Here is a 72,089-nt window from a genome sequence, read left to right as displayed (position 1 = left end):
TGGTTAGCTCATGGTGCCTGAATCTTCTTTTCCAACAAATTGGAATAGATTCTAAAATGAGCCTTCTGATTTTCTCTCCATCTGAAACAATTTCAGCATGCCTTTCAGCTTCATATTTTTCTGTATACTTGCTCTCAACAGGAATATATAAACGAGAATCAAGCCCATGGCTTGTGAGAACTTTTCTCAACTCATTTTCCCATTCCCTGAAATTTCTGAGATTCATCCTTAAGTTAAGTTTCATTGGTAAAACAGTGTTTTCGTATAAGTTATTCATCTACAAACAAAAACAAACGAGGCAAAGTTCAATAATTATGTTTAATAAATTTAAAGTACCATAAGCGATTTCAAAACTGGTAACTTTAAAACATTCATTCTATTTAATTGATCCCTATTGAATAAAATGATTCCAAGATCCTTTATTTGTGCAATAATTGACCGGACTGAGGCCTTACCATCAAGTATTGCATTTTCAAGGTGAGTAAACTCTTTACTGATTACAACTCTTTGTAATTCTTGGTTGAATAATTATCCATCACATGTTTTATTATTACCCTTAGTTTCAAGGTTCTAAACGCTTTAGGTAACCTTGTTGGGTATAACCAATTAAAATTGTAAAACGTGATTTACCCCCACTCCCCTAAGATATAATATGACACCCAGCTGAGGCATGACCTATCATAAATATCGAAGGTTTCATCGGGTTTTTAATTGGAAAAGCTACCTCAATATTACTGGGACCTAGATTCATTATGTTGTGATTATTTAGTGAACTCTAGCGCATCATCAAACAACATAAATAAAATCTAACATGCATAATCTACTAATGCATAAATAAAACATGACATAGTATGGCCCCTTAATCCTAAAAAAACTAATAAAGCAAAAGGCTCCCACTTGAACCTTCATGGATCTCATCCATCTTGCTCTTTTAAGCCTTTACTCCATGGATTTCTTAGATTAACCGCAACCTGTAATACTATTCTATTCTATCTACTACTCAAACTAAATAAAATAAATTACAAAAATACTTAACGGTACGCAGACCGTATTTAGATTACAACAATGCATCACGATGCGCAGATCGTATTTAGAATCTATGGGCCATACTAGTCTATATAGCAATAAATAACATCATATATTATAAAATGCCATATAATAAATCACTCATCATGCTTTCCTAAACTACAACTTCGAATGTTCACAATTAAGGAACACATGACTCCTAAATATCTCATATTTTAATTAATTACTGTAATTAGATAATATCATATATTATTCATAACCAATTATAAAATATCATATATTTTAATTTAGGTATGAGATAGAATCAAACCTTATTTTAATTATGGAAGATAAATCATATTTATTTTCCATGATTATCCTAACTTTTAGGAAATTCTATCCTAATTACTTGCCAATCACATATTTTAAATCAATTAATATCCTAAAATAATTATGGGATAATCATATTATTTAATCAATTATTATCCAAATAGAATCTTTTGCTCCATAATTATCCTATCTTAACAAAAATAACAACTTTAACTTTGTTAATTATCTTTTTCAAAATCAAAACTTATCTTTTAATTTTTAATTTTGAAAACTGATTTTTTATCCAAAATAAAACCTCGTCAGCCACCGTGGTGTGGCCAGCCGAAGCCGGCCACGGTGGTCGTACACCTTGCGGTGTACGCTGCCCTGCAGCGACGCAAGGACAGCAGCAGCAGCACACCAACAAGGTGGTGCACTGCTGTGCTGCCCCTGTCCGACCCGTGCCCAGCCCACCCTCCCTCCTGGACCAGCGCCGGTGCGGCAGTCGCCGTGGCTGCGCCACCCAACCGCGGCTGCCGCACCATAAAATACCTTTTTTTGTTTTTAATTTAAAACAAAATATTTTTATTAAAATTAAATTAATGTGGTCCTTCTAATTTTAAAATTAAATCATATTCAATTTCAAAATTAGGGTTCTCCATGGATTTAATCCCCAATTCAATTTAACTTTTAAATTAAATAATTTGATCATGAAAAATTCACAATTTAACATGAAATCAAATAGATTAAATTCTTTAAGCACATAATATCGAATTATATCATCAAAACACAAAATTTCATAAATTAGGGTTCATGATTTCTAAATTTTCGAAAAATAGGGTGGGGGGGTTCGAATTTTTTGAATTTTTCGAATTTTATATGGCAATTTTCGAATCAAATTAGGGCTAATATGGAGCAAATTAAACAACTTTTAATGATTCTATATTTTTAAATAACATTTAATATAATAATTAACCCATAATTAAATTATTCTCCCTCCTAATTGAATTAAAATTGTGGATTATCAAAGAATTAATACTCAATATATGTAATTGCAAGAGGCTAACTGATACCACTGTAGGAGATTATAGGTGCTAAATTGCAGAAATATATGAATCATATTCATAAAGCACCTAAACCAAGGATCTCATGCATAACACATAAAGAAGTAAGAATTATACCTTTGAAGTGTGATTCCACAAGTGATCGAACAAGAACAATAAGGAGAACAAGAACCCCACGTGTGATTCCTCTACTTAGTCCACGAGCACGGATTAAACCTCCACTAATGCTAGTTAGTTGTGACTGAACACTTCAATCGACCTTCAACGGAGATTTGAGCCACGAACACACCACAACACCACCCACGCGCCACCCAAGGGGGAGGGCCGTACGAACAGGGAGGAGAGAGAGAGGACCGAGTATAGAGAGAGAGAGAGAGTTAGGGTTTTTTGGAAGCTTGGTTGCTTGTGTGACAATTCACTGTATGTCAATTGTTGTGTCTTTCAACCCTAGGCATGGTTTATATTTATAGATCATATCTAGAAATAAAACCATGTCAAGTCCAAAAACCCATTAGACTCTTCTAACTATCCAAGCCCAATTATCAATATGGTATTGTAGGCGTCGCTCGAAGTGCGCCTACGTTAAAGCATGTTGTGAATATGCTTGGCACTCTTAGGAAGTGGGAATTGACATATACGATTAGAGACAAGGAAAGTAGGGAGCCGCCAACAAGTTTTTAAGGAACTTGTAAACCGTTCACGGATCATAAAAAAAAGGCAACCACGATAAAGGACAATGATAGGCAACAACGATTGACCTGTGAAGGTTACACCCCATTCATAATCCATGAGATTACTAACTCCATATGGTTCGAAACCACGAAAGGAGGATCGGGGATGATGGTACGAAGTGAGTCATGGAGTCACATTCGCCCGTATTGGCCTCTACTCAATTCTTATAGTGAAAAATGATTCCTGCGATCTCAAAGGCATACAAACAGAGATTCAATTTTCTCCAATCTATTATTAAGCTAAATTGGTTTAATATTAATGCAACACATAATTCTAAAATATTTGTGATCACTTGAATTACAACACAAGATTAAAAAGGGACCTAAACCGGTTGTCCAAATTATCTTATTAGGCATGATTTTCAATTACATATTCCCTTTAAACATGCAATATAGTGATCATAAAAATAATAATAGAATAAACATTAATATTGGAAGCAATTTAACAATAATAGCGTTAGTCAAATTAAATATAAAATAACCCTAATCATGATACTAGAAATATTAAAATAAAATAAGAGTAATTAAATTAATTAATTACTCACATTTCGCGCGTTCCTATAAATTTCTACATCGTGAATAAACTGTTAGTAACTTCAATAAAAATATAAAGAAAATGAAAATTAAATTAAATAAATATAGATTTGATTTGGTCCAAACCCTCGGTTATTTATACCTTTCACGCCTTGGTTTAAGGGCGGAACCTCGGGTTTAGTATAGACTCTTTGGAGTGCTTAAGGGAAGAATGGTGTAATTAGAAATATAGGTTTAAGGCTTAGGATATGGGAGAGAGAGAAGAGAATGATTTTTGGTGTAAAAGAGAGAAAGAAAGAAGGATTTGATGACCAAGCTTGTTGATGTTTGAAAAAGGGAAGATATGACCTCTATTTATAGAGAAAAAAGAAGGGTGAAGAAAACAAGATAAGATCCGAATTAAATCGGAATAAAACTCGATAGACTGCAATTTTTGCGGTTTTTGTTTTTATCATATCTTTTGATCCAGAAATTGGAATAAGATGAATAAGATATCGTTGGAAAGATCTTGAAGTATACTTTCTAACCCAATTAAAATCAGATTAAAATATTTTGTACAATAAAAGATATGGCCGAAATAGTGAGACGGTGTCAATTTTGATAGAGTTTGACATTTTATTCATATCTTTTCCGTTATAGCTCGGAATTGATATTATAATATATCATTGGAAAGATAATTTCAAGATCTATCCAACCATATAAAATTTGGATAAAAACTATGAATCACGAAAATAATATCTGTCTATCTTTGAACGTCTTTCAATTCGAATAAAATTAGGATTTTCAAAAAAAGGAGTTTTATTCAATTTCAAACTCTTTAATCTTATCTTTTTAAAAAGGATAATTAAGATCTTTTAGAAACCTATAGAAGCTTCTAATTAATCCTAATTGGTTTAGGAATTGGATTAAATCATTTGGACCCTCCACATGATCATTGGGTCGTAGGTAAGGTGGGCTTAGGTTCGATTTGGGCTCAGTTTAATATTTTGGCCATAACTTATTCGATATAACTCGAATTTGGGCTTATAATATATCGTTGGAAAGCTATTTTCAAGATCCATCCAACTATTCAATCATTGGACCCATATTATGGACCAAAATAAACTGGATTAAACGTTTTATAAAAAGGACACGAAATGAATGATTTTAAAGGACACGAAATGAATTATTATGGGTTAAAGGCACGAAAAGAGGAAAACAAGTTATGGTTTGGGGAAATGGGCTAGGAATTGGGTTGGTTTATGAAATGAAAATATGGATTTGAATATGGATTAAGCACTCCAAAGATTAAATACTCAACCCGACCAATAATGGCGGTGAAAGGTTTTTCATCATCGGGTTTGGTTTTGGGGAGACATTTTTAGGTGTTTACAGGTATGTCATGAACTCATGAGGCCCAATAATGGGTCTCTAACTTGTTTAACCCAATACTCTTATGTGTGACCTTGTAGGATCCATTCTATAATAAAGCTTTGGGCCATTAAGCTAGCCCAAAGATCAATTGTCATATCTAGCACCAAACATTGACGACCCTATAGAATGAACTAATTATCTCTATAATCGTGATCCTTGATATATCTAGTAATTGCACTTATCGAAGACATAACTCCTTCACAAACACCCTAACCCAGCCCCAACCCACCATTGACACCGCCTGTCCCCACCAGCGACAGCTTGATCTTAGCTGTCGGCACCCCTGCCCCACCAATATCGGTAAAACCCTCCTCCCCCTGCCCCAAAAACCACCCTAACCCTACATAACCACCGCAAATCACAACCTAGCCTCACACAACATCGCAACCACCTCCGTCACTCCATCCTCTTCGATCCACCGTAAATACCAACCGCATATACCAATTCGCACTAAGTACATCGATGGATTGTGGTTGGTATTTCTGGTGGTTCGAAGGGGCTATTTGCTTAAATTGGTGGTTGTCGGGATTGTTGTTGGCCTGGGCTGAATGAACGGTGGAGCGGCGCCGCTGGTGAGGTTCGTTGTTGGTTTTGGTGGTTGGTTTCGTTTGGACTTTGCAATGGTATTGGAGGTGAAAAATGGTGGTGAGAGAGTGGATTCGGTGAAGCCGGCGTCAGGCAAGAAAAGGGAATAAACAAAGGGGTATAGGAAAGGGATCCCTAAGAAGGGGAAGAAAAGGGGGTCGGCGTCCAACAAGCCGACAGGTAACTGGGTCCGCTAAGCTACTCCGGCGGGTAGCTGGGTCCACTACTCCGGCAGGCCGACAAAGGGCTGCTTCGGTGAGGCATTTACTTCGGCAGGGGTAGGAAGAAGAAGAATTTTTTTATTCTTTAATTTTTAAAAAAATTATACTTCGTATAAAAAACCCAATTAAAAGGTGACAAGTGTCAGATTACCTTTTAAAATAGGTGATTAGTTCAATCAATAGGTCAATAAATGAAAAAGGACCATTTAGGGGAGCTAGGGGTACAAGGTAGAATTATTTCTTGAATACGCAAAGGTGGGATTATATTGAACATATGTACGAAAGGTGGGATTATTGGTTTTAATTTTTCCAATTGAATTTGAACACACCATAAAATTTAACTTAGTGATGTAAATAGACAAATTATAATTACGAAATATACATTAACAAAAGTATTAAGCCGAATAGATTGTTGCATTTACTTTTGCAACGGGGGTGAGTACTAATGTAATATAGTCTATTAATTTCTAAACTCATGATCACCAACAAATTACATCCCAGACAAAATTATCACTATAATATCCTCTCTTATAATTAAACAATGTAAACTTTACCAAGAACAAACAACAAAGTGATCTTCCTTTTTCGTTTATGTTTCTTCTTCATTAAAAAAGCTCTTAATGAAAGTTTAAAGGGGTATACTATAATTAATCACCTCCCATCACCAAGACAAATAGGACAAAAGAAAAAGAAAGTACTCCTATTATGAAGAAAACCTCGCATGAAACGATGTGTTTTAAAGGTCCAAGACAAATTTGTTAATGAGTATTAAGATTCAGAGTTGTTTCCTTCCATCCCAACATTGTACATTGCTTTTATGTTTCCCAAGAGGGGTCCATTCTTTTATCCACCTCTAGATTTGTACTTTTTATTTTTATTACCTACTCTATATTCACCCCAAATATACCACTACTTTTCTTAAATGCTGCCATACTACTGCCTCCACTTCTCTCTTTAATTTTCATGTTCTACTCATCAATCTCATTGTACTATTAAAAAAAAAACCATTGTTGCCAAGTCTACAAAATTTAACTATTCAGTATCAATTATTTTCGAACAATATGTGCGGAGTATTAAAGCCAATTTCGTGAATAATGTCAAAAATAACAGTATTTAAAAAGCAAACTACTCTTTACATGAAGTAAATTTACTTCCTTTTTCTATTTTATTTTGTTAATCGGTTTTGATTTCATTAATTGTTGATCATTCGTAATCTTTAATTCTACCTCTGTTTCTAAAGTTCGACTCACTTATTATTAATATGGTCAAAATAAAATAACTTTGATTATATTTTATGATTTATATAATCAAAATAAATAAAATTTTCAAATATCAACTTTTTATAAATTTTAATTATTCATAATCGAAGTTATTAATGGTCAAAAATGTTTATTGGAGACCGTGCAAATACTAAGTGAGTCAAACTTTCGAAAACGAAGGGGCCAATTGACCAGATTGGTAAATAAAAAAGACCCTTAGCGACAATTTAGTAAAAAAAAAAATTCTGACGACAATTTGTTAAAAAAAAAATAACCCTAAGCGACAATTTGGTAAATAAAATAATCTCAGGCGACAATTAACTCAAAAAATACAAAAATTTCCGACAAAGTACTCACGAATGCTTAATTTAGTTCGTTTTTCATGTTTTTTTATCAACCCTTTTAATGGAAATAACAATTTCAAGAAAAAAAATATGTTGAAGTATCAATTTCACTTAAGTTTCATACCCCTTATTAACGAAATTCTTTTAAAAAGGGGTTAAAAAAATTGGTATTGGGATTTAGCAAAACAAAAAGGGGATGGCATAGTAGTTCAAAATCTTAAATGGAAAAAATAAATTTAAAAACACAAAAAAAAAATTAAATTAAGATTTTTAAAGAGTTTGTCCACAAAAATAAGATTTTTTGAGCTAAATGTTGCTGGAGTTTTTTTTTTACCAAATTGTCGCATATAGTTAGCTTTTTTTACCAAATTGTCGCCGGAGTAAGTTTTTTTACCAATTTGTCACTAAGGGTCTTTTTTATTTACCAATCTGGTCAATTGGCCAAAATAAAGGGAGTACATCATAATCATTTCTTTTTTCTAATATCCTAGTTTCATACTTTAGAAAAATTATACTTACAAAAATATAACTAGATCCTACTTGACAATATAGATCACAGCAATAAATTTAACAATTATTTTTCACAAATAGAAAAGTGCATCTAAAGATTAGAGAAAGTAAGTTTAAACTAATAATTAGTTGATCCATGCTTTGCTTTTACTAATTTAAAAGCCAATTATCTTAATCCTAACCATAATAAACTCAATCATTAGTTTGCCGTTCAAAGTGTGAACATTCTCCTGAGAAAAATATGTTTGTAATTCATTACTAGTATCATCATGATTGATTCCACCTTGACTAGTTATCATCATTATATTCTCTTTACCTTTTCTTTTTCACTTTCAATCAATCTTAGCTACGGATTATATTGCCTCTTTTTTTTCTACTGAGTGCAAATGTCTATAGTCAAACGCAAACATTATTATGAACTTTTGTGAAAATTTTGTTGTGCTATTTCTAAGATATTAATATGGTTAGTTTTCCATCACTATTAATGATAAAGTCATACAAGTAAAAGTGGTAAACTAGCTAAAATTTAGGGTATGTTCTCTTCAATTTAATTTCAGCTCAGTTTTCCTCAAAAAAAAAAAAAAAAAAAGTTCAGTTCAATTTAATTCTTAATTTTCTTCTCTCACAAACAATTTAGTTAAGATTAGTTCAGTTCATCTTCAATCTGTTTGGTTTAGTTCAGCTCAGCTCTGTTCAGTAAATCAGAAGAGGCCCTTATTGGATTGAAAGTTGTTTGGTTTGTTATAATGGAGATTGTGTATGTTAGGGCATTATTTCTAACATATAAATTTGTTTAATTTTATTTATCACTTTTATTATTAATTTAATTTTTGTAAGAAAATGTAAACAATAAGTTAGGATAGTCTTGTTTCAAAAAAAAAAAAAAAAAGTTAAAGAAAAAAGAGTTATGATATGATTGTCTTCTCTCAAGACTATACATCCTGACTTATTAGAATAAATTAAAAAATTTACATCTATAAACAACTCGATATATTGACGAGCTTGTATACAATGACCCACAAAAGTAACACGTGTGTTGCTCTATTACCTTTTCTATAAACTATAGAGATAAAGAGGAAACATAGTTTTCCATCATTTTATGTAAAAACTATAGAGATAAAGAGGCAAAATATTTAGACTCTATTCTTTTGAGCTTCTGACCAGAGCAACGCAAAGCAGGTGTCAATAGAGCAAAGCATAGCAAGTGTTAGCATGACAAAGCATAGCAGAGCATGAGTCAGCAATTCATCATAGCAGAGTTGAGCTGATTTTAGCATAGCAAAGCAGACCACAACAAATCAAAAGAATAGGGCCTAACTACTCCACTTTAGAACAATTTACACATTAAACTTTTATCATTTTTTAAATACGTACTAACTAGTGAATAGCTTGGGTGGTGCCTCAAGTTACTACTTTTGTAGTCGTGCAACCGCTAATTGAAGGGCATTTAATGTTTGTATGTAGTATGTATCTTCAGTACTTTTGGAGTATAGTATAAATTTGTGTGCAAGGTAAGAACACAATTGATAATTAGCTTAGATGACTAAATAATAATTTTTCTTGTAAGAGATTAAGTGTTTGAACCTCCTCATCCATATATTTCTTTCAATATATTTTATATTTGATCAATTTAAACTTTAAAATCTCATTCGCCAATTTTGCTTATATTATGTGGCATTTGAATTATTTAATTCTTAAAGAAATTACAAATCTCTTAGTTAATTGACTATAACTATAATTTATAGGAAAAATATACTTTAATAATCTCAACTATTGCCAATTTACTTTTAATAATTCCAACTAAGGTTTATTTTTTAATAATCCTAACTATTGGGTGAATTTGCCTATAGTAGACCTAACCCGTTAATAAGTGGTCAACAACCTTTTATTATAGGTTACCAAGCTACGTGTTAACATGTGTTGTTCTAAAAAAATTTGAAAAAAAAAAAATTTGAAAAAACCTTTAAAAAAGAACAAACAAACACCACACCAGCCACCCCACTACCACCACTCCCTACAGCCTAACCTCTCTGCCCTCGGTGCCAGCCGGCTATATCCCGCCCCCTCCCGTCGCCGGTGCCGGCTACTTCCCCAGGATGACCATCGTAACCCCACTACACGTAATCTTCTCTCCCCAACCCCAAACCTCGTCGAACGAACCCTAACCCACCCCCTAACCATGCCGACCGGCAACTCTCTTAACCATCGAAAACGGCCAATTGACCCTCTATCACCCATCCCCGACCCCTGAAATCACCCACCCACCGCCGAATCGCTCATCTCAGATGTTGTTGCATCATTATGTGCGCTTGTTACGGTTGATGGGCTGAACTGTTGTTGCGGTTTGGTGGGTGTTTGGGCTAGTAGGTGCGGCAAAAGCTGCAGCAGCCATCGCAATGGCGCTACCGCAGCGGAAACCACCGCAAAGGAGCAACCAAAGTAGCAGCCGCCAACGCAATGGCGCAACTTAAGCAGCGGCAGCCACCAGTGGCAATCGCAACCGCTGCTGCTACTTGAGTTGAAACCCAGATTCGAACCAATTTCTCACCAGATTCGCACCAATTGGTTGCAGTTATGGTTGTGGTTGCAATCCAAATTTGGTCTGGCCATTTTTGAAGGGCTAGTGAGGTGGTTGGCCAATTAAGCGGTAGGTTGTGGGTGGGTGGGGTTTCACGGTGGGGAGGCTAGGATAAATTTCTTTTTTTAAAAAAAAAATTTGAAAGTTTTTTTTTTTAATATTAGGCCAATCATGTGCTGACATGTGGTGTATAAAAACAAAAATAATATAGTTTACCTTTTTAGCAGGTAGTCGGTTTTTGGGTCTACTGGAGGCACCCTATATTTAGGATTATTAAAAAAATAAACTTTAGTTGGGATTATTACAAGTAAATCGACAATAGTTGAGAATTTGGGATTATCAAAGTGTATTTTTCCTAATTTATAATCCTACATAGCTCTCTCTTCGTGGCTTGAATGTTCATTAATACAGTCATGTAATCCTTTTGATAATGTAGGATATTTATTTAGACATATGATATCCTATTGCTTATTTATAGAATATGTGTACTTTTTGTAGTCTTGTTTGTAAATAGATAACTATGTTATTATCGACTTAAAATTATTGTTATTGCACTTAAATTATTTTTACTGAACTTAATTTATTTTTTTTACATTATCTAAAATTATTTCACTAATTAAAGCTTATTATTAGCATATTTCTATTATTTTATAAATAAATTAAATCATATAACTAATATATAAAGTTAAACTTTTAGCCAGGTCACGAGACATTGATGTTTCGCCAAGTGTCACGCCACATTGGATATATTTAGATAGACTTTGTAGGATAAAAAAATTAGTTTAGAATTTTATTTTAAATCAAATTTGGATAGAATTTTAGAATAAAATTGTTAGTTGAGAGCTATATTTTCGATAAAAACCAATATATGTACTTGAATTATAATTTTATTCAAAAAAATATTAGATTATAACTCTCAATAATTATTTTATGTATTTATTTTTTTATATTATAATATTATTTGGAGCGAAGGAAGTAATTCAAAACGTACAACATTCATTTAAAATATATTCTAATTGATTAAAATAATATACTTCACAATATAATACTTCGTATGATTTTATTACTGTATGTAGACCAGTTAATCGGGTGGTCACAGGCTACTGGTCAAGAAAAATGTTCAACCCTAGCCCAAAACGTATTAGTACAATTTTTTTACTTTATTTATTTTTTTTGCTAATTTTTTAGAATTTTCTCATAGTTCATGTTTACTTTGCTATTTTTTATGTATTTAATCAAACATTTTCACCAATATTATTATTATTCATTTACATGCCTACTATTTATCTCAAAATTTAATAAACAACCCGGGCATCGCACGGGCCACAAAACTAGTATAAGATAAATGGATCTTATTTAAAGAACTTTTTGAACCGAATTTTATGATGAAAATAGAACCGAGTTATAAAATGTTTATTAAAAGTTATGATTAATTTTGTATATTTAGAATATTAGAAATATATCGATAATAAAACTCTATACAACAATTTGCTCTTATAAAATCTATTCGAAAATCGTCAATTTAATATCATATATGTCACAATAATACCTATTTTTTTGCCTACGTAGCGCGACACTTGGCAAAAAACTAGAATGCCAAGTGTTGTTGTCGTGAGACCGACTTTGTATATTAGTGAAGTAATATGATGATATGATATTAGATTATGATGTCATTTAATTATGAAAATTTGTTGAATTATTTCTTAAATTATATAGAGTAAAAATATGACTTCTTAGTAAATTTGCCAATTGTTAACTAAAACTATTATCTATAAAAGTTATGTGCTAGTAAATATTTGATCAATCAAATTGTGTAAATCAACTTGAGATAGAGGTAATACTAGATCATAAACTCTTAAATAGACATGGTTCACATTAATTTATTGTGGACCACTAATATTAGAGACAATAGACCATTTTATTAATTATCATTTTATTTTTGTAAAGGTCATAAGAGGTTTTTTTTTTATTGAAAATTTTAAAATACTGGTCAATATGAATGATAATGCCGTACTTCAAGTTCGCAACTATGTTAAAATCACGGAAAATATGTTGAACATAACGTCGTACTTCAGGTTCGCAACTTCACAGTAATATAAAAGCCACACAATTTTTAATAAAGATTTTTATGTTAAAATTAAGGTTACTATAATTAACATTGAGATCATTATGCTCAATATAAGTCATTTGCGCGCGTATGGACCTCGGATCCACAATAATATTATTGTCAACTAGGTCTATACAAGTTTTTTCTTATCCATATTTCTTCTTGAAATAACATTATTATCATTAGGTTATTAGATTCGTCTTAATGTGAAATCTTCAAATAGATAATTTTTAATTACCGATATTTGACGATAATACATATTTTTTTTATAAAAAAAATAGACAAAGAAGAATAGTTTATCTAATATATCTTATTTAACAAATAATAAGTACAAGTAATATCTTTTCTGAAATAAGGCTGACAATCAAATGCAAGTATTGTTTTTGGCACTTTAACCACAATTAGAGAAAATTCAAGTTTCTCAACATGAGAAACACATCATGTATCTCAAATAAAGGGGTAAATTTGTCATTTTAGCCAATAAATTGTTAAAATTATAAAATTATCTAATAAATGGAGAGACTGGATTAGAAAAGCAAACCAACAAGAGTTGGCTCAAGTGGTAAGCAACTTGATGTCGCTTAAGGAAGGTCTCAAGTCCGAGTCTCATCGAATGCAAAAAACTCTTACTGGGAGACTTACCCACTGTAGACACCTGATTGTGTCTCCCCAAAAACCAAACCCAGTGGTGAATATATTTCACGTCATTTGATTATCGAACAAGGTGAAAGAGTAAAAAGTCTTGTGATGCGGTTGTTTTAATAAAAATACTTCTTTCTGTTTTCGAAAATATTTCTTTTCGTATCCTATTTATGAAAAGCGTCCATTTAAGTTTAGTTTGGTCCATGATATGAGTCCAATAATAGTGTAGTTGGATGGGGTTTGAAAAGACCTTTCCAACGATATATTATAAGCCTAATTCCGATTAATAATGAGGAAGTTATAGCCAAAATAGTAAACTGAGCCCAAACCAGATTTTACCTACGGGCCAATGATCATGTGGAGGGTCCAAAGATTTAATCTCATTCCTAAACTAATTAGGATTTATTAGAAACTTCTATAAGTTTCTAAAAGATCTTAATTATCTTTTTTGAAAAGATAAGATCAAAGAATTCAAAATTGAATAAAACTTCTCTTTCTGAGAGTCCTTGTTCTGTGCGAAATGGAAGATGTTCAGATATTATTTTTGTGCTTCATAATCATTATCCAAATCTAATATGGTTGGATATATCTTGAAATTATCTTTCCAATGATATATTATCATATTAATTCCGAGCTATAACGAAAAATATATGAAAGAAATACGAAACTCTATTCAAAACTGAGACCCTTCTACTATTTCGGCCATATCTTTTAATCTACAAAATATTTTAATATGATTCTAATTGGGTTAAAAAGTATACTTCAAGAGATTTCCAAAGACACATTATATGACTTATTTGGACTTCTAGATCAAAAGATATGATAAAAACAAAATTCATAAAAATTGTCTCAGCGCCAAACGATAGGTTTGTCGCACGGCGACGGGCGTGCGACAGGGTCTGTCACATTGCGACAGAGTCTGTTGCGCGCGACAGCTCTGCGACAAGAGCCAATTTTATTCCGATTCGAATTCTTATTCTTTTCTATCGTTTTTGGGCTATTTTTTCTATAAATAGGGGTCGTATCTCCCCGTTTTTATCCATTCACAATCAACAATCTCTAATTCTTTCTCTCTCTAAAAGCTAGAAGTTTATTCTCTCTCTATTCTTTTTCTAAACCTTCCCTCATACAAAATTCCACATACATTAGTTCTAGATACACCTAGTCAAGTTCGAAGTTACCTTCGCCCTAGACGAGAAAGGTTGATAATTTATGAGGGTTTGGTCTCAAATTCCTATTTCAATTATTTAAACTAATTGTTTGAGTTATTATTTTCCTTGAAGTTACTAACGCGTTGTAGAGAAAATTTCAAGCATTACCCCTAGATTGAACCCCACTGTGATCATACACTAAAGTACGGTGGCGTCCAAAGGGAAAGAAGATAGAGCAAAAGAGTCGCCAACAAGTTTTAGGAACTTGTAAACCGTTCACAGGGTGAAGGTTACACCCCGTAACGATCCAGGAGATCGTCAACTCCAATAGGTCTGGAACCATGACTGGTAGTTCGGGAATGAAGGTACAAATCCAACCTAAAAGAGATTGAACCTACCCTAATAATAGGCCTTTACTTTATTCCGATCGTATTCATGTGCGCTTTCTGACTAACATGCTATCAATAGGATTACCCTAAACCTGTTTAATCTATGTTGGTTGAATATTAATGCACAAATAAATCTATTATTGGCGATCACTTGAATTATAATCATATTAACCCTAAACAAGATTGTTAATTATCTTATTAAGCGTGATTACAAGTACCAATTCCCTTTAAACATGCATAAAAGGTGTGATCAAACAATAATAATAAATATCAAGCAACATAATAATGATCATAATCATGATCATAATAATAATAATAATAATAATAATAATAATAATCATGTTAAAGCATAATAGCAAGATCCTAGGCATGATACTAACAAGATTAATAACAAACCATATCATGTCACTAAACATCAAATATCAAAGCTTTAACCCTAACATGATACTAACATGTTATTAGGAAGAAAATAGGAAGCAACGCAATCATCACAATTGTCATATTTGATATTAAAATTATAGTTGTTACCCTAAACATGATACTAGGAAGATCAAAACGCCCTAACATGACACTAGGAATCATAATAACAACCTAGACATGATTTCTATATCATAATATCAATAAATCAATTAAAGCACTTACTTGGATGCCTCGTATCTCTTTCTAATAACAAAATACACAAGTTAGTAACTTCAAGGAAAATATAAAACAATTAAATTAAATAATAATTGAAATAGAGATTTAAAGAAAGTTTAGACTAGATTTGAGACCAAAAGCTCAGAAATTAAAACATTTCACATCTAGGGCGAAGACAACTTCGAACTTGGCTAGGTGTTTCTTGGTCTTATGAATGCGGAATTTTGTAGAGAAATCTAGAGAGAGAGAAAAATTCTCGAAAGCTAGAGAGAAAAAGAATTGATGATATTTGATGAAAATTGATTATTGTTGAGAATTGATGATTGAAAAAGGGGAGATATGACCTCTATTTATAGAGAAAAAAGAGAGTTGAAGAATAAGAAAAGAATCCGAATTCGAATCAAAATAAAACTCGATGGACAACAGTTTTTGCGGATTTTTTTTATCATATCTTTTGATCCAGAAGTTTAAATAAGGCATATAATATGTGGTTGGAAAGCTCTTGAAGTCTAATTTCCAACACAAATAAAATCAGATTAAAATCTTTTGTAGATAAAAAGATATAGCCGAAATAGTGGGACGGTGTCAGTTTTGTATCTCATTCATATTTTTTTCGTTATAGCTCGGAATTAATATTATAATATATCATTGGAAAGATAATTTCAAGATCTAACCAACCATATAAAATTTGGATAAAGATTATGAGGAATGAAAATAAAATCTGACTGTCTTTGAACATTTTTAATTCGAATAGAATTAGGATTTAAGAAAAGGAAAGTTTTAAAAAAGGAAAGTTTTTATTTAACTCAAATTCTTTAATCTTATCTTTTCAAAAAGGATAATTAAGATCTTTTAGAAACTTATAGAAGCTTCTAATTAATCCTAATTAGTTTAGGAATAGGATTAGACCTTTGGACCCTCCACATGATCATTGGGCCGTAGGTAAGATCCGGTTCGAGCCCAGTTTAGTATTTTGACCATAACTTCCTCATTATTCATCGGAATTGGGCTTATAATATATCGTTGGAAAGATGTTTTTAAGCCCCATCCAACTACACCATTATTGGACCCATTTCATGGACCAAACTAAACTGGAATGCATGTTTTTCATAAATAGGGTAAGAAAAGAAATATTTTCAAAAACAGAAAGAAGAGATATTTTAATAAAAACATCCTCATCACTAGACTTTTTCACACTTTCGCTTTGTTTGATAATCAAATGACATGAAAGATATTCATCACTGAGTTTGGTTTTGGGGAGGCACATTTGGGTGTCTACACGCGTGTATTTTGTTATTAAAAAGTGATACAAGGCATCCAAGTAAGTAATTTAATTGTTATTCTTTTGATATAGAAATCATGCTTTGATTATTTAAATTCCTAGTATCATGTTAGGATGTCTTTATTGCTTCCTAGTATCATGTTTAGGGTAATAACTAAGATTTCTAATATTATATATGTTTCTATGGGATGCTTCCTATTTTTTTCCTTATATCATGTTAGGGATGAAGCTTTAATTTTTATTGTTTAGTGACATGCTAGGATTTGTTATTAATCATGTTAGTATCATGTCTAGGGTCTTGCTAATGTTATTATGCTCTATTAAGGTTGAATATTATGATAATGATTGTGATTATTATTGTTGCTTGATATTATTATTGTTATTGCTTGATCACGTTTTTTATGCATGTTTAAAGGAATTTGTACTTATAATCACGCTTAATAAGATAATTAATAATATTGTTTAGGCTAATATGATTATAATTCAAGTGATCACCAATAATAGATTTTGTTTATGCATTAATAATCAACCAGCATAGATAAACAAGTTTAGGGTTAACCTATTGATTGTATGTTAGTCAGAAAGCGCACATGATCGAATACGAGATGAATAAAGTAAAATCCTATTTTTAGGCCAGGTTCAATCTCTTTTAGGTTGGATTTGTACCTTCATCCCCGAATATCCAGTCATGGTTCCAGACCACTATGGAGTTAGCGATCTCATGGATCGTGAAGGGGTGTAACCTTTACCCTGTGAACGGTTTACAAGTTCCTAAAACTTGTTGGCGACTCTTTGACTCTAGCTTCCTTCCCTTTGGACGCTACCATGCTTAAGTGTATGATCACAGTGGGGCTCAAGTGTGGGATGCTTGGAATATTCCCTGCACCCACCATAAGCCAAGGTGTGCAACCAGAGTCGGATCCGGATGTATTCAAAGCTAAGATTCGGTGAACCAGTGGGGCAAACTCAAAATAATGTATTTAGCAAAGCAGAAGAACATTAATGGAGAAGCATGTATTTCAATGGTGAAATTGAACACGACAATCGATTTCAATGGAGGAGGATAACATTCATACCCTTTTGGGTTAACCACGCCATAGATTTCTCCATTATTTCATAGGGTTTTCGTTTAATTCGACAACGAAGGCGCCGAAATTACGATGGTGAAAGTGGTGGTTCAGTGGTTTACGAGAGGAAAGCTTGAGGACGAAGATGGAGATGGAGGTTTGTGGGTCGTGGGTTGGGATTGAGGATTGGGGAAGAAGATGGAGGTGGACTGGTGGAGGTTTGTGGGTCATGGTTTGGGATTGAGGAAGAAGATGGAGGTAGGTTGGATGAGAAGATGATGAAAAAAAATGGAAAATAAGTACAACAATCAATAATAAATTATTACAAAGTTCATTTTATTTACAGATATACCATTTTGAGATACATGACTTGTTTCTCATATTGAAAAATTGGGACAGTCTCCAATACGAATTAAGTGATTGATTTGAGTAATCATAATGAGTAGGATAATAATTTTCCTCTCTTCTCTCTCTAAAACCCTAGCCTCTATTGTTGAATTTTGAAGGGGCTTCCATCGGATTTACCGGTGGAAAGCCCTAATCGTGGTTTCTTTTGTGCCTTTTCTCTTTCTTTAGGTTTATAATAATTCTTCCTCTTCTAGGAGGAATATTTCTCCCTCGAAAGACAGGGTTTTTCTTCCTCTTTAGAAGGATTTGGCTCCTTCGAAAGACCGGGTTTTTCTTCCTCTTTAGGAGGATTTGGCTCCTTCGAAAGACCGGGTTTTTCTTCCTCTTTAGGAGGATTTGGCTCCTTCGAAACACTGGGTTTTTCTTCTCTCTTTTGAGGGAGGATTTGCTTTTAATTTCATGGATTGCTATAGAGTTGTTTCATGGGTAAAATTTTGTGCGGGATTGAAAAAGAGATTAATATTTCGACAACAATCGAACGAACCAGACGGAAATTTTCTGCGCGGCTACAACAGATCGATAGACCCCCTCGCCGAAAAAGGTTGTAAATCGCAGCGATATGAAAGAGGGTATGAACAAATGACGATTTGCAACAACGATCGTAGCTTTGCTTACAGAATGTTTTTATTTGATTCAATTATTATGTATTTGTTAGATCTTAATCTCTTTGTAGATGTTGTATGACTTATTTATAAATTAATTTTATTTCAAAAAAAAAAAAGTGATTGATTTGAGTAATAAAACTAACGGTAGTTTTTTAAAGATTAATAAAACTTGATATACTCCGTATATTTTTAAAATACATACTTACATATATAATTATCCTAAGCAAATAGTATTAAAGAAGATGACATATATTGACAATTATTTCTTATGTATAAAATGAGCACAAACGATGATCAAAATTAACTTTGTGAAAAGTGTGAAACTAAAAAATCAATTAAAAATCAATTAAAAAATCAAATTACACCTTCATCTTAACATATTTTTAGTTGATTTAGGGTCTGTTCTTATACGTTTATTTTCAGTTTAGCTCAATTCAGTTCATTTCAGCTCAACTCCTAATTTCCTTCTCTTATAAAATATTCATTTCAGTTCAGTTCAATTCAGCCGATTTCAGTCTATTAGAACAAACCCTTAATCTCATACATTTCTTGACTAAGCGGAACCAAAGGACGTTTGGACAATAATTGGATTTAATTACTAGGACATCCTGGTACCCTTACCCTAATGTCTCCAGGAGTATTATAAATCTAGAAACAATGTACAAAACAAATTTCATTACTACCATAGTTTATCATTTACCAAGCACCAAAATATTATTTATCTGTCTTTTTCCTATTCGAAAAGCAAAAACAAATTTTTTAAATTGAAAGTATTTCTAATCTTAATTTGTACTTATGCTATTATTGTTGTTATCTACAGTGTACCTCGATCTTTTGAGGGATTTTTTTTGTTATTTTTTATTTTTATTTTTATTAAACATGATTTTTGTACTTAATGATTTAGACTTTATTATTTTCTACATATATTTAGATGAGTTATGTTGAATGATGATTTACATTGCTCTCATTTATTTACTTTTTAGTAGTCAACAAAGATAATCATTTGAAATCCAAAATTTTCTTTTAAGCTTTCTTAGCTTATGAAAATAAATCATTCATCTTTATAAATCTTGTACTAGCATCTAATCAAAAGAAAGAGTTGAGTTCTTTATGCCTATAAAAAGGAGAAAAGAGAGGTGCTTTTATAATGGGTTGAGAAAATGATGGGAGGTATGACAATTTCACAAGTCACTATCTGCATATCTCACAAATAGTCATAACATCGAAGCTATTTCCTTCACCTTCGCTAAATTTATTGTATTCTTTCGTTTGAAATTAATAATCATGTATAATACTTTACGATATAGAAAAAATGATGATATTATTATTTTGTACTAATACTAATGGTTCATGGTTTGATTGTCAACTACGCTACTATTTATATTTGAATGTTAACTTAGTTCCTTTTTATTTGTCGTATTTAGAATATCTTCTTCTTCTTCTTCTTTTTTTTTTTTTTTTTTCCTTTTTTTTTAAGTGTTTTTAAAGAGTCATAAAGACAAGTGATAAGAACTGTCCTAAAATCTCCTTAAATTGGAAGAGAAGGTCTAACCACTTTAGCTATTTATTAAAATAGAGAAACTTTAACCATGATGTCTATAAGTTTACATTATATTGATACATACAAGAAAAAATTGTATGTAAAAATTATACTTTTAACTGTATAATAATTTGATTTTCGTAAAATTAATTTAAATTAATAAATAATATGAAAAAACATGCATTGGCATTTTTCTCTTTGCCTTATCGAAATATTCAGTAATAATCTACTAAGTTCGATAAAAATAATTTCAATTCAATAAAAAGTTTTGTTTAGCAAAAATAAGTTCAACAATAATGAATCAATAAAAAAAATTAGTAAAAAATTTAAGTTTGTCAAAAATAATACTTCCTCCGTTTCTTTTTAGTTGACACGTTTCTTTAGTCACGTTTGCCAATGCACAAAATAAATCATTTATATCTTTAGTTACCGATAAACAAAAATTATAAAAAATTTGAAATTATGAAAATATACATTATGACGAATCTAACAAGATCCCACTTGATTATATTTTTCCTTACTTATAAATCACATAACATGGTCAAAGAAAGGTGTGTAAATAGTGCTAAAGTCAAAACGTGTCAACTAAGGGCCTGTTCATATTTACTGAACTGAGCTGAACTGAACTGATTGGAGCTGAACTGAACTGAACTGATTGGAGCTGAACTGAACTGAACTGATTGGAGCTGAACTGAACTGAAATGAACTGAACTAAGCTGAAATGAATATTTTATGAGAGAGGGAAATTAAGAGCTGAACTGAATTGAACTGAACTGAATTGATTGGAGCTGAACTGAACTGAACTGAACTGATTGGAGCTGAACTGAACTGAACTGAAAATAAGTAAATATGAACAGGCCCTAATATAAAACGGAGGTAGTATAAATTAAGCAAAAATAAATTCAGTTAAATAAAATTAATTTTAGTTAGTAATGTATAAGAAAACTATATTGAGATTAAAATACAAATGTGAAAGCACTAAAAATTAAATTATAAATTTATAATATAATGCAACAACTACGATGGTGTAGACACCTATAAATATCTCCTCGAATCCAAAGGCGATAATGAACAATCCTTTATCGCCGTTATTGGTCGATTTGCGCATTGAATTTGCGGAGTGACTAAAATCATAGCCTTAACCCAACACATTTTCCTAAACCAACCCAATTCTAACCCAAACATCCATTCATACCCTTTTCCAAGCCCAAATCGACAAACCATAACCCATTTTTGTCTTTTTGTGACCACAATCCAAGACCGAGCAAAACTGAACTCTAGCCCCATAACTTTGATTCAAATCTGATTTGCTTGAATAGTTCTTGAAATAAGCTTTTCAACGATATATCATAAGCCCAATTATGTTTTAAAACGAAGAAGATGTGAGCAAAATACTAAAACTTGACCCAAAACCGACACCCCTGCACTCAAATAGACATATATTAAAATCTATAAAAGATTTTGACCTAATTCTAATAAAATTGGAAAGTAGACTATCTTTCACGGTACAAGTGTCACGACACGGTACGCTGTACCGTAACATGTATAAAGCACTGTGTCACGGTACAAATACTGCGCATCAGATTATTTTTATTCAAAATAATTTTCAGCTAAAACTAAAAAAAGTCATTTTGCGCAGTGGTATGTGCAGTGTACCGTGTCATAGTACATTATGTGGCACACTGTACCACGACATGGTACCTAGTATCGTAGCACGGTACACTATATTTTTTATACAGCTTTATTTTTTCCATTTCGAACATATTCTCTCATTTTTGCCTATAAATACAACGCTCATTCTTTGAGTTCCGGGGCATCAACACAATTTTCTCCTCTCATTTTCTACCTAATACTTACAAACTAAGCATGGTTATCAAGAAGTTACTATACTTTCGCTAATCACTCTAAGGAATCTATACAACACTCAAAGTTCTATATTTTAACCAGGGCGTGAGAAGGTAGCATTGTTTGAGGGTTTGGACAAGGTCAAATTTTATTTTTGTTATTGTTTCAATTTAATTTAATTTCAAAGTTATTTGTTATTGTTCTTTGAAGTTATTAACAATTTATTCATTATATAACAATTAAAAGGAATGCACATAATGCTAATATCATGTTTAGGGTATTATTTGATGAAAAAAAAAAATTAGAACATCACTATTACAAAATAAAATATCGTTTGATTGTCTTTCCAACAAAGGTTTTATTTTTTAGCGATATAATCAACCTTGCAAGATCCATTCCACAATTGTAGGTTTTATAAAGGGAATCTTTCATATAAAATATGTTATTTATTTAAATGTGGTAGTATAACTTTATATTGATAGATTAATTTTACTGTTCAACAAAATAATCACAAGTGGCTGACCACATTGTGTAGCCGGGGTTATTTATTTATGGGTAACCCAACCCCTGAATAATCGAGTACCCACTAACTGAAGACCAAGTAACCCCTGATCGACTGAGTAACGCCTAATTGAGTAATCCCTAAATAATAACCCTTAACCGACCGAGTAAGGCCTTGTTTACTTTACCTTTTAAAAAATTACTATTCAGTAAAAATCATTTCATTTTAGTAAAAATAATTTTAGTTCAGTAAAAATAATTTCACTTCAGTAAAAATAAGTTCATTTCAGTAAAAAAAAATCAGTTCAGTAAAAATATGTAACTTTAAAAGAAGAAATATAACAAAGAATCAGTAAAATTAATTTCAGTTTAGCAAAATTAATTTCAGTTCAATAAAAATAATTTAATTTCAGCAAAAATAATTCTAGTTCAATAAAAGTAATTTCAATTCGGCAAAAATAAGGTGAAGTGAACAGGGCCTTACTTTACTGAACTGAAATTAATTTTATTGAACCTAAATTATTTTTATTAATTTTCTATTATATTTTTTCTTTAAATTTACTGATTTTTACTGAGCTAAAATTATTTTTTACTGTATTAAAATTAGTTTTGCTAATAAAGTGAAACTAATTTTATTGAATTAAAAATTAATTTTACTAAATATTACTTTTTTAAGTTAAAGAGAACATGTCTTTAACTCTTGCACACCGAAAATGTGCTCCAAAATAATAATGTGACAAAATAAAACAAAAACATTTGTCAACCTGCGGGTTGGCCTCGCCTCACTAGCCCCTTTTTTTTTTCTTTTTTTTTTTTTTGGTAATCTAATTGACCAACAAGCAAGAGTTGATTTCATGGACAATGATGCATGCGTCGGAATACATGATTGAATATCAAATAATATCTTTATCCTAAAAATGACTGTAGGCTTGATTAGGAATAATAAAGCAATTTTTTATTATTTATTTTTTTATTTTCATTTTTTATTTTTTATATTTTCATAATTACCGCGTTACAAAATTAATAGTATTCACACGCTCTTTTAATTGACTTACATGATTTTATACTCTTAAAAAAAATGCTTTTACGGTGTTTATATTTTTGTAAAAAAATAATTCCTACATACTAAAATATAAGTATAATTAATAAAATAAAAAAACAATAGTATAAAATAAGCATTAACATTCACAACTTCACAAGACCACAACCTATCGTGAATACTTTAACATATATATATATATATATATATATATATATATATATATATATATGACCGGTGAGAATTCATTCTTATGTGACTCAAATTAAAATTTTGAACATATGAGTAATAATTTAGAACATTTGTGTTTAGGATCTCCTGGAATCGGGAAGGAGGCTGTAACCACTTGAGCTACCCCTCACTATCATTTAGAACATCTGTGTGAGTAATATGTTTTGAACATCTGACTTAAGAATTAGAATAAGTGATTAAAAATTTATAAATCTGCTTTATGAAATTTTAAACATATGAGTAAAATTTAGAACATCGGATTTAAGATTATGAACATGTGAATAAAAATTTAGAACAAACTGATATAGAATATAGAAAGTGTGAGTAAAAAATTTAGAACATACGAGTAAAAAAATAGAACATACGCTTTAAAATATGGAACATATAATTAAAAATCTTAGAACACACGTTTTAAAATTTAGAACATATAAGTTAAAATTTTGGAACAAGTTATTTAAAATTTATGATATCAAACTTAACTAATTTATGATTTAGAACATGTGAATACTAAATTAGAACATTTGATTTGATTTAGATCACGTAAGGATAAGTTTAGAATATCATATTTAAAATTTAGAACATACGAGTAAAAATTTAGAACATAAAAAGTGTTCTCGCATGAGAAAAATTCGCACGAGAGCATCCCATATATATACATACTAAGTATATATTATTTCGAGTTAGTGAGTAATCTTGCCTCAAAAAGAAAAAAAAATAATAAAAAGGTTAGTGAGTAGTGTTGTCAAATTTCAAACCGAAACCGTTTAACTGCCCGAAACCGACCGACCCAAATGAGAACCGAACCGATTAAAAACCGATTTTGTAAAACCGAAAACCGACCCGAACTGTATTTAAGTAAACCCGAAACCGAACCGATCCGAATAATGTCAAACCGTATAAGAACCGGACCAGTTAACAAACCGAACCAATTCTAAACCGAACCGAAAAAGAACCGAACCGTTTCTTACCCGAAACAGTTTTCAATCCGAAACCGTTTGAATCGAGGTAAAAATCGTTTACACCAAACCGTTAACAAACTGCAACCCGTTTGCATCGAACCGTTTATAAACCGAACCACTTACAAACCGAATCGTCTATAAATCAAACTGTAATTTCGACGTCACAATAACTCATCAAATCATGATTATGACACATCAATTAGTTGATTGAATAAGAAGCAGCTAATAATGTGATAGTAAAACAATAATAATTCATTAATACACTAAACTTTTATAATCTACGTTAATTCGTAATAAACTAGTAAGATCAATATGACTAAACATCAAATAACATGATATGTATTTTTGAAATCGATGAGAATTTGTATATAATATAATGCCTAATGCCTAAATATGAAGTGATGAAGTTTCGGCTTGATATAAAACTTGTTAACCAGCAAAAGGTTAGCAAGTACTATGAAACTTCAAACCAAAATCGTTTAACTGCCCGAATCCAAACGACCCGATTAAAAACCGACTTTTTTGAAATAAAAAACTGTTCCGAACCATAATTTAGTAAACGTGAAATGGAACTGATCCGAATAACGTTAAATCGTATAAAAAGCAAACCCGTTAACAAACCGAACCAAAATAAAACTGAACCGAAAAAGAGCCGAACCGTTTCTAACTCGAAACCGTTTCCAACCCAAAACTGTTTGAACCGGTATAAAAACCATTTACACCGAACCGTTAACAAACTGCAACCCGGCTGTACCGAACCGTTTACTTCCCGAACTGTTTACAACCCGAACCAAATTAAAACCGCTCAAGAACAAACCGAAACCGAATCGAACCGATAAGTATTTAAACCGAACTGAAACCGACCCGCGAGACACTTAAACCGATTTCAAACCGACCCGATTTAATACCGAACCGATTCCAAACCGAACCGAATCTGAACTGTCAAACCGTTTTTACAGTGCTATTAGTGCGTAATCAATTAAAGTCATTTTCAGTTTGGCGCTGATCATGTTAAAGAACATTGGTGCGTGTTGTGGTGATTGACCACGCCGCATGATTGCTTATCCATTCTGGATTCGCAATTTTTTCTTCAGATCAGTATACATTGTGGACCTGATTGTAACTTTATACTGTATATACTTGTCTTCTTTTCTTTGGTATAAATAAATTAAAAAATAACAAGGCGTAATCACATAATCTAACCTAAGATTTATGGTCACTCAAGTCTCATACGAAGGCTATCTTTTGAATTATGATACAAAAAATATAACACAAAGTCTTATATGTGGTTGGCCACATCGTGTGGTAGCGATTACTTCGTTTGTGTAAGTGGGTTACTTTGTTCTTTTGTAAGTAATCACACGGTGTGGCTGGCCGCACACAAAACGAGCTGAAAGTATAATGATTTATAAAGTATAAATATTTATATGGATTTGATTTAAACTTACAAATTACAAAATATAGTACGTACTATCTCGATCTGTTGTCAAATGTTAGTTGTAACTTTAGGGTGTTATTTGTGAGATATAAAATATTTCAAAGTTGCAATTAATACTTAACGAAAGGTAGTACAAATTTTTTATATACAACTAAATATTTCAATAGTCAAAATATAAACAAATTGTGCTAAAACAAAGGTAGAATTTTAACATTGTTAATTATAAAATTAGTGATATACGAAGTATTAGGGTAAAAGTTTAGTACAAGGTAATCTTGTCATAATAAGATCGAAGGCTTCAAACCTAAATCAAAACCATACTATTGACAAACTAATCTTTGGAAAAAAAATGGAGGACCACTAAGCAAATTACACATACACTTTCTCAGTCTTAACCAATAACCACTAAGCAAAAACCAAATTTATACAATAAATTAAATTTGACCACCTAAAGAAGAAACAATGTAATACATTAAACTTATTTAGGGTTTGTTCACATTTACTTAATTTCAGTTCATTTCCAATCAGTTTAGTTCAGTTCAGCTCCAACCAGTGCAATTCAATTCAGTTCCTAATTTCCCTCTCTCATAAATTATTTAGTTCAGTTCAGCTCCAATCAGTTCAATTTAGTTCAGTTCAGGTCAGTTCAGTTCAGTAAATATGAAAAGGCCCTTAATCAAAGAAGGAACAACAAATTAAAATATATAACCATTAATTTCAATTCCTTATAGATGCCTATAAAAAATTAATTTGTAAAAACGCAATCTATCTATACTTAGTATTTAAAAACACAAACCACATCTTTTTCAAATGACACATGGCATCATAAGTCACTCATTACACCATATGCCACATGTCACCTCCCTTAATATTTATATGTAAGTCTTTATACATTCTACAACTTGAAAATTCAATTAAGAAAGTGAAGTGTTTCATTTCCACCATAATAAAATAAAGTTCAATTAATCTAACTAAATTCCTTCATCTTCTTTTACAGTTCTACCCTCATTTTTTTCCCCTTTTAAGTTATAGAAATAAAGCATACCTACATATGAAAATAACTAACCCAATTAACAACCTGTGCATTGAACAGGCCAAAAAGCTAGTTACTAATTAATTACGTAGCCCATATCATGCTTTTTTCGTTTGTTGTTGTTGTTGTTATTATTATTATTATTATTATTATTATTATTATTATTATTATTATTATTGCTATGTGTGCTGCTGAGAGATTGATGGACTACTCAGTCGGGAAGGGTCGTCAATCCGAGAAGGATTCAAGTGGGACGTCAACACGCTCTGATACCAACTGTCACGGTCCGGAAGTTTGGACCCCGAAACGTGCGGCGCGCTCTAGCCTTTTGGCGGCAAGAACGCTAGCCTTGAGCGGAAGAGGGGCTTGTGAGCACAAAGCAACACAAGCGGGCAATAGAATCTCAGGAGCACTCACGTCTATCTGGGCGGCGGAGTGCGGGTGGTCGGGGCTTGTGACGGCCGATACTTCAAAGCGGGCACAAGCGGGTCTGAACCACGAGTCCTTAGCGCATCAAGTTGGGTTGGAGGGGAGCGAATGATTAATGAAAAAATAGTAATAATAATAATAATAATAATAATAATAATAATAATAATAATAATAATACTAATAATAGTAGTAGTAGTAGTAGTAGTAGTAGTAGTAGTAGTTTTTCTCTCGGGACCTGGGTTTGGCAATTGGCAGTACTTACCCTCCTAGTACTTTTGAGGTGGCTCAGCGCACTTTCGACGAGGCTCTTTGATCTTCCTTGGAGCGTATCGTTACTGCTTTGGGACTTGGGTTTTGCGATTGGCAATGGCGGCTTGCCACCTTACCTTTTGCGTTTGGTGGACTTGGTGTTTTTTCCGCAGGTGATGTTCGTCATTATGCATTTCTTGCTTCTCGGTTACAGTCTGTTGGGTTGCAAACAAAGCTTCTCCGGCATGCTGGCGTTGATGGCCTTGGTCAAGCTTTCGCGGATGCGTTGCTTCTGTTTAATGGAACGGTTGGGTCTGACATTTTTCCTAGTGAGGTCGCTGCCCCTAAACTCATGAAGAAATTGGCAAATATATATTTCAGAAAGGTTACCGCATCTGCAGAATTTACCTTCTCTTTATCTCCTCGTCAATAAGCATTGTGGAAATCGCAGCAGGGAGATCACTCCTCTGCTTGGCTTCGGGCAATTCCAATTTCAGGGTTGGGTCAAACAATGAACGCAAGGACTTATCGATGTGTATTGTGCAACCACTTGGGTGTTACTTTATACTCTGTTTTAACGTCGTGCGCTGCTTGTTCAAGGGTTTTCACTGGGGATATTTTCGGTGATCATGCGGTATCGTGTGCTGGTATGGTTGGTATTAAACATCAGCATACTGTTGTTCGGGATAAGAGTATTATTGTTTGTTATCGATTTGGGATTTCGGCTAGAAAGGAGGTTGAAATTGGGTTGTCTGGAGGGAATGACGGGGCCCTTAGACCTGCAGATGTGTTACTTTATTCCTGGGATTGGGGTCGGGATGTCTGTGTTGATTTGACAGGGTTTTCTCCTTTAACATAGTCGGGGCTATCTGACTTTGTCCCTGGACGGCTTGTGGTTGATGCAGCTCATCGAAAGCGGATCAAGTATGAATCTAGTTGTCGAGCAATTAGATATGGATTCCTTCCTTTCTCATTTTCTTCGTTTAGGGAATTAGACAAGGAGGTTGTTGCGTTGCTAAAGCGGGTTCAAAAGTTCTCGACGACTCAGGACAGCGGGGCTTGTGCTGCTGCTTATATTTTTACTAGAATAGGTTTTTCTATAACTGGAGGAGAATTGTATCTCGGCTTCCCACTAATTTTTTGTAGGTTGTATAACTTTATCTGTTTTTGAGATAATAATAATAATAATAATAATAATAATAATAATAATAATAATAATAATAATAATAATAATAATAAAAATAAAATCTGCTCTATCATAGCCCATATTAGACACTTTATAACCTCCCTCTTTGCGATCATAACTTAAATTATTCCTTTAATCAACGAACATAATTGAACGCAAAATCTACTAAACAAATTAAACACAATTTTGATCACAAACTGTATTGATGGAATAAAATTTTTATATAAAATTTGAAGCCGAATTCGAATAGTTCTCGAATCATGCCATCAAACTCTAATACCTACTCAAATGTATTACTTGCTCTAGTTTTATTTAATTGCCCCACTTTGATGGGAATACTTACCAATGGGTAGTTTTTTTACTAATGATATACTTCATATTTAATTGTCAGTAAATATAAATTACAAAAAAAATTATATTTGAAAACTATATATTGAGACAATTGTAACAAATATTTACTCCTATATAACTATATTCAATTTTATGTAAAATATAAAAATTGAGCAAACCAATGCATATTATTAAATTGTGGCTTGAAATCTAGTAAGGCTGACTTTGAATGTAGATATCTCTCAAACTATAAGTAATTTTGAGATGATTCAAGTTGGAGGTGATAACTTGGTTCAAGTGCTTTCTAACGATAGTTCATAAGCCCAATTTCAATAAGAAACGAGAAAACTATAGCCGTTTAACGAAAACCTGACGAAGTTGGAAATTCGCAACGAGGCTGCGAGCTATAGCTTTATGCGAGTGAGCTATAGCTCGGCCCTATGAGGACTTGAGCTATAGCTCGGTAGTTCAGTTTTTCTAGGATAATTTTTGGAATATTTCCTAAAATTATATCTTTTCTATGACGGCTATTTGGGTATACTTGGGGAATAATTTTAGGGTTTCCTTATGCTATAAAAGGACCCTTTAATTGATCAATTAGATCATACCTTTTGAGCCATTAGATTTAGGACTCCTTGTATTATTCTCTCGCACTTTCTCCATTATAGTGAATAAGCTCTTCAATCCCCCACCCGTGAACAGTGGTGGATCTGTGTTGGTGCACACAGAGTCATGTGACTTAGCAACACCAAAAAAAAATTGATTTTTTTTTAAAATAAAAATATCAAAGAGACCGCTTATTGTAGAGAGGAGGTCTCTTTGATTAACAGAGCTGACACAGGTTTCCTTTTATAAAAATATCAAAGAGACCAACTATAAAGGTAAGTGGTCTCTTTGATGCTGCTATTGCGTTTCACATTTTAGAGCTGCTTTCTTTCTTCATTAAAGAGACCGGTTATACTTAATAACAGGTCTCTTAAGTTATCTCATTTTTTTTACTTCATAATTATTAATAATTTTTGCTTCTATTTATAATTTTATATCCTATATTTGTGCAACCAATTTTAATATTTTCCCACAAATCTAAGTAAAAAATCATAAAGTTAATGTAATAGTTTTATATTACTATTTGTTTGTAACATGTTATTTGTAATATTTTCAACTTGTAAGATCGAATTTTTAAGTAGTACGGAGTATTTGGTTGTATTATGGATTTTTGTGTCTTATTTTAGATTGAAATCGATTTGGTGAAATATAATTTTTTTTTTTTGGATTGAAATTAATTGTAAACAAGATTTGGAAAAATTATTTGTACTTTCACAAGTAATCAATAATTGATAGTGACTCTCCAAGTCGGAAATCCTGGATCCGCCACTGCCCATGAATGTAGGTCTATTTTGACCGAGCCACGTAAATCCTTGCATTTTTTGTTTATCTTCTTTATTGTTTCTCGTTATTATTTTTCATTGATTTGTTCCGCATTAATCAAACACAATCACACCCTAATTTCCAAACATATATATATATATATATATATATATATATATATATATATATATATATATATATATATAATTATGATAATACCAAAGTCTGGCTGCGACACTTAAATATAAACTGGAATACAAACTCCTTATAATTGCCTAATTGGTACTTTTGGTAGTACACTAGTACTTTCCCTGAATTATGTGAGGGAGTGGTGTATCATGCTGAAATTCTGGATTTTATGAGCTTTGCACATTAAATAAAATATGCATGTAAAATATGGAGCATAAGCTTGTAACATCATCAAGTAGCAACACGTGTTAGTCAATTGTATTTTTGCCAAATAATAATACTCCGTAATAATAATAATAATAATAATAATAATAATAATAATAATAATAATAATAATAATAATAATAATAATTTCTTGTAAATTGATTGACTCTGTACGTTTTGTTTTTTATAATAATAATAATAATAATAATAATAATAATAATATTGTGCTAATTAAATTACAAGCATGACAAGGAGTCAAATATCTTAGGCTAAAAGGCTACTATACTTTTTGTTAGTGAGTCTATCCTTTGCAACCTTTCCTTTTCTCTTCCCTAACAAACCAAATTTGGATCCCTTAATTCTCGTCTTTATTGTGAACCGCCCAAAATCCCATATTTTTTAAAGTTAATCTTCCACTTAAATTATGGAAATACCCATATAAAAAGACAATTGCACAAGATTAATTTATGTCATGTCCATTTTTACTACGTCGTTAAAATGGATTGTTGTAAATCTTTCATGCGATGATAAAAACGACACACTTGTCATGATATGAAGTTAAATCAATTTTCACAGAGAAGTAGGTTAATTGTAAGTCTAAAGTTGAAATTTGATTGCTTAGTACATGATGTCATTTCATGATACTATCTCTGTTAATTATTATGTATAATAAAGGAATATTTTATGTGAATTATATCTCACAAATAATACCTCTTTGTTACACATAATAATTAATGGAGGTAGTATATAATCTTATCTAGATTAGATCCCGTGTAATGCACGAATTTAATAAAATTTTATTTTAAATTATTACAATTTTTGAAATGTTATACAATAATTTACACAAAAGCGAGAGTTGTACAATAATTTAATTTGTTGACAAACTTTGATCGACATATGGTTTGGGCATTAATTTGATTTACCTTATAAAAGGTATAAAATATATGAAATGAAAAATATGAAATATATATGCTAATTAAGGGCCTGTTCTCATACGTTGAAATTCAGTTCAGTTCAGTTCAGCTCAGTTTAGTTCAGTTCAGTTCAGTTCAGCTCTTAATTTCCTTCTCTTATAAAATATTAATTTTAGTTCAGTTCAGTTCAGTTCAGTTCACCTCAGTTTAGTTTAGTTCAGTTCAGTTTAGTCAATGAGAATAAGCCCTATATATGAAAAATATCTTCGTTGTTATAGTAGAAGATTGTTTAAGAAGATTTGACAAAAAATAAAATAAAAAGAAAAAAAAAAACATTTTGGAGGGAAAATACAACACTAAGAAATGATACGTGTCATTTCTGGTGTCTGTTTTAGTATTATGTTATTGATGAATTTGTTTGGAGTGGGAGATTAATGTTTGTTTAAGACAGTGACTGAATGAGCCAATGAATGTTAGAAAAGGGACATTGCTAGAATGCTAGGGATAAACACTGGCCCTAATCTCACATCCCCACCAATTTTATTCCTATAGGGACAAGGGAGGGGGTTGGGGGGGGGGTTGAGTTTTGAACTAAAAATGCTTAAGCGTGCCTAAACCGAATTACATATTTTGTCATACTTTAGAAATTATTACCACTACCTTTAGATAAAATAAAGTAAGTTCAAATAAAATAAGTTAGGAAAACACAAATATTTAAAAAAAGCGGGTTTACACTATTTTATTGTGTGGCAAGAAAGAAGAGGAAGAATTTCATTCCCTAAATAATTTCACACGTGACTTTTCCCCAAAATTACTTCTCTCTCCTCATTCTCTTTTATGAACTTTGCTCTAATCAAGGCCATTGCTGAAAGCTTTCTCTCTCTTCAATTTGCTTTTATTTCTCTCTTCAATGCAAATGATGCCATTGCAAGACCCAAACACCTGAACTCCCTGAATTGAGAGTGGGAGCTGGACCTCTAAGAAAGAGATCTTGTCATGGTCGAATTCTGCAGAATAAAGAGATTGATAACAGAAGAGGAGATGACGATCGAAGTTGGAAATTAAGGGTTGATTGAGATGAAGTTGGATGAAATTGGGTGTTTTGATTAAGGAATTCTAGAATTTATAGACGCATTTGAAGTGTACAACTGATTTAATAGGTAATTGTGAGTGAATCTCTGTGATTATCTCAGTCGGAAGTGTCGCCATTGTTGCCGCTCAAGTTCCAGAAGTACAGTCACGCAGACACGCAGTGTTGGAGGCTGCCTAATGGGCGGTGCTCGAACAAGTTTGAATGGGCTTGTTTGAAAATGGCGGTGGTTCAATATTTGTGGGTGAGTTGGGTTTGTTCGTAAAAATGGAGGTTCTAATTTTGCTGGGTTTCTTCGATTTTGATTTTGATACTTTTTTTTTTTGTAAGAATTTTGATTTTGATACTCTGTTTTGCATTTGTAGCTTAATTACTTTTGTAAAAAAAAAAGGGTCACTTTTGTGAAAAAAGGGTCACTTTTGTGATAAAAAGGGTCACTTTTGTAAAATAATGATCATTTTTGTGAAAAAAGGGTCACTTTTGTAGAAAAAAAAGGTCACTTTTGTGAAAAAAAAGTCACTTTTGTGAAAAAAGGTCACTTTTGTAAAATAATGATCAGTTTTGTGAAAAAAGAAGTTATTTTTGTGAAAAAGGTCACTTTTGTAGAAAAAAAAGGTCACTTTTGTGAAAAAAAGGGTCACTTCTGTAAACATATGAGTCACTTTGTAAAAAATAAAGGGTCACTTTTGTAAGAAAAAAGGGTCACTTTTCGCAAAATGTTCGATGTACAATAAAATTATTGTAAACCGGGGGCATGCAAAAGGAATTGTTGGGAAAAATATAATTTAGATAACCTGAGTTTAGATAAAAAAATAAATTTAAAAAACAAAGTTGTTTACACACAATTTTAGAGCAATTCAACTAAATTCTAACAAAATAACTACAATTTAATAAGTATAGATAATTGAATAAATTTAGAAAATCTAATGTAAGTTCACATAAAATCATATAAACAATTTTTTGTTAAAAAAAATATAAATATTACTAAATATTAAGATAGGTTCGGATAACAAAATGGTTTAGAAAATTCTGATACTCGTAATATAATAAAAGAAATTAGATGACCCAAGCACAACTTTAATTTGGGTCTATAAATTTAGATATGTTCAGATAATGTGATTACAAAAAAAAAAAAAAAAAAAAAAAAAAATCAAACACTGCTTTATATTGGGTTTGTTAACTTCACCTTATTTAAACTTTTTTTAAGGCAACATAAGTTTAAATAAAAAAAAAAATTAGTTCATACTTAGGCCCGTTCTCTTCAACTTAATTTCTGATCAGTTAAGTTAAGTTATGTTCAGTTCAATTCAGTTCCTAGTTCCTTCTCTCATTAACAATTCAGTTCAGCTCAGTTTAGTTTAGTTCAGCTCAACTCCAATCAATTTAGTTCAGTCCAGGCCAACTTAGTTCAGTAAATCAGAACAGGCCCTGAGTACAATATGAATTTTGAAAATAAGAGTCATGATAATATAATTATATAAGTTAAAAAAATTAAGGCTAGGTTTAGTTTACCTTATTTTTTTTTACTTATTTTGGAATAATAAGTTAAGATCAAATCGGTATAAAAATAAATTCTGACACACTTTATCATTTTATGTGTAACCTTTTTGTCACTAAATATCTTAAGTATGCTCATACATAAAGTAAGTTAGACAATAAGTTTTATCAAACACAATTTCAAAATATTTCTAAATTATGACTAATATGTAAGTTCAATTAATAATTTAAGACGAAATCAAAAGAACCAAACAGAGCCCTTATTAGTTTTTTTTGTGATAAAGTTTTTGTCAAAAGAGTTTATGATTATTGGTGAAGTAAATATGTTTGAACAAAAGTTCTCCACTCCAATGCTAACTAATTTAGTTGCTCTCTCTGTTTTGTATTAATCGCAACACTAGGATGTTCACCAATTTTAATAAAATTTATAAGATGAGACCCGAAAATAATATGATGTTCACCAATTTTAATAAAATTTATAAGATGAGACCCAAAAATAATATAAAGTATTGTTGGTAGAATATAATAATAATAATAATAATAATAATAATAATAATAATAATAATAATAGTATAAGTGGGGTTGGTAGGAAAGAGAAATAAAATAATTGTGAGAGTGGAGTTAGTGGGAGGGAGCAATTATAAAATAATGGTGGGTCCTTTCTAAATATAAAAGTGTTGCAATCAATATGAAACAGAAGTAAAAAGAAAGTGTTGCGATTAATACGAAACGGAGGGAGTAGTTAAAGTCATGGGGGTGGTACTAGGGATGAAAGTTCGGTATTCGGTTTGGATTTTACACCAAACCGAATCTAAACCAAATTAATTCGGTTTAAAATTTTTGAAACCAAATCCAAAACGAATTTGGATTCTCTCCCATCTAATCCAAACTGAAATAATTCGGTTTTGGAAATTGAATCCAAACTGAACCGAAGTTCAAGCAAAATCAAAACCAAACAATCAAAACCATACATCACCGTTCAAATTTTAAGCAAAAACAAAACCAAATAAGCAAATTCATACACCACCGTTCGAAATTCAAGCAAAATCAAAACCAAACAAGCAATTCCATACATACAACAACGTTCCAAATTTTAATTTAAAAACAAATTCGAATTGTCGGACTGAGAGTGAGAAAGGAAGTGGTGGTGAGGGTACAATCAAGACAACTTTACATACGAGCGAATTGAGAGCTAGAAAGGGAGCGGTGATGAGGGTGCTAGGCGTGTCGCGTACCTAACAAAAATAAACCTAACTAGACCACTACTATGTAGACGGGCAAGCAAGGGTCGGATCCCAAGAGACTATGGTTTAACTAATTAAATAGACTCAAGCAATTACTAAGCAAGTAACCAAATCAAATGAATGAGAATCAATAACTAAAGAACGAATTAAAACGATTAAATCAAAACAATATGATAAATCAATGCTAAAAACATCCAAGATGAAGCATCACCACGAATACAATTAATGCAATAGTCGTTCTACCCCTAACACATAATTTAATTGATTAAAGAGGAAAAGTAATCCCTGAATAATACCAATGGTCTCTCCCGAGTTATCAATGGCTTCTCTAATCACAATCAAGCCTACTTCCGTGGAATCATGTAAATTAAAGACCTTAAGCACATTACTCTAACTTCCTAATCATCCATTCAACTACTCCCGTGATGAACTTCAAACCCTTAATTGATTTATTCAAATCCGTCAAAACCCAACTCCCGTTGCGATTAAAACAAAGGATTAATAACAATACCAATTATCCCTAATCCAGTATTGGCATAAGCATAATCAATTAAGCATATCAATTACAATTACCATTAGAGAATCTAAAGAATTAATTCATGCATTAATCATATTCGGGTTCCGCTAGATCTTGGAATAAGAAAACTACTCACACATATTAACGAAAACAAAAACAATATTCAATGAAGAAAACATGATTAAAAGGCAATTAAAAGTAAAAAAGAAAGTAAAGATGAATACCAATTACTTGAATGAAGAAAAGTACCAATTATTGATGAACAAAGATCAAAACTTGAAAGTACAAATTAATCTAGATCTAGAGAGAATATTCGGGTTCTAAAAGTGTTTAAAAGCTGCCAAGATAATAACTAAGTGTGTTTTAATCGGGCTTTACTAAGGGTATTTATATCCTTTAATTAAGAAAACCCGAAAAATAGGAAAACGCGGTCTTCGACACTTCGCCCGGTCTGACCGGGCAAGGCTGCCCGGTCGGGCACGCGAAGCAAAATTGAGCTTACGCCTTCAAGAAATCCTTCATATGCAGTGCTTTTGTCCGCCCGGTCTGCCAGGGCAATGCTGCCCGGTCGGGCGCGCAATACACACTCCACGGCTGACCTTCGAAGCTTGTAATCAATACAAATCTTCTCCACCCTGGCTGCCAGGGCAATGTTGCCCTGCCAAGGCGATGAGAAGAAGATGCTTCGTAGTAATCGTCGCTTGTCTCTTCTCTTTCTTCCACCCTGGCTGCCAGGGCAAACACGGGAAATTACTCCTCCATCTTAACAAACTCTTGTGACCATCCAAATTAGTCTCGTTCATCCTGAAATACATCAAAAACAACGAAACTACCCATAAAAGCATAACATGATCACAACCAAACAAAATCAAGCTAAGATAAGTTATGAACAACTAATCTAGGCTCGAAAACTACCTAAATGGACTCTAAAAACACGCTCAATATATGACATATCAAAGGGACTATCGAAGAAGAGTGAGTTACCATTCGAGAAGAGTAAGAGGTTGAATGGTGGCGGTGGTTGCAAGCATAGTGACTCACTGAGGAAAGAGGGAAAAAGTGTATATTACCGCAAGGAAAGAGTGAGAAAGGCTAAAATAAGAAAAGAGAGGAAGAAGGATTAGGGTTTAGCGTTATATATGAAGGGAAAATAGGATGAAGTGATTGGGCTTTATTAGAATTTCGGTTTGGAAATTCAATTTTCGGTTTTTTGAAGCCTAAAATCAAAACTGATCCACAATCCAAATATATTTTGTAAATCCCAAACCGATCCAAACTGAATTGCCAAACAAAAAAAAAAATCTGAATTGTTAATTTGGTTAGGTTTGGTTCGATTTACGGTTTTAATCCATATTGCTTTCACCCCTAGGTAGTATTTAAGATTCGAGATCAAAATCAATTGTGTTATTGCTATTTAATTTGTGGATCTATCTGCAAAAAATAAAAATATTTGCACATACTCCAATTCAATATGACCACTAATGTATCTAATTTTTTATAAGAAAATTATTATAATCTATATATTAAAAGGCGTTTATAAAACTGTGTATGTGCCACGTGTATCCCTTCTTACACCCGTATTACGCCACATCATCATTCAACAACCTCTACCATCATGCCATATCATCATTCAATTATCCAAAATAAATCAAAATGCATGCAAAGAGATTCGAACCTAAACTTCATTGAATAAAAACCACATGCATTGCCATCTTAGCTAGAATTAAATTATAATATATGTTTTCACATTTATGTATAAATACACATAGTACAAGTATTATAATGTAAATAAAACAAAAAAATAAAATCCAAAATGAGTTATTGTAGTCATTGTTTTCAAATTTACCACGTAAAAAAATTATGAAGTACGTCTTTTAAAGCGTCTAATATAAAAACGAAATGATTCAAAGTATCACCCGGGCCACTGACGAGGGGTGGAACTAGGTTGTTGAAACTAATCCTCCCTCGGTCAAACTAAATTTATAAACACTTAACAAACCTATATACAAGTATAGAGGCAAGTCAAGGATCGAACCCAAAGGAACGGTAATGTTCAAGCGCTCTCAATTATATGCCTAAGCTAGGTCGAAGACAAAGATAAAGGAACACTAACAACGAACAAACAAAGAATCCAAACAAATAAAGCACTAGGAATAGGATCAACAAGCAATCATGACAATTGTAGCAACTCGGAAATACATGCAAGTCAATAGTTGTGAAGACTAATGGCAAGCTCAATCAAAAGAGTCAACAAGCTATCTCCTAGAGGTCAAACTAGCACCAACTACGAGAGACTCTAACTAGGAGCATCACTAATCATGCTCAATCGACAATTGCAATTCCTAAATCAATGGTCCGTATCATTAGAAACTACAATGCAATCTAGCATAATTCTCAAGGCCTAATCGAATTACACACATGAAAACTTCCATTAATCACTTTAATCTCAACAATTAATCAACACAATCCCCAAATTAAGCACAATCAATCAATCATACAAGTTTCACCCAATCCCTAGAAAACAACTACTCTATCATCATCATCTAATCAACAAACAACTAAAGAAATCAAGAATCATCAAAATATGGAGAACAATTACACTAATCAACAATCAAACATCAAAATCAAACCAGACAAATATGAAATCAAACAAAGCAATAAAATGAGATAGAGTTAGAAATCCTTATTGATTGATTTGATGATCTTCAATACAATTGTCACCTTGAATCTTCAATCATTCAAATCACCATTGAAATTCCTCACTTTCTCTCTCTAAAATCTACTCCTATACTAACCCTAAATATAGAGAGAGAAGCTCTCAAATAAGCTAAAATTATGAATTCTAATTCTCTCCAACTTGCCCCAAAAATCGGGTTACAAAGATATAAATAGGAGGCACGAACAAAAATCGAGCAAGGAAGTACCTAGAGAGGCGCGGCCGCGCGAGCAGGGGTGGCGCGCCCATGCTGTAGATGGCGCACCCGCGCCAGATGGTGGCGCGCCCGCACCCGTGCTTTGCACACCTGCGCGTTTTTGGGTTTCTTCGATCTTCTCGCGGCTTCGTGCGTTCGTTAAGGTCTTCAAGTGAACGCACAACATGATGATGATGAACAATAAGAGTGGCAGTCCTGAAAGCACTTGTGGGTTTAACACCCCATCTTCATGAGAGCACGGCTTGAGAGCGCAAGAGCTAGAACTTGGAGAATCTACTTCCTTGCATCTTGAGCTTTCCAATTGCCATGAGCTTGCTCCAAAAGCATCTTCCACCTTAGTAAATAACCAATACCAAGACCTGGACCTCGTACAATACTTACAACCACAAAAAGAAAGCAAATAAAGGAGAAAAGACTAGAAAAACCATAAAAATGCCAAAACCCCAAAATAAGAGAGTAAAAGGTAAAACAAAGAGCAAAAGCATAAAACTAAGCATTTATCAAGCATGAAAGCTATGAAAAGAAGGTAAAAACAATCTAAATGCTCGTCAAATGGGTGCCATTTATGACATCCATAAAATACCCCCAAGTTTACCTTTTCCTCATCCTCGTGCAAAACAAAACCAAGGGAGAAATGATGAGCTTATTCAAACAAACAAAAACAAGAAGAGATGAGACAAGAATATACACTAACTCACTTTTATAGGAATCACGGTCAATTTTAGAAACTAAAGACAAGCCATTTAAACCCCTAGATCGCCCTAGAGGACGACTGATGCTCTCGTAAAGGTTTCCTAAGAGATTAACCTATAACTCTCGTAATAATACAAACAAGGCAAAGCACGAAAAAGAAACCAAAATATAAGAAAAGCAAACAAATGTTCATGAAAGAACTTTTCCAAATGTATAAGCACAAGTGAATGTAAATCTTTCTAAACAAGTAAGGGAGTGCACGTTCTAAGATATCTAAGGTTGATTGAAACATAGGATATGCTAAGCATAGAGAACTAATGAAACGCGATTCACCTCTCAAAACATTTTAGCACATTCTCCCAATTAGCTTCAAATCTACTTTTTAGTGAGCGTCTCTATAGTTCCTCGAAGGAACCGGAAAAACAAATAGATTTGAGGTTTCTCGACATCTTGACTTTGCATCCCCTTTCCTTAGGCTTTAACTCATAATACCCCCCCCCCCTCAATGTGTGACTCAACCTCTAGGTCAAAAGGTCTTTCCCAATGGTTGTAACGTAAAGGTAAAAGGTTGAGGGTAGGCTAAAATTTAAAAATTTGGTGGTATCCCTAATAGTGAAGCAAAGAACGGGCCCTTTCTTGGAATCACAATCAAGTAGTCACCAAACAAAAACAAACTAACACCCCAAGCTTATTCAAAGCTATACTCACAAACATATATACAAAAAGCGTAAACGCTTCTCCCCTAAGCTTAAAGGAAGAATTGTCCTTAATAGGGGTGTTCAAAAATACCCGACCCGCTGACCCGACTGATTTATCAGGGTATTTTTTTTGTTTTTTTTGAAATTAGCGGGTCGGGTACCCGACCCGGGAAAAGTATCAGGTCTTCGGGTCGGGTCATGGGCCAACCTGTGAGGGTGGCAGGTACCCGCTGACCCGTGAGATAGTTTTTTTTTTTTTATTTTTTTTTAAATACCCTAAATTAGTTTATTAAGGGTTAGGGTTTTTATTCCCAACCAACCCCATATTCTCTGTCTTCTGTAGCCGCATTCCATCTCTGTCACTCTCTTTTTTTCCCTCTTTCTTTCTCCTTTGTTCTCCTGCTCTTCAATTCACCCTCCACCTTTCTTCCAACACTAATGACTCTTATATACTACAACTCACCATTCATCAATAACAATTTATTTTCACGGTTCGGAGTTTGATGGTAAAGACCGAATTTGTGGTGGCCGAACAAGGGATGGAGAGAGTTGTTGCTCAAGACAACGAATATTGGTGTTCAATTTCACTTTCATAATTGATTTTTGGTTTTATACTTTAATTGGTATATTGAATAATTTTTTTCATATAAATCCCTATTAATTGAGGGTATGTTAAAATTGTTAATGTGTTTGAGACCTTGATATTGAATTTGCATTATTAAAGATTTCATTATATGCATTATGTATAAATTGAATATACATTACATTATTGTTTGTTAGAGAAGGAAGGCTTGCCTTTTGATATATTTTGAAGCTCTCGCTTGTAAAATGTTTTAAAAGTTTGGATTAGTTTGTACTACTTGTAACTATTAAGTTGCTTCTTTTCTAAATTTTATGGCTGATTTATCAAAAGAACAAAAATTTATTAAAAAAAAAACGGGTACCCTATGACCCGACCCAAGAAACCCGGGTACCCGAAACCCGGGTACCCGGTTTTCTCGGGTCGGGGCATGGGCCGAAGTTCAAACTACCCGAAGATCCGGGTACCCGGGTTTTCAGGTACGGGTTCCCGGATTTGAACACCCCTAGTCCTCAATGCTTGAAAAGGGGAAAAGAATCACATCAAAATATTTTTGAATTTTCTCATTTTTACTTTTTTTTTTTTTGTTGTTTTCATTTTTTTTCAAAGCAATTATCCCCGCCTCTTTTAACTTTGGACGGCTCTTACAACTTTGCATTTATTATGTCCTTGGCTTTTTTAAATTTGGACGGCTTTTTCCTCATTCATTTGCCATTATTCACAAGATATACAAAACACAAGCTTGCTTACAAATAGAACCAATATCCAACCTTGTATACCACAAACTCCAAAAACGTGACCATTTGCTTTGCAAAAACCAAAAATGGAGCAAAAAGAAACAAAAGGCTCAAAGTTCTAAAGATGTGGCTTGAAAAGAAGGGGAAAGACTCAAATGGTTAGCAAGTAGGCAAATGTAAACCCAATGAACTAAAACGAAAGAAGATTAACCTAGAAAAGAAAAATTACCACCCCAAAAAGATGCCTTTGTCCTCCCTTGATGGTTCGGTCTCGTGTTTGAGAATTATGAGTCAAGATTCAAGATTAGGTCCGCAATAGTCAAGGATCCATGCCGCTCATGCAAGATATGTAGAAGGCTTGAAAATCATGAAACCTCACAAAGTTGTGGAAAAAACTCACTAAAAGCTTCAAATTCACTAAAAGGGAGCAATTGCAAATTTTCAAAAATAAATAGAATCCGGCTTCAAGGTCCCAATAGTTCTAAACGACTACCTTAGCATACTCTATCCTAGAATCAACCAAACATACTCTCAAACCATGCATACGGTTACCATTTAAGAAGAAAAGCAACTATACAAGTCCGAAAGTATTATGTCCAAAGCAAGAACAAAACAAAGATACATTGCAAATTTGCCTTGATAGAAACAAAAATCTTTTTGGAGTTTTTCAAAATAAAGAACATGGAAAAGCATATACAAAGGTGCATATCATATGTGAATAAACATCCCATCAAACATGATAAAATACCCTCCCCCAAGCTTGAATGAGACAATACACTCAAACATAAATCATAGAAACCATGGGAGGGGAATACAAGGAGAGCAATCCAACAAACCAACATACATCCAACAAGTCATCATCCACTTGAGAAAGAGCAAGGAAGGATATTATCGGATAATAGGTGGGTGTAAATACCCGCAAATGACCCAATTAAACCTTTCAAAGCTAATTTCCTCAAGAATTGAACCTTGCCTTCCATATGCTAGCAAAAATAGGATTCAAACTTCTTTGATTCTTGATCCAAATCGAAGCACCAAAGTATATCAAGTCATGTACCTAGAAAAAGGCGCACAAACATTTCCATGAGAGAAAGTCTATTCTAAAAAGAAAAGAAAATGAAAGCAATAAAACAAGGGTTACTTCCCGAGAAAGGCTTGCTTAAGGTCCAAGCTTGACCGCTCTAGAAAATAATAATTCAATGCACGCAAGAGCTTGTCAAATGCACTACTACACAATTCATATGAAAGAAAGTATGCACATGACAAAAATAAGGCATGCAACAAGCTTAGTGCACACCCATGAGGTTGAGAAGAGGAATTCCAAGACGAAGAAGGAGAGAAGGGAAAAACAAGAATATAAGAAAAAGGAAGAGAAATAAAAGAAAAAGAAGAAGGCATACTCTTCTTAACAAAATATTTTTGGTTGGAAATCCCACCATTGTCCTCAAAAGTCATCAAAGGAGGCACTTGGGGGGACTAAAGGTTCTTCAAGAGGAGGGGATATGAGAAAAGAAGGTAATGACATGGGATAGGAGGGAACAAGATCAAGCTTTCTTGAAAATGAGGTGTAAGGTGAAGAAATGGGAATTGGTTGCTCACTTACACCACTATCCATTGAAACACAAGCTCTCTCATCCAATGAACTCACATCCAAAGGGCTCTCCTCCAACTCGTCATTATTCAAATTTAGCTTATTCTCAATCACACCCTCCTCATAAACTTCGCACCCTAAATGAGCTCTCAAAAGCTTTAAATCATCATTAAGGTTCAAAGGAAGCTCATCCAAGGGTTGAGGGTCAAACTTGGGAGGTAGCTCAAAATAAACATGAGAAGTACAATCTCCCTCTAAAAAGGCCTCACCATTCTCAATGATGGAAAATGTAGAAGAGAAGGGATCATCAAAGGTGAAAAAAGAAGGCAATGGTTTAAGATTTGAGATAGGAGTTGGAGACTCAACCTCACCAAACATTTCACTCTAATCTTCATAGTCATCAAAAGTAAGCTCTACCTCCTCAACCTTATCATATGGAACCTCTTCTTCATCAAAATCATCTAAGCTCAAGACCTCACCCTCAAAGCAACCATGGTCATCATTTAAAGGAGATGGGGTGGAAGAAGATTGGTTTTCAAAATTAAAGAATGGAAGAATGAGATTACAATCAAGGGAGGTGGGTGGGGTAATTGACTTATCAATTAGTTTTTCAACACTCAAAACCTCTTGGTCCTCATCACCCTCAAATAGGGATGGCAACGGATCCGTGGATCCATATCCGTTTTTACGGATATGGATCTTCAAAATCTGGACCCGACGGATTCGGGTTGGATACGGATCCTGTGCTAAAAAACGGATCTAGGTACGGGTCCAAATAAAATACCCGTATCCAGATCCGTTTATTCGTTTTTTTTAAAATATACTAAAATGTAACTCATCACTCATGTAATAATGTAAGCAAGCCCAGCCCACTAACTCTTAGCTCAACTCATACCTAACACTCGCATTAATCAATCTCACATTCCCACGGCTCTCCCCTATCCCTAGTTCTATCTTCTCTCTTCTGCCCCCTAATTTCCAAAGGCAACTTTCTCTCTCTACACTAAATAAGCAAGTCTAAGAACTGAAATCAACTCTCCGGCAACCTTGCCGCCCAATATCTTCAACATTTCTCGGCGACCGCAACTCCGATATCACACTCCATCAACGAAACTTCTTCTCGCCGACGTACTAACATCAAGCCCTTTTCTCTATATCTGAATTCTTCACTTTGATTATGTTAGGTTCATGTAAAGTAGTGAATTTTTCTGTGGTTGTATCACTCAATACTCATGTCAAGTAATTTTAATCGATCTACTATTTGAGTTGCTTGTTTGACTGATTTCTTGAGTAAATTTTGTACTTCGGTTATGTTGTACTTAATTTGTGAATTTTGAGTTGCTTTTTTTTTGTTTTTGTTAGTAATACACTCTGATTAAGTGGTTATGTTGAGTTAAATGCATGTTTTTTTATCCTTAAAACTATTCATTATTTTTTGGACAAATTTAGTAAAATATGAAGGATCCGTATAGATTCCGTTTTGGACCCGGATCCGTAGGACCAAACGGATATGGATATGGATCCCTAGTTCTTATACCCGACGGATCCGGATCGAATCTGGTTCCAGGTTATAAAAACGGATCTGGATATGGATCCACCTGGATCCGGTCCAAATCCGACCCGTTGCCATCTCTACCCTCAAACATCCAATCTCCTATGGAAACTACTTCATCATTCTCATCCTCACTCTCTTTCCTCACAATTTCTCTACGCTTCAAAAATTGCAATGTCCTATCCTTCTTAACTTGAATTAACATTTCCTCAAAATTAAGAGAAGCCAACATTTTTAGTTTCTCTTCAACTCCATCTAAAGGCTTAATGGAACGAAATTCAAATTTGTAAGGAGGTTCAAAGTGCAAACTCTCTTTTGGAACATCCATCTCCACACCTTTTTCCTCTCTCATAGGTTCTCTAACATCCTCCTCGCACACCTTGGAGCTCTCAAAACAATCATCATCATCACCTTCCATATCTACCAAAGTGGTAGAAACTTCATTTACATTCATCATCGATGACAATAGATTCTCCATATCCTCATCCTTCCTAAGAACACCCTCATTACTCTCTTCCAACATTTTCACCAATTCCATTTGGCTTCTCATAATCTCCGAAAGTCTCATCTCAATTGGTTCCAAATTAGAATTCATCTCTAATTCTCTCAATGAACCACGAATTTGATTATAAGGAGACTCAAAGCTAGACCCTAAAGATTGGAAAGATGAAGAGCATCATGGGGGAAAGAATTATGTGCAAGCATGCGAGGATCAACATTAGAGATATGAGTGGCATCATCAAAATGGGGAATGGGGGCACAAGAAGGCATGCAAGATTCATTATTCATGGAACATGGACCATAACAATCATCAATAGAAGCATTTGAATAACCATGACCACGATCATAACTATCTCTAGCAAACCATACATAAAAGTTCCAAGCATCATCGATTGACAATGCCCGAAATCTACCATTAAACATGATTTCAACAATGTCTCTAGTTTGCTAGTCAAATTATGATAACAAATCCCACAAGCCTCCCAAAGATCATAACTATGGTAACTAATGAAGTTCTCTAGTCTATTAAAGTACACCCAAAATGGCTCATTCTCAAATTGAGGAAACGAGGTATTTCTCATTTTTTATACAAAACAAACAAAAATCAAAAAGAAGAAAATTTTATACAAAGACCTAGACTCAAGAAATAAAAAACACTCAATCATAGACACCGTTCCCCGGCAACAACGCCATTTTGACGAGGGGTGGAACTACGTCGTTGAAACTAATCCTCCCTCGGTCAAACTAAATTTATAAACACTTAACAAACCTATATACAAGTATAGAGGCAAGTCAAGGATCGAACCCAAAGGAACAGTAATGTTCAAGCGCTCTCAATTATAAGCCTAAGCTAGGTCGAAGACAAAGATAAAGAGATAACACTAACAACTAACAAACAAAGAAACCAAACAAATAAAGCACTAGGAACGGGATCAACAAGCAATCATGACAATTGTAGCAACTCAGAAATACATGAAAGTCAATAATTGTGAAGACTAAAGGCAAGCTCAATCAAAAGAGTCAACAAGCTATCTCCTAGAGTTCAAACTAGCGCCAACTACGAGAGACTCTAACTAGGAGCATCACTAATCAAGTTCAATCGACAATTGCAATTCCTAAATCAATGGTCCGTATCATTAGAAACTACAATGCAATCTAGCATAATTCTCAAGGCCTAATCGAATTACACACATGCAAACTTCCATTAATCACTTTAATCTCAACAATTAATCAACACAATCCCCAAATTAAGCACAATCAATCAATCATACAAGTTTCACCCAATCCCTAGCAAACAACTACTCTAACATCATCATCTAATCAACAAACAACTAAAGAAATCAAGAATTATCAAAATATGGAGAACAATTGCACTAATCAACAATCAAACATCAAAATCAAACCAAACAAATATAAAATCAAAAAAAGCAATAAAATGAGATAGAGTTAGAAATCCTCATTGATTAATTTGATAATCTTCAACACAATTGTCACCTTGAATCTCCAATCATTCAAATTACCATTGAAATTCCTCACTTTCTTTCTCTAAAATCTACTCCTATACTAACCCTAAATCTAGAGAGTGAAGCTCTCGACTAAGCTAAAATTATTAACTCTAATTCTCTCCAACTTGCCCCAAAAATCGGGTTACAAAGATATAAATAGGAGGCGTGAACAAAAACCAAGCAAGGAAGTACCTAGAGAGGTGCGGCCGCGCGAGCAGGGGTGGCGCGCCCGCGCTGTAGGTGGCACGCCCGCGCGTTTTTGGGTTTCTTCGATCTTCTCGCGGCTTCGTGCGTTCGCTAATGTATTCAAGTGAACGCACAACATGATGATGATGAACACTAAGAGAGGCAGTCCCAAAAGCACTTGATTGTGGGTTCAACATCCCATCTTTATGAGAGCACGGCTTGAGAGCGCAAGAGCTAGAACTTGGAGAATCCACTTCATTGCATCTTGAGCTTTCCAATTGTCATGAGCTTGCTCCAAAAGCATCTTCCACCTTAGTAAATCACCAATATCAAGACCTGGACCTCGTACAATACCTACAACCACAAAAAGTAGGCAAATAAAGGAGAAAAGACTAGAAAACCCATAAAAATGCACAAAACCACAAAATAAAATAGTAAAAGGTAAAACAAAGAGCAAAAGCATAAAACTAAGCATTTATTAATCATGAAAGCTATGAAAAGAAGGTAAAAAAATCTAAATGATCATCAAATGGGTGCCATTTATGACACCCATCAGCCACACACTAGTGTCACATTTAAAAGCAGTTATTTAGACGAATTAAATAAGATCCCACATGATTGTACTTTGAAATATGTCATATCGAAAACTTAAAGTAAATTCTTTTTTTAACTTTAGCATAAATTCTAGAGTGTCAAATGGTACATGAGTTTATTCATGTGTTATTTAGCACATATTTTTACTTGTATAATGATAATGTAAAGGAGAAATTGTTAAGAATAATAAGGGCCTGTTCACTTTAGCTTAATTTTAGTTCAATTTAATTCAGTTCAGTTCAGCTCTAATCAGTTCAGTTTAGTTCAGCTCCTAATTTCCTTCTCTCATAAAATATTCAGTTCAGTTCAGCTCCTAATTTCCTTCTCTCATATAATATTTAGTTTAGTTCGGTTCAGCTCCAATCAGTTCAGTTCAGTTGAATAAAAATGTACAGGCCCTAAGACCATTGATATTGATCTTCTAAAATTAAGATGACCTTCGATTATTTCAAAATTAAATGATCTTTGAAGGACATCTGCTCAAAATAGACTGTGATCGATTGATAACATGTTTAAGAATAGGTTATTGTAACACGTGTCGCAGTTTGATAGGTAGTTTTTTTTCCCATTAAAAAAAACGAAAAAAAATTGGAAATAACCACCACCCTAACAAAACCCCCACCTTTCTCCAGACTCGAACCCTTACCCTAACCTAGAGATGACAATGGATCGGAGGTGGATTGGGTGATGCTTCATTCGCCTCCCTCCACCAATAATCCATCCATCACCCAATTCATCCATCCACCTAATTAACCTTTATCCACATCATGAATGATGGATGGATCGGGTGATAATTAGGATGAAATAAAATATATAAATACAATTTTGTACTTTCATAATTAAGATAAGCATTTGAAAAAAATGATTAATTAATGAAATTTTTAATACATCTTTCTAATATATACTTGCTTCTTCTTTTTACACACACACACACACACATATCACCCGACTCATTTATTTGTCATCCGCTTAAGTATGGATTTTCATCCATATATTTGGATCGGGTGGATGTTTATCCATTGATTTTGGATGATATTGCAACCCCTACCTAGCCCTTAACTAGCATGAAAATCCCACCCCACTCCTTCATCAACCCTAAAATCTACCCTACTGATCATGGTTGCTTTTCAGTCCATTGTTCCTTCGCTAGCGTCGAAAACCCTTCAAAACCCACCATCTTAAAACTTCTGCATCAACCAGCATGGTAAGGGGACATAAAAGGGTGGGGGATGAGGAAAGTAGAGTCGGGGTGGGGGGAGGAGGAAAGTAGGGTCGGGGTGGGGACTTGGGAGAGCAGGGTCGGGTGGGGATGGGGGAGATCAGGTCGAGGGTTGGGAGGGTTAGGATTGGGTTAAGGGATCGGGTAGGGGTTGATCAACCGAGGTTGGTGGGGAAGGGGTTGGTATGACGGGGAAGGATTTTTTTTCTCTAAAATCCTTATTTTTCAAAAGGAAAAATACTGTTTAATAATCCCAACTTTACTCAATTTACTTTGAATAATCCCAACTTTTGATTATTTTGTACTAATTCCAACTTTTACCTCTATTTTCTTCTATCAATCCCAAACCGGTCAACAAAAGTCAACCACCTATTATTGTAGGTAATTTACCACGTGTCAAGTTGTAAATGGTTCGATTTTTTTTTTAAAAAAAATCAGTAAATAAAAGAAAAAAAAACCAGCCACCACCAGCCCACAACCACTGGCGGTGGCCATTTCCTTCCCCAGCCCAATCGAACCACCACGTCCTAAGACTCAGCCTCCACAACCTCCCCTGAAACCGCCCCACCCCCGCAAAACCGGCCTTCCTTCCACCCCCTACCCCGTAAATCTGCTATAGCCTAAACCCATAACCCGAAACCACCACCCATAACCCCGAAACAACCCATAACCAAACAATGTCCCTAAAATAATCGTCTTCCTCCTCTGTCCCCACCCCCAAAACCACTTGAAACACCATCCGCTACTGACACCGAACACCCCCTCCCCAATCCTTGTTGATTTCGACCCTTTCCCCTTACTTCCAGGCCAGAAATCGGCACCCCTCACCGATGGTGAGGTCGAGGTGGCTGCGACGGTGGTGGTTGGGGTTGGCTTAGGTTTTAGTGTTTTTTTTTCTTTTTTCTTAATTTATTAAAAATTAAATTTTTTTTATTTAGATTTTTTGAAGCAATTAACATGTGACACGTGTCAAATAAGTTTTTTTTTAAAAAAATTTATCCCCTTCATCAGGTTACCGGTTTTTGGGACCGAAGAAAGAAAACGCACCTTAAAGTTAGGATCATTGCAGAATAATCGAAAGTTGAGATTATTTAAAGTAAATTGGACAAAGTTGGGATTATTAAAGTGTATTTTTCCTTTTTAAAAAGTATGAGAGAGCTCTCATGAGTAGTATAAAATGTTTGTTTACATACATACATACCCCTATTTATAGTTTGAGAAGCTCTTTTTTCTAACATAAACTTTTTTGTTTACACATCATCATCATCATATATACTAAAAGACACGCCAGTAATGACACGTGTCATCGGCTCATCGCCGAGTGTGTCCGTAGTTTTATTTTTTTTATTTTTTGGTTTTACAAAAATTATTTTTGGAAACAAATCTTTTATTGTACAAAAATAAAAAGATAACATATTTATATATAAATAAAATATTTGATGTACATTTTGATAACATATTAACAACTATATAAACATAAGTAATAAATAAAAGTGAGTCAAATATTACAACTTTACAAGTAGGATTTTATTTTATTTTATTTGAATATTTTTATTTTATTTATATTTTAGAAGTTTCAAGAAAGTAATTCAAATATGAAATATTAAAAAATTACTTAAGAGAAAATAAGAGATTTGATTTATCTTTCCACAAATGATATTAACAACTATAAATTTTAGGAAAAAAAAAATCCAAACAATAGTGTAATGTACTACACTACTACGTTTTAATAAGAAATTCATTTGGTTAACAAGAATAAATGATACCAATTTATTTGTGAAATCAAAGAAATTAAAAAAATATGCATATTAACAAATGCATATTTTAAGGTACATATCTGGTCATCAATTAACACCTTTTATATGTACCTGGGTATCCATAGAGGTAAGTGTACCCAAAGACAATTATTCACTAATTTGACTTTTTTCTTCTTCTCATTTTAAGAGATATAAATGAGCAAAAAATAAAAAAAAAATACATATATTAAATAAGTAGAAAAGACCCTAAATGCGTCTAGGATCTGATGTACACAATTTTTTTTTTTAAAAAAATTTGCTAATAGGTTCTTTCATAAATTCATCATAATGTTTTAGAAAATTAATAATTATAATTAAATGTAGTGTAAATATAAAACAATTACTCTATTAAAAATTACCGTGCATGGCACGGGACTTAACCTAGTTTGCCCCTACTTATAAGTTTAATAAGCTTTTCTTATTTCCTTCTTAATACATTTCCCTAATAAGGGCTAGTATGTAGTAGTATATCAGCCTTAATAATAAAAAAAAAGTATATCAAACATTTACATTTCCAAATCAACCTTAAAAAAAAAGTATATCAAACATTTACATTTCCAAATCTAAACATTTACCATTCTAGAACTTGATAATTTTTGTGATTTCCTCACTAATGTTGGGGTTTGGTGAGTCCCACTCAACGCGGAAAAAAACCCGAGCCAAGCATCACACTCGCAATAAATAATATCACTAATGCATAAAATAAACACAAAAGGGAAAAATAGGAAATATACCTTTGCCGCGTGCTTCGCCCCACAAATTGGGCTCTTACTTGAAAGCTTAGCCCTGAAAATACGAGAGCCTCCGACGGAGATCCACCCGCAAAAACAACTACTGACTTTTAGGTCCGTTACCTCTAAGTTAGCGAGGTCCGACCAAAACAAGAGTATTATATGAGTTTAAGAGTTTTTTCAAATGCAATGCTCTATTGAACTCCTACTCAAGCACTCTTCCCAAAAACCCAAGGTGGGTATTTATAAGGAAGAGTGAGAGTGGGAATTTCTATCCTATCAATGTGGGATCATAAAATTCCACAATTTATTTTAAAGTTAAAATAAAATAAATAGGAAAACTAATAATAAATCTACAAGTGTCATTAATACATGCAAAGGGAAGTGAGGACCACTTGGAGAGGGGGGGACCAAACTTGCTCCCCACTCCTTTCTCTCCTTGTGCCACATGTCCCTCACACTTAAAGCCTCCCTTCACATGCTTCCCCTTAGCCCATAGCCCAGCTACCCGCACCAAGGTGATGCGGGCTGCTGCTACTCGCAGCTAGCAAGCCTCGCACGCTTGTGTGGGCTGCTGCTGCTTGCGGCCAGCAAGCCACACACACCTTGTGCGGGCTGCTGCTGCTTGCTGCCGTGGCTGTCCTTGGCTACTAGAATTGGTGCGCTAGCATGCACTAGCCAGCCTAGGCTCGACTTGGTGCGCATGCTAGCCACCATGCCACGCGTTATGCCCCTAGCACTCGGATGCTCGGGGCATTCCGATGCTAGGGGTATTTTGGGAAATATTGTCGATTTATTATTATTTGCGCGTCTTGTCTTTTTACTATTTTTTACTCGACTTCCGACGCTCTAAGCTCGAATTTCCGACGTCTAAATATTTAATACTCGGGCGACTCATTAATTTCTTCCGAATTAATTCGTTGAGCCGGTTTGTTAATTGCTTGTGTGTGACCCGAAGGGTTCAGTCAAGATTAAGCTGTAATATTAATTATACATTAATATTAGTATATTACTGATCGGAAGCGGCTTCCACCTAGGCATTCCAATCACTTGACCTTACAGAATATATTAGCTTTCTAATAATTTTGAACCCACTATCAGAATAATACACTTGTTCGAAGGACACCATTCCTTTTAACTAAATCTAAATAAACTCTACTAAAGTTTCTAAGAATATTGTACGGTTACAAGACTTACAATATCTAGCACACCTATTAACTATTACTAAAACATAAGATGATGACGTCACCACTATCCACATGTCACTCTCTTAATAAAAAATTTCCCGCCTAAATACAATGATGATGTCATCTTCTTTTTTTTGTTTTTGTTTTTTATTTTTATAGAGCTATGCTATTTAAAATTTTTGAAATTTAAATATTAGAAAAACTTCTACCTTACAAATTGAAACAATTTTAAAAAAAAAAAACCCTAGCCTCTCTTTCCTCTCTTCTCTCTCTAAAACCCTAGTCTCCATTGTTGAATTTTGGAGGGGCTTCCATCGATTTTTATCTATGGAAAGCCCCAATTGTTTGTTTTTGTGTGCTTTTTCTATTGTTTTAGGTTTATAATAATTCTTCCTCTTCTAGGAGGAATATTTCTCCCTCGAAAGAAAGGGTTTTTCTTCTTCTTTAGGAAGATTTGGCTCCTTTGAAAGATCGAGTTTTTCTTCTCTCTTTAGAGGGAGGATTTGCTTTTTTATTTTATGGATTGCTATAGAGTTGTTTCATGGGTAAAATTTTGTGCGAGATCGAAAAAGAGGTTAATATTTTGATTACAATCTAGCGAATCAGACAGGAATTTTCTGCACTGCTACAACAGATCGATAGCCCCCTCGCCAATGAAGGCTGTAAATCACAGCAATATGGAAAGAGGGTATGGAGAATGTACGATTTGGAACAACGATCCTAACTTTGCTTACGAAATGTTTTTATTTGATTCAATTATTATGTATTCATTAGATCTGAATCTCTTTGTAGATGTGGTATGACTTTATTTATGAATCAATTTTATTTCAAAAAAAATTAAAACAATTTTTAATAGCACACTAATAAATGGCCTCCTACATTGAACTATGAATTAGACAACGTCGAACAGATACTATATCATGATTTTGATGAAAATAAAAGATTTTAAATTACAAAATGTAGGTAATTCTTATTTATATTTATGTACAATAACGATTTATTATTAAAATATACAGAAATAATTATAATAAAATACCATGCAAATTCATTAGGGACAATTGTAAAAACTATTTTTAAAGACTAGCCATAGCGCGCATCGTGCGCGCTAGAATTTCCAGTAAATTTAAATGTTAAAAAACTTAACCAATTACAATGTGATACGTGTTTAGTTTGACATTTGAAACAATTATTTTTATTCTATTTTGAACATAAGTCTATGAAAGGTCACTCTTTTTATTTGGAATTAGAATACCGTATTATTTATGAAAAATTGGCCAAAGGTTGTATTATTTTAACAATTTTTCCTAATATAAATATTATGATTACATAATCCAAACTTCCTACCAATACAATGCTTGTACACTCATTATTAACTAGAACTATGAAATTAGATGATTCACTTAATAGAGAGAGTGAGTTGTAAATTTTAGTTGAAGGTGTTTCTCTTGATTTAGTTCGGTTGTGGTAGAGAATTGGCCGGGTCAACCTCTATTATGATGTTATTCCATAGAGTTTAGTAGGTGAAATGGTGAATGGTAGCATAACATATTAGTTAAATAATGAGTCAGAAAATTGCATGTAATGTTATTCCATAGTAAAATGGTAGTTATGGTACTAGTAGACGGTAATCAGGTGATGTCTTAAGTTATAATGGATTCCATCTTCTTGTGACAGTTTATGGGCCTGTTCTCATTGACTAAATTCAGCTGAACTGAACTGAACTTAGCTGAACTGAACTAAACTGAACTGAACTGAACTGAGCTGAGCTTAACTGAACTGAATTGAACTGAACTGAACTGAACTGAGCTGAGCTTAACTGAAATGAATTGAACTGAACTGAATATTTTATAAGAGAAGGAAATTAGGAGCTGAAATGAACTGAATTTCAACATATGATAACAGGCCCTATGTTTTGATCATTATCGAGTCAGGTGAAACCCATTGTCATTTACATCGTATTATCAAGTTTGGTATAAATTCGTGTTTAGGTTTTAAATTATCACGTCAACTTAGGCCCTGTTCTCATCAGATTATTTTCACTTCAGTTCAGTTCAGTTCAACTCAAATAAGTTCAGTTCAGTTCAATTCAACTCAAATAAGTTCAGTTCAGTTCAACTTTAATAAGGGCTTGTTCACATTTACTGAACTGAACTGAACTGAGCTGAGCAGAAATGAACTGAACTGAACTAAGCTGAAATGAATATTTTAAGAGAGAGGAAATTAGGAGCTGAACTGAACTGAACTGATTGTAGCTGAACTGTACTGAACTGATTGGAGCTGAACTGAACTGAAATGAAATTAAGTAAATGTGAACAGGCTCTAAGAGCATTGCCACTAATGGGCATTTTTTTGGTTGCCCAATCTCTCTCTAACCACTTTCTCACTCCTCCTCCCCATGGGCATTTTCTTGGTCATTTTTATTCTACACCAATGGTAAAAAATTATAATCCCCACCATTCTCTCTCCTATTTTTAACCCTATACCCCACCAATATTTATCTCTCCTACACATCATTAAATTTGTAATTTAGTATTTCTTAATTTTATTGTTAACAAAATTTTGTATTGATTAAATTATTTATGAGTAGTACAATATTAATTATTTTTAATATTAATTTTTGCAAAATGTATTTTTTAATAAAATAATAATATTTATTCTTAACTAAATTTTTTTATTGATTAAATTATTTATGAGTACAATATTAATTATTTGTGTCATTATTTTATGCGAAATTTCATTTTTCATTAGTACAACATTAACGATTACAACATTGGAACATAATGATCGTACACCAATCATATAAACCAAATAAATTAACGATTACAAAACTATTTATTCATTACGACCGTATTTTTGCCAAATATGCTCAACTAAATCATCTTTCAAAGAAAAATGGGTTTGGCTATCACGCAGGGTAATTCTTCTTTGAATATACGTGTCAAAATCAACGTTTGGTGGTCGGCCAACGTCAAATTCGAAAGGCTCGTTGTTATTCACTGTGGCACTTGTACTCGGACCGGACCTTGTTGTATGAAGCTGAGGGCGATCTTCATCATAATACCTTCTCAAAACTTCGGCATGAGTGTAATTGTGTCGTTCATCCTCGACAATCATGTTGTGCATAATGATACAAGCTTTCATTATGTCGCTCAAAATGTCTTCGTCGAAAGCAAGTGAGGATTGTCGTAATATGGCAAACCTAGCCTGTAGAACTCCAAACGCACGTTCAACGTCTTTCCGAGCTGCAGCTTGTTTATCTGCAAATAACTTGTCCTTCTGGAGTTGAGGATATGTGATACCTTGTATAAATGTTGCCCAATTCGGATATATACCATATGTTAAGTAGTATCCCATGTTGTACTCATGGCCGTTTGCCATAAAACTAATTGGTGGTGCCCGACCTTTCAAAACATCGTCAAACACTGGAGAGCGGTATAGGACGTTAAGATCATTACAAGAGCCGGGTATTCCAAAAAATGCATGCCAAATCCATAAATCTTGATCCGCAACAGCTTCGAGGATAAGGGTTGCATTCTTGCTACGACCTGCGTATTGTGCTTTCCAAGCCATAGGACAGTTCTTCCACTCCCAGTGCATGCAGTCGATGCTACCGATCATGCCCGGGAATCCACGCATTTCATTTTGGTGAAGGATTCTCCTTAAATCTTCATCTGTTGGACTTCTTAAGTACTCGGCCTCAAAATGCTTGATCACCCCTTGAGTAAAATGTTGCATTGATTTTCTAGATGTTGTTTGACCCATGCGTATGTATTCATCTACGGCATCCGGAGCAACACCGTATGCTAACATTCTTATTGCAGCGGTGCATTTCTACAGAGGTGATAAGCCAAGCCTACCAGCTGCATTCCTACGCTGCTGGAAGAACGGATCACCCTCAACCACTTTATTCATAATCCGACAGAATAAAGGTTTGTGCATTCGAAATCGACGACGAAACTGATTTTCGGAATACACAGGATTTATTGCGAAGTAATCATTGTACAATTGCAAATGCCCTTTCTCCCTTTCTCTATCTCCCCTATGCTGCGGGACTGTATCATTTTCATTTACAATTTTGATCTCGGATGGAGGTGGTTGAGGAAGCATTACGTTAGGTAAGTGATTTGTGAGAAATTCGTCAACTAGATTATCAAATTCCGCATATTGATCTGAATCAGAAGAATTTGAGCTTGAGGTTGAGCTTATGGAAAACATTTTCTGTGTTTGGTTTTTGAATGTTTTGGTGTTGTGGATCAATTTATGGATTTCACACCTTTAAATAGGAAATGTTATCAATGCATGTCCTTCAACTGAGTGTGAACTGACTACTCAATGTATAGTAAAAACAAAATACATGACCACTCAATTCTTAATAATCAATACCAATGCTTGTCATACGGTTGAAGTTATGTATGAAATGACTACTCAATGCTTGTATAAAACAAAAACTACAATTGGACTTGACTACTTTTTGGGATTTGACAGTTCAATGGTTGATAAAACCAACCACTTGACTCATAATTGTATAAGACAAAATCTACACACACTAGCTAGTACTTCACTCATAATTGAACAAAATATATGAAAATGTAATATAATTTGATTAATTTTTGGAACATAATTAATAATAAAAATTAATTCATTGCTACATAAAATAAACAAAATACTTGAAATCATAATGCATAATAAACTACTCTACTTTCCACCATACACTTCTTGAATTAGTTCCTCCTTCCACGCTTCTTCAGTTGGTGTAAGTGGCGTCGTTTTTGACATAATTGCTTGCAACATATCAAATTTCATATTCTTCTCTTGTAATTCGACCTGTTTGTTTTTCCTCTTTTCCTTTTCCCTTTCAAGCTCCAACCTTTGCTGCCGTAAATTTGCCTCAAAGCTTCTAACTTCAGTACAAGCCTGTATCTGTTCACCAATACTTAAAATTGCACTATCATGAGCAATAGCTTTTCCCTTACGCTTAGCCTTTGCTTTTTTTACCCCGTCGGGTCTGGGTATACCTCTTGAAGAAAACCCACCAACGGGAACATCTCCTTCAGCTTCACTGTCAGTTCTCGATCTCTTTCCACTTCCACTGCTATCCTCGGTGTCCCCTTCCAGACGCAGTTGACAATCCTGTCGTTCCTTTAGTGACAATGCCCATCTGAGTTTCGGCCTCCACTTTGGGTCATTCTTTATCATTTCCCAAGCGTGGGGAAAAACAAAATTGTGTGGTGGTTTGGCTGATATATGGAACAACTTCGAGGCCTTTTGAATTCGATCAACTTCGTTGAATCCACTTCCAGTTAACGGACCCGCTTCATCATAACAACTTGTCCATAACAGTACATCTGCCGCCATCCTTCTCCAACGGTTCTCCAAACTCTTCGCATTTCTGGGTGGTAGTATTTCTGGCTTCTTAGCTTGAACCATGTCGTATGCCGCAGATATTTGTCGCCAAAGTTCAGCTGCTTTCATGCCCTTACCCACTATCGCATTTCCACTGTATTTTAAATATAGCCCAATAAGAGCTTCATCTTCTAGGACTGACCAAATACGACTAGCTTTAGCGAGTTGTTGGTTGGAACCCACCCGCATTCTTTGAGTCGACGGAGGGTATTGAGGTGTCTCAGGCACATTTTCTTCTTGGCTATCATCGTACTGAGAGTTACTTCCTTGGTAGACAGGAGGTGATTGCTCGTAATCAGTGTTTTCAGTTGGAATTTGTGGAGGTATTTCAAGTTGTGGAGGTATTTGTTGTTGTGGAGGATTTTGCAGAGAGGTGTTGCTCAATATTTGTAGGAAAAGTTGAAATTGAGGTTGATTCATGAAATTCTCATCTAAATCATTACAATTTTGAGAAAGTATTGAGTAAAGGGGGTTATTGGGATCCATATCTATTTTTTTTGATTAATTTCAAAAACTAACACAATAATAACAATAATAATAATAATAATAACTATTATAAAAATAATAATAATAATATTAATAACAAAAATAATAACGAACAACAATAATAATATTAATAAGCTAAAATAATAACAATAATAATTATACTTCCAATAATAATAATAATAATATTTATTTTAATAATAATTATAATAATAATAATAATAATAATAATAATAATAATAATAATAATAATATTAATACTAATATTAAAAGGATGACTAATTACGAGGGAGAAATTGAGAGAAAATGTAAATACAACAAATTTATGTGAATTTTGGAAATATGAAAATATAGGCAAAATGGGTCTCTATTTGTAGAGAATTTTTTTTTTCTAGCCGTTGGTAAATTTTTTTTTAAAATTTTATAAGCACAAAATACCCGTTACAAAATTGTTACCGTTGCAATAATCAGGAATTTCCTGATTGGTCCAACTCACCTGACAGGACGCGTGTCAGCATCTGATTGGCCGTGCTGACGCGCCTGTCAGGGCTGCACATATAATTTTTTTTTGCTTTTCCTACCCTCAAAACGCAGTGTTTTGAGGTGAAGCAAAGCAGACGCTTCCTCAAAACGCTGCGTTTTGAGGTAAGCTTAGCAAAAAAAAATTAAAATGCAGCTATGCACGTGGGGCCCAGTTCTTCTTGGTCAGTTTTTTTAATTTTGCCCAAACTTTGATCAAAAATTGATTTGCCCATGGGCATTTTTAATTTAGACCATTGATGGGGAGTTATTTTTTTTTATTAAACCCCAAAAACTACCCATGGGCATTTTTCTCCCCATTGATGGCAATGCTCTAAGTTCAGTTCAGTCAATGAGAATATGCCCTTAATTATCGATTAATATCAGATCGAGTTTAATACGATTATTAGTCACTAGTTTCATCCATTCTTCCAGCAATAATTATCCCGGGGTCATTACCAACTGGGATTGATTTTTGGGTAATTTCCACTGTATTTTTTTTTAGTACTCGTAATTACAAAGCTAAAAATGAGTGTCAGAAAATTAAATAAATGTATAACTTTTGAAAAAAAATTGCTAGGAAGAGGTTTATCTGATCAATGTAAAAGTTCCTCGTAAACCACGTGCTAAAATACACTACTATGACATTCTATTCTCACTTACCCCTACTCCCTTAATTTATTTATTACTCCAAGAATATCTCTAATCTTAACAAATTAAATAACATTAAAAATAATTTGGGAAGAAAAAATAAAAACCATCTTTGAATATTTAAAATTATTTAATCCCAGTAAGTAAGCTCAATTGATTTCGTGTGATCTTGGGTTTCCTCTGTTTTTCCTCTCTTTTTTCTCTTTCTTTTCATTGTTTAAGGCTGCAACCAAACCAAAATTCACCATTCCCACCAAAACCTTTCTTTCCTTCCCAAAAATCTCAAGTATTTCTCGGTGGGTTTTTATTTAATTTTACATTACCTTCCTTTGCTCAATACCCGAGTAGCTAAGCTTGTATGTGGTCAGACTCTTTTACAATCCGAAAGTAGCTTGTGAGCTTGTACGTGGTCAGACTCTTTTTGAACCCAGGTTGATTGTTTAAAAGGAATAAGGAGGAAATCAGAATGATTTTTGTTTGATCATTGAAAGGTCGATTTCTTTTCGGGGTACTTAAAAAAGTAGCAACCTTTAAACTTATAAATTAACACCCAAAAATAAAATCAAAAAAAACTGTGCTTGTTCACGCTTTGATAGGCGTGCTTAAATCGATGAAATTTGGCAGGCCCCTCAAAAAAATTCTTCCTTTTTTTAATTTTTTAATTTTTTTTTTTTTTTTTTTTTTGTAATTTTACACTATTTTTTCAACCAAATGGATTACTTTCATAATCGTGGCCCACTAAGATTACAGTAGTAATAGTAGTCCCTTTTTGCAGGTTTTGTTCCTTAGAATTTTTTCTTGTATTTTTCCTTCATCTTTTTGTTTTTCTCTCAGATAATTTTACTACTAGATTCTCTAAAGAATTTTTTCTCTGAACTTTTGGAATATTATTTAACCAACTTTAATTATAATTATTTCTGATCAAAAATTGAAAGATGAGGTTTTTTGGGGAAATGGGTACTTCATATTTTTGCTGGGTTTTTTTGGGTGCTCATTTTAATTTTCTGGGGTTGTAAAATGGTGCTGTTTTGAGGTTGAAGAGAGAGAAAGTAGAGAGAGAAAAATCACAATTAAGTTTAGATTTTAATGGCTTCTTCTACTACCGTTGAAGACAAAGTTAAAACAGTAGGAGGAGGAAGTTGTGGGCCACCATTACCATCAAATTTACTTGAAGAAATGAAGTTATTCAAAGAAATGCAGGACAATTCTGGTAATTCATTATTATTATAGTTCAAGTTTTTCAAATTTTTTACTTAAATTTTGCTTGCATTTTTATTATTATGTAATTTAATTCACTCTTTATTTTCATTTTTTTTTTTTACTAATTGTTCTTGTATGTGAATTATGAGGGATAAAGTTTTGATGTTTGTTACAATGGTGTGGTTAAGGACTTTTGTGTTTTTTCTAAAAAGGTCATGTAAATGAAGGTTTTGTATTGGTCCTTGTCATTTGCAACATCCAGATTTGACACGTAAATGTGTACTCCTTGTGTCCGAAATTAGTTTTCATATCGTGTAATTTGATCTGGTAACATGACAATTTAATCCTTACCCGAATACGTAGTTATAAATTTTACTATTAAACTCTATAATTATTCAGAAATATTCGAAGTATAAAAAGTTGTTTAAATATCAAATTATGGGTTTATAAAGTATTATGAAAAAAGGTATTTTTTTAATTTTTTTTTGGAATGGTCATACAAATGAAAGTGTTGTATACATGTATTAGTCCTTGTCATTAACCCTATTTACATGTTGACCTCCCCAGAATTTGCAAGTATTGGTACTTCCAGGTTTGACACGTAAATGTCGTAATCTCTCAGTCCGAAATTAGTTTTCGAATTAGTTTTCTTATCATGTAATTTTATCTAGTAATGTGACAACTTAATCTCAACGGTACTTTTTCTTACACGGAGTAGTAAAAAGTAAACAATACTGTATTCACAAATACAAAGTATTAGATTTAAATAAAAAATATTTTATATCATACAATGATAAAAAAATCTTTTTACAAAATTTTAATTTTAATTTTATTTATTTTTTAAAAAGAATTGTGGTAACTGGTAAGTGTAACAAGAGTGTGTTTGGATTTATGGTTACAGGGGCCAGGAAGCCTTTACACTCAGAGCTGTGGCATGCTTGTGCTGGTCCTCTTGTATCCTTGCCTCAAGTAGGAAGTCTTATCTATTACTTCCCACAAGGCCATATTGAGCAGGTTTCACTCAGATAATTCTTAAATAAATTTTTGCTTTATTTTCTTTATTATACTTTGTTTTATTGTTATTATAATTTTTACTTTATGTTTAAATCTTAGGTATTGGCCAATTTGCTTTATTTGTGTGATAACTCTTAATTTCCTTATGAAGTAGATTCAAGAGTTATGGTTTAAATTGTACTAGTTTTATGTAGATAGGATTTCATCATCATAAGATGGTCTATACCAATCTCTTTGTCAGTATGTACAAGGATTTATGTATCATAATTTTCTAAAAGATTTTTTGTTTTATCTGTCTCGAAAAATTATGCTATGTTCTTTGAGATCTTGTGCATCAGAGAATGACCTCCATGGACAGGGCTTAAAGGACATTATGTTCATATTACATTGGACATTTGATAGGTGTGACAGGAGGAGAAGGATTCACGTCAGCGACTCATGGGGAGTTGGGGGTTGTAACTTGGTCCGTGTAATTGACCCCATCCTTTTGCCAAATCAAAGCTATATAGATCTTAATTAGAAAATTTTACCTATTAGCATTACCAACTCACCCCATTTATAGTGACGTTTGATTTAATACTCCATTATGTACCTGAAATTAGGAATTTTGTGTGGGAATTGGGAAAATTCGATACATTTGTTACAACTTCTAAGCATTTAGAAAAGACGATGATTACTAACTTTGTAGCTTTGATCTAGATGATTGCTAATTATAAATAGCATTTATGAAGGGATGGTAACTTACAAATTATCATACTACCTAGGAGGGTTATGCGTAAACAAGTTTCTATCATCCCTTCCTTTACCTTTTTCTTATATGGGTATTGTCTTTGTACCATTTAAGATCAGCTGAGCGTGACCGTAAGTTTAACTTTGCTTTTTATATTTTCATCATATGCTTGTGCCACATTGATATTTTAAGGATAAAATTTCATGATTCAATATTGACTGGCTACTTTGATCAAAATGTAAACTCCAGTTAGTAAAGCAGCACAATGCTATTACATTACGGTCACTACGAAGTTGCATAATGCTTCTATTTTCTACTAGAAAATCACATTTCTCATCATCTTGTTTGAAAACACATAGCTGTGATCCAAGTGCTTATTTCTTCTTTGAGGCGCGTGATTCTTTAATTTTACATTTTTGCAAAGATGCATGCTGACTATTGGAATCTAATGGATTGTCCTACTCATAAAGGCATGCTATGGGCTTATATTATTTAATTTACACTAGAGACATGGCTGTTATCATGCAGGTTCTGTGCCTCCTTTGAAATTTCCACTGATTTATTATTGCACATTTGGTTTGTGAATTATGCATCACAATCTTAACTACACAAATATGTAGATTTAGCACATATGTTTAGGGAATTACCCTATCTTTCCCAAAAGGGTGAGTTGATATCTGTGCTGTGTTTTGTTTAGTACTTCAATTTTATTTACTCAAAGAGCTTCAATGTTTTTCTTTGTTGCTGAAGGTAGCGATATCTACAAAACGCCCAGCAACTTCTCAGATCCCCAACTATCCAAATCTTCCGTCTCAATTGATGTGTCAAGTTCACAATGTTACACTTCATGTATGTGTTTTTTCTCGTTCTTGAATCTTTTTGTTCCATGAACAATTTTTTTATCATTCTATTTAGATTGTAGCCATTGTTTACTCAGTGTTAATCTCTTATTTTTGTTAGGCGGACAAGGATACAGATGAGATATTTGCCCAAATGAGTCTTCAACCTATCAAAACTGTAAGAGTTCATAATCCTGAATATTTTCCTTTAGACATTTTCCTACAACACACTTAAGAATCCTATAGTGACCTCATACTTTATTCTTGATAATGCTAATGAAACATATCTCTACCACGTGCAGGAAAAGGATGTTTTCCCTATACCTGATTTTGGGCTGAAGGCCAGCAAGCATCCTACTGAATTCTTTTGCAAAACTTTGACTGCAAGTGATACGAGTACTCATGGAGGTTTCTCTGTGCCTCGCCGAGCAGCAGAAAAGTTGTTTCCTCCTTTGGTAAGGCATCTCCTTTGTCATTTAGGAAATTTCTTTGTTCTGACACAATTCTGTTGCATAATTATAAGTGTTATATTTGGAATGCTAATTTTTAGGATTATACAATGCAACCTCCATTTCAAGAGCTTGTTGTGAAAGACTTGCATGATAATACATGGACATTCCGCCATATCTATCGTGGTTAGTGTACTTCGTTTTTTGATCTCTAGCTGGTGAAAATTTCATGTTAGAATTTTAATTGCCACTTATTTCATGATACTATCTATTTTATATTTCCTCCTTGCAGGGCAGCCAAAAAGACATCTTCTAACAACTGGATGGAGTGTTTTTGTTGGCTCTAAGAGACTTCGTGCAGGGGATGCAGTTCTGTTTATCCGGTTAGAAACTCATATATTTAGGTTTTTGCTGCTATAGTGTTGTATAATTTTGTGTCAATTCATATCTTTGAGATACATGTGTCAGTGACAGTGGAAAATGAATGTTCCTTTTTATTTAGAAAAATGTTGTTATCCTCTCTTTTTCTATCTTTTTAGACTATGGAACATCTGTTTTATTACGAAAGTTCCCTTGTGTGAAAAAAGTAGTCTATGTTCTTGATTTTAATCACATGCATATATCTTTTTTCTAGCCTACTTTCTAATTTTTTTTTGGCCAATACTAGAGATGAAAAGGGTCAATTGATGATTGGTGTGAGGCGTGCAAATCGTCAGACAACAACTCTGCCGTCATCTGTTCTATCTGCTGACAGCATGCATATCGGAGTTCTTGCTGCAGCCGCACATGCTGCTGCTAACAGAACCCCATTCACAGTTTTCTACAATCCTAGGTATCTGTGATGTTTTACTTCTCTTGAGCTTGTCCATCCAGTTTTTCTCATGACGGAAATAGTAATTAAGATCGCCTTTTTTCGTGCATCTCTTCCTGTATGTAGGGCATGTCCTACTGAATTTGTAATTCCTGCGGGCAAATATTGGAAGGCAATATATGGAACACAAGTATCTGCTGGGATGAGGTTCGGTATGATGTTTGAGACCGAGGAATCGGGTAAAAGAAGGTAGTTGATGCTACTTGTTAATCATGCAACAATGTAAATTGGGGAAAGCAAATTAAAGGGAAAAAACTTGAATATTTCATGAAGTAAGCATATTGATAAATGTCTTATGAAGCCTAATAATGTTTTCATTTATGTTTAATAATTTTCCAGATATATGGGAACAATAGTTGGTGTAAGTGACTTGGATCCGTTGAGATGGCCTGGTTCAAAATGGCGCAATCTGCAGGTATATGGACCTTCTTTATATGTTAAACTTTGTTGTATCTCTAATGGAAGTGACTACTAGTTAATTGAGCTGCTTCAACCTATCTCATGCCTGATTCTTTATTCATTATTTCCTGCAAATGACAGGTTGAATGGGATGAACCAGGATGTGGTGATAAGCAGAGTAGAGTGAGTTCATGGGAAATTGAGACTCCTGAAAGTCTTTTCCTATTTCCTTCTCTGACTTCAGGCTTTAAGCGGCCTTTCCATCCAGGATTTTTCGGTGAGTTGGTTACATATTTGCTCAATCCTCATTGCCACAAAAGCCTATAACCTATGGCTAACATAATAGCTTTTTGACACTATCTTAGGAGGAGAACTTGAGTGGGGAAATTCGATAAAGAGGCCTTTCATTCAGCTTCCAGACATGGGTGCTGCAAATCTTTCATATGCATCACTTCCAAATGTTTGGTCAGAGCAATTGGTTAAGGCACTAATGCGGCCAGAGAACATGGGCTATCCTCCCATGTTAGCTTCATGTCCACCGCCACCTATACTACAAGAAACAAAGGCAAACATTGAGGCAGCAACGCTGCATAAACCACAGATAGTTTCTTCACAGAACGTTTCTGTTCTAAATTATCCTTCGCAGCAGCTCAACCAACGTGAAGTGGGAAATGTTTCAGGGGTGGAACAGGCTAGCAAGACAAACCAGCCTTCGATTGATGCTGAAAAAACTAAGCCAGAACCTTTGTGTGAACCTAGTCAGCTAAGCCAACTTGCTTCTGCTGGGCACTGCAATGAGGAGAGAGAGACAAGCAATCCTTCTAACCCTCCATCCCAACAAAGCATAGATGCAAAAGACAACAATCAGAAACTAATGCAACTACCAGCTATGTCATCTGTTTTTCAGTCCCCGTTGACTGATGTCCCTACATCTGATCTTTCTAGTCTAAACGGTTTATTTCCATACATGGATGCTTCTGATTGGTTGCCTTATTCTTCATCAACAATCTCAGAAGTAATTGATCCTTCATTGCCTTCAATTGGTCAAGATATATGGGAGCAAAGTCAGAACCTGAGGTATCCAGCTCAGTCAGATCAATTTGGTTCATATTCGCAGTTGTCAGATGAAACCAATAATCAGAGTGGGATATATAGCTGCATTGACTTGGACATGGGTAATGGTGGAAATGCAATGGTTGATGCATCCATCTCAAATGCTGTTTTGAATAAAATGTGTCCTTCTAAGGAGGCAAGTTTACAGTATTCTTCAGACTGTTTAGTGGGCAACTTCAGTTCGAGCCAGGATCTTCAGTCTCAGATTACGTCAGCAAGCCTAGCTGAGTCTCAGGCGTTCTTACAAGACTTTCCTGATAATAATTCAGGTGGTACGTCTTCAAGCAATGTGGATTTTGACGAGAGCAGTCTTTTGCAAAACAATTCATGGCAGCAAGTGGTGCCTCCCATGCGTACATATACAAAGGTTTTTACTACATTGGATTTTGAGCCTAAAAAATACTTCCTCTTTACTGCCTATTTGTTTAGTGTTAAGAGATGGGGTTAGAAGTAGACCTACAGCAAAATGGGAAAAGTCCCCCAAATATTGTTTAGCAGCTTTCTTTCTTTAAATATTGTGTTTCTTTTTCCTCTTGCTTCAGTATATTAGTCTGACTATTGTTTTTTCTTCATAGGTTCAAAAGGCAGGATCAGTTGGGCGGTCAATTGATGTGACAAGCTATAAGGATTATGAAGAACTGCGGTTTGCTATTGAACGCATGTTTGGACTAGAGGGTCTGCTCAATGATCCAAGAGGATCCGGATGGAAATTAGTTTATGTTGACTTTGAGAGTGATGTTCTGCTGGTTGGAGATGATCCGTGGGAGTAAGTCTTTATCTCCCCGTAACTGTCTTTATAATACATATGGTTCCTATTCCCTATAATCATGTAACTATACTGTATGAAATTGCTTTAAAAGTCTCAATCTCTAGCTAAAAATAGGGAAAATCATCAATCCTAACTTTCCATTTACTCATCTGTTTTTCCTTTTCAGATCAATCTAACACAGTAATCCTCCATTAACTTCGTCTTTAATAAAGTGTTGCTAGTATGTTTTAAAAAAATGATAGTGATTGCATGCTTAAAGAAAATAACACACTACTTTTTGCATTTCATTTGTCGCATTAGCTAAATTTGTTTTATTAGCTAAATTTGTTTTATATTACTATTAACTTTCACAATTACCATTTATATTAATTGTCACCTGTAGGATATCAGTATCATGTTATTGGAAATTTGGATTCACTCTAGAATACCAGTGCAATATATACGTACTTCTTTACGTTTGTGCTTGGTTGCTAAAGGAGCGCTTTTAGGATTTTTTTAACTACGTAGTATTTCCGTGCATAACACTTGTATTTGATATTGGTGTTAATTTTCTTACTATCCATGCAGGGAGTTTGTCAGTTGTGTTAGATGCATCCGTATTTTATCGCCTGCAGAAGTTCAGCAGATGAGCGAAGAAGGAATGCAGCTTCTCAACAACAATGCAATTCCAGGAATCAGCGGTGTTGCTTAGACATGTTAGTTGTTTCAGATGGCCAATGCTACACCTACGGGGCTGCAAACAGGAAGGACCTAAAGCTTGTCATCTACAGAAGGGAGAGCTGTGTTGATTCAGCCCAAACTAAAGGATTCTTGCTGATTAGCTTGTTGGCTATGACAGTGTACATTGTGGGAATGTGTTAAGAGTTTAGGTAGATCAATGCTAGACTTTAGTTTTTCAAAAAAAAAAAAAAAAGGCTAGACTATGACATTTAGGTTTTGGAAAGTTATGTAATGTAGTGTACCTTGAAATTTTAATGTATGGATCATGAAACATTTGAATGTCTAAAACAAAGGGCAGTTAGAGAGTTGTTCCGATCCAACTTCAAGTAGCATAGTTTATCAGGTCACAAGGCCTGGAACAATTGTTTGTACGGTTGTACCATATGCTTGTAATTTTGCGCTCTTGTACGAGTCTGCATCCACTATGTTTCTCCAGCAATGTATCACTACATTTTGGAAAATCTATTTTTTTCACTAATATAAAAATCAAATAAAACCTAATATGACCATAATTTAACTTTGAGATAAAGTTAAATTATGGTCATGTTAGGTTTTATTTGATTTGTCTTAATGAAATATTCGATTGTTATATTTTTCACTAATTAGTATCACTAATTAAAAGTGTTGTCAAATTTCAAACCGAAATCCTTTAACTGCCCGAAACAAACCGACCCACATGAGAACCGAACCGATTAAAAGCCGTTTTATTTGAAACCGAAAACCAACCCGAACCATATGTGAATAAACCCGAAACTGAACCGATCTGAATAACGTTACACCGTATAAGAACCAAACCCGTTAATGAACCGAACTAGTTTTAAACCGAATTGCAATAAAACCGAACCGAAAAAGAACCGAACTGTTTCTAACCCGAAACCGTTTGAAACGGGATAAAAACCGTTTACAACCCGCGACCCGTTTGCACTGAACTGTATATAAACCGAACCATTTATAAACCGAACCGCTTGCAAACCGAATCGTTTATGAACCGGACCGCTTATAAACGAATCGGCTTACTATAAAGAGAATATTAAAATCAAGTAAAAAGGTGTTTAAAATGAAATTTAATTATGCACACATGTTTACTTCCAATCGAGCATTATTTTTCCCAACTTTTTTTTTTAATGTAATTATATGGATTAAGCAAAATAATCTTACTATTGATAATACAAAGAACCATTAAGAATTTGAAAATTTATCATAGTACAAAAATTCTTCTTGCCAAATTAATATTAATTGAAAATTTATCATAGTATAAAATATCTTCCTGCCAAATTATTATCATAGTATAAAATATCTTCCGACCCGAACCGTAATTTAGTAAACTCAAAATGGAACCGATCCAAATAACGTTAAATCGTAGAAGAACCGAATCAGTTATTAACTGAAGCGAAAAAGAACCGAACCAGTTATGAACTGAATCGAAAAAAATTGAACTAGTTATAAACTGAACCGAAAAAGAACTGAACTGTTCTAACCCGAAACCGTTTCCAATGCGAAACTGTTTGAACTAGGATAAAAACCGTTTACACCGAACCGTTAACAAACCGCAACTCGTCTGTACCGAACCGTTTACTACCCGGACTGTTTACAACCTGAATCGAATTAAAACCGCTCAAGAATAAAACGAAATCGAATCGAACCGATAACAATTTAAATCGGACTAAAACCGACCCGCGAGACACTTAAACCGATTTCAAACCGACCCGATTTAATACCGAACCGATTTCAAACCGAACCGAACCCGAACTGTCAAACCGTTTTGACAGTATTAGTAATTAGTATGAGTACCCCGTAACAATCACTATATATATGGACATATGGTCAAAGGATTACATTGCCAAACGTGCATAGTCAAAATGGAAGAACATTTAGGGATGGAGAGAATATTACGGAGTAATAAATGTATTTATTACGTGTTTGGGTCTAATTTACTCTAATTGGGCAAGTCCATAAATGATTCAATTACAAAGCCCAAGGTCAAGGTTCAACCTACTAATACATGCCAAGTCAAGTCAAAGGCTCAGTCAACGTGGCAAACCTACTTGATGCAAGACCCATTTTCTCTATTATGTTATTGCATAAAAGCAATCAATCCTCTCTCTTTATATTCATTCACTTTAAGCGTCAAGCAATTAATACTCTTGTATAGTTTTCTCTCTCTAAGCACCGTACTGACCTAGGCATCGGAGGGACCTTCCTCGGCACAACCCCTGTGGCCAGTTTACCCCTTGACTTAGTCGTCACTTGGACCAAGTCCAGTCTTCAGCCCACCAGAAATGACCTTTATGAAGATCCCATTGTTTTCACTCGAAACACTACGTATTTAATTATTATTATTATTTTTTTAATAATAATAATAAATAATTAATATTTTAATAATTATAATAATAACAATAATAATAATAATAATAATAGTAATAATAACAATTATGATTATTAATGATTATTATTATTATTATTATTATTTCTCAAAAACAAAAGTCATACAACCTATAATAAATTAGTGGAAAGCCGAGATACAATCTGGACCCCCACTCCTCTAGTTATAGCAAAACCTACCATAGTAAAGATATGAGTTGCAGCACGCGCCCCAATGTCTTGAGTCTTCGAGAACTTCTAGATCCGCTTCTGCAATGCAACAACATCTTTTTCTAACTCCCTAAGAGAATAGAAAGAGAAAGGAAGGAAACCATATCCAATTGCTCGACAACTGGATTCGTACTTGATTCGCTTCCGATTGGCCGCATCAGTCACTACCCGTCCAGGAACAAAGTTAGAAAGCCCAGACTGTGTCAATGGAGAAGACCCTGTCGAGTCAACACAGACATCGCGACCACAATCCCATGAATAAAGTAACACATCTGCAGGTCTAAGAGCCCCATCGTTCCCTCCAAATAACCCAATGCCCACCTCCTTTCTAGCTGAAATCCCTGACCGATAGCAAACATCAACAAGGGTATCCCGAACAACATTATTATTATTATTATTATTATTATTATTATTATTATTATTATTATTATTATTATTATTATTATTATTATTATTATTATTATTATTATTATTATTATTATTATTCCTGTAGTCAGGAACTCAGGATCTATATCATACAGAGTAATGCTTTATGTAAGAATTGACAGAATATTGCCTTTCTGACTTTCAATGAATATTGAGCGGTATGGGCATCAACTATGCCGAAAGGGCCTGTAACTCATCAAGTGTGGTCCGCATTTTTTGCTTCCGTTTCGCACCTATTCTAGCACTTCTGAATTCAGACTATATGTCATTATCATGGTACTCTGAGTCGTCTCACAGCCCACAAGGGAAGTTTAAGAAGGCCAAGCTGGTTTAGGAGACAGACTGTGGTGGGCAAGGCAGGGTGTAGCGAGGAAACTGGTTCGTCTGTTCCATTGACTAGTCCGCATGAGTCAATTTACAATTTGGATACAAGCATACATCCCACAGCGCCACAAACAATCCAACGACTAGCTAGATTGTTTTCTTGTTGGTTTCCAACTATAGTCTTAATCTCTGTTTTATAGGATGTACTCCATAAGTCATACAGAGTGATTCTCATACAAATCACACAGACTACACAATATCGAGTACACAACCAAGCAAGATCAATCTGCTTTTGCAAAAAAATTTGCTCGGTGCACTGCCGTCTCTCAACATTTCCAAATGAAACATTCAACCAGACTGATCAGATTACTACTATTATCCCATTGACACAAGATATCAGTAGTTGCAAGACTGATTACTGTAGATCTCTATAATTCTTTC

General features: G+C 33.7%; 3 protein-coding genes across 3 annotated transcripts; 1 reads left to right on the top strand and 2 right to left on the bottom strand.

Annotated features, from left to right (window-relative positions):
• Positions 1 to 55,978: 55,978 nt before the first annotated feature.
• On the bottom strand, positions 55,979 to 56,956 carry LOC110688772 (protein ALP1-like). The gene has a single exon (XM_021865537.1). The coding sequence runs from the start codon at positions 56,954 to 56,956 to the stop codon at positions 55,979 to 55,981; it is 978 nt and encodes a 325-aa protein (XP_021721229.1).
• Positions 56,957 to 56,977: 21 nt separating this feature from the next.
• On the bottom strand, positions 56,978 to 57,361 carry LOC110688771. Its single transcript, XM_021865536.1, has one exon. The coding sequence runs from the start codon at positions 57,359 to 57,361 to the stop codon at positions 56,978 to 56,980; it is 384 nt and encodes a 127-aa protein (XP_021721228.1).
• A 2,928-nt stretch (positions 57,362 to 60,289) lies between these two features.
• LOC110688701 (auxin response factor 5-like) lies at positions 60,290 to 68,741 on the top strand. The gene is made up of 14 exons (XM_021865447.1): positions 60,290 to 61,412; positions 62,304 to 62,416; positions 63,897 to 63,995; positions 64,107 to 64,163; positions 64,288 to 64,440; positions 64,536 to 64,620; positions 64,727 to 64,817; positions 65,102 to 65,266; positions 65,372 to 65,494; positions 65,645 to 65,720; positions 65,846 to 65,981; positions 66,070 to 67,184; positions 67,393 to 67,583; positions 68,154 to 68,741. The coding sequence occupies exons 1-14, from the start codon at positions 61,289 to 61,291 to the stop codon at positions 68,275 to 68,277; spliced, it is 2,652 nt and encodes an 883-aa protein (XP_021721139.1). The 5' UTR covers positions 60,290 to 61,288; the 3' UTR covers positions 68,278 to 68,741.
• The last annotated feature ends 3,348 nt before the right edge of the window (positions 68,742 to 72,089 follow it).

Source organism: Chenopodium quinoa, unplaced genomic scaffold (assembly GCF_001683475.1).
Source record: "Chenopodium quinoa cultivar QQ74 unplaced genomic scaffold, ASM168347v1, whole genome shotgun sequence".
Lineage (NCBI taxonomy): Eukaryota > Viridiplantae > Streptophyta > Magnoliopsida > Caryophyllales > Amaranthaceae > Chenopodium > Chenopodium quinoa.
Note: the sequence above shows the minus strand (reverse complement) of the source record. Positions and strands in the feature narration are given on the sequence as shown.

What these genes read in the sequence shown, in the direction of transcription:
- LOC110688772 (XM_021865537.1), bottom strand. Translation starts at nt 56,956, where the DNA reads ATGTTAGCATACGGTGTTGCTCCGGATGCCGTAGATGAATACATACGC.
- LOC110688771 (XM_021865536.1), bottom strand. Translation starts at nt 57,361, where the DNA reads ATGTTTTCCATAAGCTCAACCTCAAGCTCAAATTCTTCTGATTCAGAT.
- LOC110688701 (XM_021865447.1), top strand. Translation starts at nt 61,289, where the DNA reads ATGGCTTCTTCTACTACCGTTGAAGACAAAGTTAAAACAGTAGGAGGA. An exon ending in AGAAATGCAGGACAATTCTG is followed by an intron (nt 61,413 to 62,303) that starts GTAATTCATTAT and finishes TTATGGTTACAG; the next exon opens with GGGCCAGGAAGCCTTTACAC. An exon ending in GTTGGAGATGATCCGTGGGA is followed by an intron (nt 67,584 to 68,153) that starts GTAAGTCTTTAT and finishes CTATCCATGCAG; the next exon opens with GGAGTTTGTCAGTTGTGTTA.